A 71,931-nucleotide genomic window follows, 5' to 3' on the forward strand; every position below is an offset into this window, starting at 1 on the left:
CCCAGGAACAGTGGGTTAACTGCCTTGTTCAGGAGCAGAACGACATATTTTTACCTTGTCGGTTCGGGGATTTCGATCTTCTAACCTTTCGGTTACTAATCCAATGCTCTAACCACTAGGCTACCTGCCGCCCCAGCATTGAGACAATGCTGAATCATCAATCCATGGGCGAGTCAGTGGCACATTATTGTTTGTGCAGAAATTAAAATGAAAGAATAGTTATCTTTCAAAGTTTCACAATGCTTAAGTTGTTTTGAGTGTACTGATATAAGTAGGACACGTGACATCCCGGCAACTTTGAGAAAAAAACACCCACGCTTTGTGGACAACAACTCCCATTTGAAGGGCGGAGAGACATGTATCTTGTCAGTATATCCATAATCTTTGGTTAAACTCATGGGTACGCTAGCAATTTACGTTTGTCATTTAGCAGACGCTCTTATCCAGAGCGACTTACAGTTAGTGCATTCATCTTAAGATAGCTCGGTGGGACAACCACATATCACAGGCATAGAAATAACATTTGCCCTCAAAGTAGCCGTCAGAGCTAGAAAGGGAAAGTGCAAGTTAAGGCGAGTTGAGGTGAGAAGGGGGGTTGAGGTGAGGAGGACTATTTAAGATACTGTTAACATTGGAAGTTATTCTTCAATAACACAGACCCCAAAGCAAATCAGGGGGTGAAAAATATCTTAATTCAAAGAGAACAAATCATAGTTATGCTGGAAAGTAGAAGGTCATTCTTCCCTGTCCTCAATGGTTTCTCCACTGAACAAAAATACCACAATTTATAACCCCCCCACCCTAGCCTGTGGTTGAAAGTCATCCGCAGAGAGGGAGGATGGAGGGGGAGGAGGTGGTGGATTAAGGAGGGAGGAGAAGGTGGAAAATAGTTTCCTAGGGTTAGAGGCAGCTCAGCCACAGAGCAGGAGGGGATGACCGAGAGGAAAGAGGACAGTGCGAGTCATAGGATGTGGAAAGGGAGGAGAGTAGGGTTAAAGAGGCAGAATCAGGAGACAGGAAGGGGCAAGGATTTAGCAGAAGGGAGATGACAGGATAGAAGAGGAGAGAGTAATGGGAGGGAGAGAGCGATGATTGCGATGGCGCATGACCATCTGGGTAGGGGCTGAGTGGTTAGAGTTGGAGGAAAGAGACACAGGAAAGGAAACAAAGCTGTGATCAGAGACTATTATTAGGCAGTGAGATTATTAGGCAAACAGCCTCCAATAAAGATGAGTCAAGCGACTTGCCTGCCTTGTGAGTGGGAAGGGATTGGGAAAGATAGCTCGGTGGGATTGGGAAGGGATTGGGAAAGGGTGAGGTCGAAAGAGGCAAGGAGCAGAAAGAGAGTTGGAAAGAAATGAATCAAAGACAGACATCAAAAAGTCAAGGGACTGAAGGGTAGTCCACAGGTTAGCAGGTCACTGGGAAGACAGGCAGCACTTAAAGTAGATGGACCTAGCTAGTAAAAAGACTGTACTAGGCCACGACAGATAACGACACAAAATGTCTGACAGTCTTGACTTGAATGAGAACTACCATCTATGGATTATATGTCTATATTTGGTTGCAGATGTCAGTTTGCCTTTCGAAAATGTCAAAATACAATCGCAGGTAAAACGTAGCTTGGAAAGCAAATGCAGTCATTACTAAATGTGTCATGTGATAGGTATTTTAACTTTACAATTTTTGTAACTTTTTTTCATAACATTTGATTCATAAAATATTTAAATCAGTCTACCTCACATGAAGGGGTTTTAATGTCATTCTCTACAAACCATAATGTGAGCAGGCAACTACATGAAACTAGAACAAGACATATTAAAAGGTCGCTAGTGCGCGTTCCTTTACACTCTTAGAACAGATGTGTATGCTTTTTCTAAGAGTGGACTAACATAGCGGAGGAACACTCACCTACAGCCTGGACTAGCACTACCCCCTAAACTCAGTCTTGCCCTGCTGCCGTACAGTGGGATAGTGAGCTCCCAATTATTTTCAATTTATTTAACTTATTGCTTTATCCAGGAAGTCCCTTTGAGGTAAGAAAAATACCTATTTTACAAGTAATGTAAGACCTGGCCGTATGCATCAAGGTTGTGCATGATAATCAGATTATTATGAACGGGTAGAACCTGATCCTAGATCAGCACTCCTATTGTAAGGCACTTTATACATACAGACCCTGGTGTCTGGTGGTCTCTAGACCCTGGGATCTGGGGTGATAGATACAGACCCTGGTGTCTGGTGTTCTCTAGACCGCTGGGATCTGGGGTGATAGATACAGACCCTGGGTTCAGGTTGTCTATAGACTACTGGGATCTGGGGTGATAGATACAGACCCTGGGTTCAGGTTGTCTATAGACCACTGGGATCTGGGGTGATAGATACAGACAATGGTGTCTGGTGGTCTCTAGACCGCTGGGATCTGGGGTGATAGATACAGACCCTGGTGTCTGGTTGTCTATAGACCGCTGGGATCTGGGGTGATAGATACAGACCCTGGTGTCTGGTTGTCTATAGACCACTGGGATCTGGGGTGATAGATACAGACCCTGGTGTCTGGTGGTCTCTAGACCCTGGGATCTGGGGTGATAGATACAGACCCTGGTGTCTGGTGGTCTCTAGACCGCTGGCATCTGGGGTGTTTTCATCAGTCCCACATCATAGCACAACGTTTTGCAAGGAACAGTTTACTCTAAACACTCTGCAACATGACATGAAAGCTGTAGTCTGCCAACAGTACAGCCGTCTCCTATTCCAGGCACCAGTCATGAGGATATGGTGATGGATTCTGAGAGAAAGGTGCCAGAGAATGAAAGTGGCTGTGTGTCACATGATGACGCTCCAGGATTCATCCCACCTTCCAGGTACGATGGGCTTAGCCACAAACACAGGGTGCTACATTTTCTATTCTTGGTTTCTCCATTTTGTAGTGGAGTTATTTTTCTTCAGTTTTAAAGCAAATTTCCTGCAATTCTACACATTTTGCCATGACTTATGCCATGTTCATATGATATCTGAGTGAGTGACTAACAAAATCAATGGGAGCCCCCTAGAGGTCAGGACCCCTGGGCACGTGCCCTGCATGTATTGCTAATTCACCCATGATTATTACAAGGTTTAGCCAGCTGGTTAGACTATGGGCGATTCCACAGTGAAATTGAATCAAGGATATCCTCCCTGGATGAATCTCACAGTGATCTAGTCAACAAAACCCGGAAGGTCGGGAACGCGGAGCACAGTGTCTGGATGAACAGGATCCAGAACTACCCATCCTGCTGTCTGTGTACTGGATCCAGACAGCCAGCAGCCCATAGCCTGGGTTCTGACCTAGCCCTCCAGTGTCATGGGTATATACCATCTACACAGCTCTCACCTGAACAGAACCAAGGGGTGCTTTTATACATATGACATGTTCCCCTCTGAAAATAATTACCAAAACTATGGTTCGTATCCTGTCCCAGGTATCCTGTACACCCTGCCGGAGCACAGAGGACAGGGCCTGGTCAAATCCCTGGTCAGCAGCATGTCCAGGAGGCTCTATGCTCAGGGCTACTCAGTGTACTGCTTCATAGAGGAGAACACACTGTCCTACAGCCTCTTCACCAGCCTGGGCTTTACTGAGGACCCTCAACACAGGGCTGCATGGTACCAGTTCCATTATTAGTGTCAGCTAGTTCTGGTCTTTATTAAAGACCCTCAACACAGGGCTGCATGGTTCTCCTTTAACAGTTTGCGACTAAGGTCTTGCATAGAGATCAATGTTGACAATAAAAGCTACTCGATCCACATAAAAAAGCAAGTGTATGGAGAGATCATATATATAGTTGAAGTCGGAAGTTTACATACACTTAGGTTAGAGTCATTAACTTGTTTTTCAACCACTCCACACATTTTCATGTCAACTATAGTTTTGGCAAGTCAGTTAGGACATCTACTTTGTGACTTGTGTTATACAAGTCATTTTTCCAACAATTGTTTACAAACAGATTATTTCACTTATAATTCACTGTATCACAATTCCAGTGGGCCAAAAGTTTACATACACTAAGTTGACTGTGCCTTTAAACAGCTTGGAAAATTCCAGAAAATTATGTCATGGCTTTAGAAGCTTCTGATAGGCTAATATACATAATTTGAGTCAATTGGAGGTGTACCTGTGGATGTATTTCAAGGCCTACCTTCAAACTCAGTGCCTCTTTGCTTGACCATGGGAAAATCAAAAGAAATCAGTCAAGACCTCATAAAAAAATTGTAGACCACGAGTCTGGTTCATCCTTGGGAGCAATTTCCAAACGCCTGAAGGTACCACGTTCATCTGTACAAACAATAGTACACAAGTATAAATACCATGGGACCACGCAGCCGTCATACCGCTCAGGAAGGAGATGCGTTCTGTCTCTTAGAGATGAACGTACTATGGTGCGAAAAGTGCAAATCAATTCCAGAACAACAGCAAAGGGCCTTGTGAAGATGCTGGAGGAAACGGGTACAAAAGTATCTATATCCACAGTAAAACAAGTCCTATATCAACATAACCTGAAAGGCCGCTCAGCAAGGAAGAAGCCTCTGCTCCAAAACCGCCATAAAAAAAGACAGACTACGGTTTTTAACTGCACATGGGGACAAAGACCAGACTTTTTGAAGAAATGTCCTCTGGTCTGATGAAACAAAAAAATAACTGTTTGGCCATAATAACCATCGTTAAGTTTGGAGGAAAAAGGGGGAGGCTTGCAAGCCGAAGTGCACCATCCCATCCGTGAAGCACGGGGGTGGCAGCATCATGTTGGGGGTGGGGGTGCTTTGCTGCAGGAGGGACTGGTGCACTTCACAAATTAGATGGCATCATGAGGAAAGACAATTATGTGGATATATTGAAGCAACATCTCAAGACATCAGTCAGGAAGTTAAAGCTTGGTTGCAAATGGGTCTTCCAAATGGACAATGACCCCAAGCATACTTCCAAAGTTGTGGCAAAATGGCTTAAGGACAACAAAGTCAAGGTATTGGAGTGGCCATCACAAAGCCCTGACCTCAATCTTATAGAACATTTGTGGGCAGAACTGAAAAAGCCTGTGTGAGCAAGGAGTCCTACAAACCTGACTCAGTTACACCAGCTTTGTCAGGAGGAATGGGCCAAAATTCACCTTATTCTGGGAAGCTTGTGGAAGGCCACCCGAAACGTTTGACCCAAGTTAAACAATTTAAAGGCAATGCTACCAAATAGTAATTGAGTGCATGTAAACTTCTGACCCACTGGGAATGTGATTAAATAAATAAAAGCTTAAATAAATCATTCTCTCGACTATTATTCTGACATTTCACATTCTTAAAATAAAGTGGTGATCCTAACTGACCTAAGACGGAATTTTTACAAGGATTAAATGTCAGAAATTGTGAAAAACTGAGTTTAAATGTATTTGGCTAAGGTAAACTTCCGACTTCAACTAAATCTTATCTCAGCTCACTGGTCACGATAACACCCACCTGTAGCACACGTTCACCCGGTCACAGGTGCACCTCAGCCACGCTCAAGGTACTAAACGATATCATAACCGCCATCGAGAAGAGACAGTACTGTACAGCCGTCTTCATCGACCTGGCCAAGGCTTTCAACTCTGTCAATCACCGTATTCTTATCGGCAGACTCAACAGCCTGGGTTTTTCTGATGATTGCCTTGCCTGGTTCACCAACTACTTTGCAGACAGAGTGCAGTGTGTTAAATCGGAGGGCATGTTGTCCGGACCTCTGGCAGTCTCTATGGGCGTACCACAGGGTTCAATTCTCGGGCCGACTCTTTTCTCTGTATATATCAATGATGTCGCTCTTGCTGCGGGTGATTCCCTGATCCACCTCTACGCAGACGACACCATTCTGTATACTTGTGGCCCTTCCTTGGACACTGTGCTAACTAACCTCCAAACGAGCTTCAATGCCATACAACACTCCTTCCGTGGCCTCCGACTGCTCTTAAACGCTAGTAAAACCAAATGCATGCTTTTCAACCGTTCGCTGCCCGCGCCCGCCCGACTAGCATCACCACCCTGGATGGTTCTGACCTAGAATATGTGGACAACTATAAATACCTAGGTGTCTGGCTAGACTGTAAACTCTCCTTCCAGACTCATATTAAACATCTCCAATCCAAAATCAAATCTAGAATTGCCTTTCTATTTCGCAACAAAGCCTCCTTCACTCACGCCTCCATACATACCCTAGTAAAACTACCGATCCTCGACTTCGGCGATGTCTTCTACAAAATAGCTTCCAATACTCAGACTGCATCCAGTTTGCTGAGTTATCACAGTGCCATCCGTTTTGTTACCAAATCACCTTATACCACCCACAACTGCGACCTGTATGCTCTAGTCGGCTGGCCCTCGCTACATATTCGTCGCCAGCCCCACTGGCTCCAGGTCATCTATAAGTCTATGCTAGGTAAAGCTCCGTCCTTATCTCAGTTCACTGGTCACAATAACAACACCCACCCGTAGCACACGTTCCAGCAGGTATATCTCACTGATCATCCCCAAAGCCAACACCTCATTTTGCCGCCTTTCTTTCCAATTGCTGCCAGTGACTGGAACGAATTGCAAAAATCGCTGAAGCTGGAGACTCATATTTCCCTCACCAACTTTAAACATCAGCTATCTGAGCAGCTAACCAATCGCTGCAGCTGTACATAGTCCATCTGTAAATAGCCCACCCAATCTACCTACCTCACCCCCATACTGTTTTTATTTACTTTTCTGCTCTTTTGCACACCAGTATCTCTACTTACACATCATCATCTGCTCATTTATCACTCCAGTGTTAATCTGTTAAATTGTAATTCTTCACTACTATGGCCTATTTATTGCCTACCTCCTCATGCCTTTTGCACACACTGTATATACTTTCTTTTTTTCTACTGTGTCATTGACTTATTTATTGTGTTATTGGCTTGTTTATTGCATGTGTAACTCTGTGTTGTCTGTGTCAGACTGCTTTGCTTTATCTTGGCCAGGTCACAGTTGTAAATGAGAACTTGTTCTGAACGAGCCTACCTGGTTAAATAAAGGTGAAATAAAATAAAAAAACTGTATATATCATTGCAAGAGGATGAACTTTGACCCAATATTACTTTGAACAGTCATTAAATATGATGCTTTTATATGCATCTTATCAATGCACATGATTCAAATGTCTTTTACACTAGCAAATATTAAGTTGTGCTCGTCCATGCTCATTTTTAGTGTAAGCTGTGTTGTTTACAGTAGAACACCACAAAGGAAAATATTAAAATTGTATTCTTAGCTATAACATTTTATCAGTGTTGTGTTTAGAGATCTGATTGGTAAATGTTAATTCAATAACTGAAATGGAGGGTGCTTTTTCTTTTTAATCATTTTATTGTATAAAACTAAAAATAGAAATCATGTCTCGTTTCACCTTTGTTTGTTGATTGCTGAACTTCACAGGCTGATGCTGCCACCTAGTGGTTCGATTTCCTCAGAAGGGATGTTTTATACTTTAAAAGCAAAACAACTCAAAGTTTAGAGGAGACAAAATGTTGTACTGTACAACAATTTAACATTCTCAACACAGTGTAAGGGTCAGCGATGTATTTTCTAGCTTGAATACAACCTTGAGGTAAACACAACTCTACACTAAAATAAGAACTGTTTTCAAACTTGTCAAGCTCAAAAATCGGGCAATGATGCAAAAAGACAGTCACAGGTCAGAGAAAAACATGCTAAATTGTCTGTTTCTGAGCAGACTGTGACACTCGTTTGTCCAAGTCACCAGTCAAATGTGACTGAGTGTCAGAAAAGCCAAGCACTTTCTGTATCTGGGGGTGAGAGTACTTCTAGGTCCATCTGCTACATCAAGCAGCAAAGACACCAGTCCTTCACCTCCTCTCGGTGTACTCCTCCAGTCGTACCAGCCATCTCTCCCAGTACTGTAGCACCTGCTCTGAGCTCAGTGTATGAGGATGGGCTGGGGAACCATCTTTATAGGCCACCACGATCAGTCCATTCTCAACCTGCAGGGACGGGGGGGGGGGGGGAGGGAGACATGTAGGAAATCAAGCACATAGTTTAGCATGTAGGAAAGAGATATGGTCATGATTCATGGTCGGAGACAGTCAGCCAGTCCCAATTACCCCCCGGGCCTAACTCTTGGACGTTTGCAAATCTGTAAGGTGGCAGCAATACTGGAAGTTCTTTCACTACACTGCGTATAACTACCCAGAACCTAAAGAACTAGAAGCTCCTTCACTACACTGCTTATAACTACCCAGAACCTAAAGAACTAGAAGCTCCTTCACTATACTGCTTATACCTACCCAGAATCTAAAGAACTAGAAGCTCCTTCACTATACTGCTTATAACTACCCAGAATCTAAAGAACTAGAAGCTCCTTCACTACACTGCTTATAACTACCCAGAATCTAAAGAACTAGAAGCTCCTTCACTACACTGCTTATAACTACCCAGAATCTAAAGAACTAGAAGCTCCTTCACTACACTGCTTATAACTACCCAGAATCTAAAGAACTAGAAGCTCCTTCACTACACTGCTTATAACTACCCAGAATCTAAAGAACTAGAAGGTCCTTCACTACACTGCTTATAACTACCCAGAACTGCAAACATTGCAGGGTTAGGGCCAAGGAAGAATGGTAGAAAGCGAATTAGAACAGGCTGAGAGAGTATGGTGGTGTAGTGGAGGGTAAACACGGGTAAATGCCGTTTATGCAGCTTTTGTATTTTCCGTGAGCGATTACCCATCTTCTGCTGAAAAATACATTGAAAGTTCCTGGGAGCGTTACTGTAACTCACCACGAACTGCGGTCAACGTTTACCCACTTTTTTTTTACCACTACATCACTGGGGGTCTCGCTCAAATCACCTACCTGGTAGTTGTAGTTCACGTCGTTGTTTAAGGCCCCAACGTAGGCTGCCACCTGTAGAGGGTTGTCGTAGGTGTTGCTGAGGAAAGGTTTAGACCTCTCCGATGTCTTCCAATCGATCACACACAGCACACCCCTGAGGAAGGAAGGCTGAGCTTTAGGAGCCAGTTTCCCAGAAACAGATGTAAAACTAGTGCAGGGCCTTTCCAATTTAGATTCTCCATTGAGCATGCATGTTTTATAGTCCAGGACTAGGCTTTATCTGGCTACCCATAGTAGATTACGGAGACGTAATTTATAGATCGGCAGGTAAGGGTGCTCTCGAGCAGCTAGATGTTCTTTATCATTCCGCCATCAGATTTGCCACTAATGCTCCTTATAGGACACATCACTGCACTCTATACTCTGTAAACTGGTAATCTCTGTATACACCCACTGGTTGATGCTTATTTATAAAACCCTCTTAGGCCTCACTCCCCCCTATCTAAGATACCTACTGCAGCCCTCATCCTCCACATACAACACCCGTTCTGCCAGTCACATTCTGTTAAATGTCCCCAAAGCACACACATCCCTGGGTCGCTCCTCTTTTCAGTTCGCTGCAGCTAGCGACTGGAACGAGCTGCAACAAACACTCAAACTGGACAGTTTTATCTCAATCTCTTCATTCAAAGACTCAATCATGGACACTTTTACTGACAGTTGTGGCTGCTTCACATTATGTATTGTTGGCTCTACATTATTGCCTTTGGGCTGTTGTCTGTGCCAAATAATGTTTGTACCATGTTTTGTGCTGCTTCCATGTTGTGCTGCTGCCATGTTGTTGTCATGTGGTGTTGCTGCCATGCTGTGTTGTCATGTGTTGCTGCATGCTATGTTGTTGTCCTAGGTCTCTCTTTATGTAGTGTTGTGGTCTCCCTTGTCGTGATGTGTGTTTTGTCCTATATTTTAATTTGTAATGCAAGCCCCCCATCTCCACAGTAGGCCTTTTTTCAAGACCGTCATTTTAAATAAGAATTTGTTCTTAACTGACTTGCCTAGTTAAATCAAATAAATAAAATCACACAAGTGGAGAGAATGAATAAAAGTGTGATTTGGCCAAATAAACTGACTGGTCAGGTAGAGATTGAGTCGACTACATTGCAGACAATGAATTACATCAGATTACTACATCATGTGATGTGGTTAGCTGACATGTTGAACACCTATCAAGTTGTTGAGAGAGACATCTATTAGTGGTCTGCAATGTAGTTAGCCTGGAACGTGGCCATCATCACCATCCTTACCTGTAGAGAGCCACACAGTCCACAATCCCCAGATAGCCTAGTTTTTCATGCTGTACACGGCTCTCGATGGCTCTCACTCCCCTAACGTCCTCCAGTACATGGCGTACACTTTCCATGTATCCCTCTACCGACGATGGTACCTCTGGTGCCTCCTCAGGATCTTCCCCCGGTACCCCCTTTGTTGTCAACGGGAGAACACTCTCCACGGCCGTATGGAAAAGCTTCCCTTGCCTGAAGAGATCTAACATAGAAACATTTGGGTCATTTGAATGACAGTGTGTGTGTGTGTGTATCATGTCCTCATTTGCAGAACATTCATATTTTAGAGCCTTAAAAAAAAACTTTAGAATCAGAGGGTTCTGCCTACTTACTCTGACTGTATTCCTTAAAGCCATCCTCTCCCAGTTGAGCTATCATCTTCCTCCTCCATCTCTCCAGGTAAAACTGTTGCTCCGGGGACATAGTCTCCTGTAGGATACGGGTCACACTGGGCACTGAGCCCCTGTCCTGACCCCTCCGTAGGATAATTCTGGTTGGAGCCCCTCCAAGCTCAGTTTCGCCAAATTCAAATACCCTGTCTTGGTTGAGCAACGGGTGGAGGATTTTAGGCACTTTGGATGGTGTTGGGGATTTTATCACAGGTCCGTAGATTTGAGCATCTTGCTCCTCTAGGATGTCGGGAGTTTGAGCACTGACTCTGTGGGACACAACTGACTTGAAGAGTGAGGAGTAGCGTCCGCTGTCCACCGAACTGTATGGACTGCTTTTCTTGCGAGCTGGAGAGACATTGGAGGTGGAGAAAGTATTCACGGATGTCCGGGTACAATGGGAGAAGAGTCCACTGACAACCCTAGATGACTCCTCAACACGCTGGGCACATCTCAACAGCTGATGTAAACGCATTCTAGCTAGCTAACGTTAGCTAGTTAAATAAATATATCCTACAACTTCCACTGTGTACTCTATCTCTGCGTTTACGGCTAGGTATTTAAAGTGACTCAAGACAGCAACGCCTAGGTTATGTTTTGGTTACATTAAATAATTAATGAAGATAGAAAATAACGAATTAAGTTAGATGATAGTCGTCACCTCTCCCAAAAGTCGCGCCATGTTTGTTACAACTTTTTGACCGGAGAGCGAGAGGTTGCCGGGGCTTGTATTTTTTCTCACGTAAATCCTGTGTGGGAAAAGAATATAAAAACTACAAGTCCAGTAATTCCTTTGAAGGTGTGTCTTTGAAACTGGTCCGTGTTTTTATGACATGGAACCAAAGTTAACGTTGGTATTGTAGCTGGAAGCAGCCCCCCCAAAATAAGCTTGTTTGAAAAGTGAACATATTCCGTGGCCATATACAGTTCCTTTTTAAAATAAGTAATAATTTAGGATGTTTAATTGTTGTATCGGTATGTTCTAAATGCCACGTGCGTTGAATCAACAAAAAAAGCAACAAACTATTTTGATTGACGTTCAGAAACGTTGTCCAATCACAAACATCAGTGCGAATCAGTGGGCGGGATGTATCTGTTATGGGACAGTTGGAGCGAAACGGGGTGTGTTTTCAGAAGCTAGCTAATATAGATTTGCAGCACACGATCTGTACGGGTTTTTATTGTATTTAAAAAATTAAAAAATCATGACATCTACCATTGATGATAACGAAAAAGAAAAGGTAAGTTATGAGCGATGTACGTGAATAACGTCGTATCGTTAGCTATTTGATTAACGAAACGTTAGCCCGCTAACGCGGCTAGCTATAGTTAGATAAGACAATTTAGCTAGCTAGGAAGTTTATGAGACGCTCACTTTCTTCAACGGTACATTACTTAGCTAGCTAACGTTATTCATACAATCGGCTATCTATGATAACTTTAGTGGACTAGCTAATGAACTGAAACACTAGTACGTTAGCTAACTTAACTATAACGTACAATTGTTTTTAAATTGAACCTTCATTTAACTAGGCAAGTCAGTTAAGAACAAAGTCTTATTTACATTGACGGCCTACGGGGGAACCTGCCTTGTTCATGGGCAGAACGACGACATCTTTTATTTTTTAACCTTGTGATTCGTTCCAGCAATCTTCCGGTTACTGGCCCAAAGCTCTAACCACTAGGCTACTTGCCGCCCCATGCTGTAGTGGTAAAAGCAGTGGTGTAAAGTTTTAAGTAAAAATACTTGAACGTACTGAAAGTACTACTTAACTTCAGGCTAGGGTCTATTTTCTTCTCCAATTTTTGGGGGGTATCTGTACTTTACTATTTATATTTTTGGGAAACTTTTACTTCACTACATTTAAGAGAATAATGTACTTCTTACTCCATACGCTTTCCCTGACACCCAAAAGTACTCATTAACGTTACACTTTGACGGGAAAATGGTCCAATTCACACACTTATCAAGAGAACATGTGGTCATCCCTACTGCCTCTGTTCTTGTTGACTCACTAATCACAAATGTTTCGTTTGTAAATTATGTCTGAGTTTTGGCGCATGACCCTGGTTATCTGTCAATAAAAACAAATTGTGCTGTCTGGCTTACTTATTAAAAGGAATTAGAAATTATTTATATTTTTACTTTTGTTACTTAAGTACATTTTAGCATTTCCATTTACTTCTGATACTTAAATATATTTAAAAACCAAATACTTTTAGACTTTCTCAAGTAGTATTTTGCTGGGTGACTTTTACTTGAGTCATTTTCTACAAAAGTATCTTCACTTTTACTCAAGTATGAGAATTGAGTACTTTTCCCACCACTGCATAAACGTTAGTATTATTAGCAGAGATGGTATAGAAAGCATTCTATTTTCTTTGGTATTGGTCTAGCTAGCTAACGTTAGCTAGCTACTTTATCATTGAATGTTATTTTCACAATATTATGCGTTATTGTATTGGCACCAATTCAGGCTACTTTAGTTTTGACATAAAATGCTTGATAATGTAGGCTCTCTACAAAAAGCTGGGCTTTTATGGCAGTGCATTGGCTTCTTCAGTAATGTCAGACCAGGCTTGCGGGTTCAATTTATGCTCCTGCAGTTTCCTCACAATCACTATATTTGGAATGATATGTGGCTAGATGGCTGTTGATTTTTCGAGTATGGTGCACAGACCAGTGAGCTAACCATTGCCTTTGGGTGACTTGCAACGTGGCACTAACAGGTTATTTTTTGCATTGCATATTCTTTGGTGCACAAACCATCACAATGTTATGTGCAAAGCATATTGTCCTGGCCAATGAAGGAAGAACTCAGATGGCTTACATATGGAGTTGCTTGGAATTTGAAAGGCCAGGTTTAAAAAAAAAAAAAATATTCCCCTATTTTTCATTTCCTGTGAGACTTTAAAGAGGAAACTTCCACTCCTTTGATTTCTGTTGACTTTGCAAAGCTGAGTATCAGAGTTCGGGCTATAAACAGGCTGTGGATCATTCACACGGTACTAGCCTGTATCTCTGAATCATAACATCTGGATCAAGTTCATGATCGATGTTTCTCAAATCAAATTAGGTTTCACCCACTCAAACAAAAACAGTTGTTCAGATGGGAGAAATTTAGCCTTGACAATAATAACCATAGGGAGTGGTAAGATGGCACCAACAGATCTGGGACCAGGCTAGTAGAAATGTACGCTAGCAGACTCTTGGGAAGCCTGACTGACTTGATTTGGGAAAACAGCTGGAGTTATTCTGCAAAAGTATGAGTCACATATCACAGGACTTTGAATTCAGTGAAGAGTAATGGAAGTTACTGGTAATCCACTCTAAAGTGAAAGAAAGCTTTCCTTTGTTAGACCTACCCGTATTCACCTCTCTCCACTCTGTCCTGTACTGTCTACGGTCACATTCAATAGTGCATGGGTAGTCAACAGTAAGGTTTTCAAGAATGTGTTATGGAGTTTGGACTAGGTAGCCCTTAGAAATGGTCTGCTGTAATCTACTCCCATGTCTCATAGGTAGGGTCTAGGCCACTTGTTGTCCAGGCCTCACATAGCCTGACAGACAGCATTCCCTTCCTGTGAATTCCCTCATCTTGAATAGATGAGAGATATTCAGTTGAATTTCTGTCTCACACACAAGCAAATGTAACATATTTCACAGATGAATTATTCTGCCAACTGGTAGTTGTGAAACCTTGTCCTTGATTCTGTTCCCCTCTTTTAGGCACACTCTGTGTCTGTGGACCTAAACAACGACTCCTCTCTACTCATCGACATTCCTGATGCACTCTGTGAACGAGACAAAGTCAAGTTCACTGTCCACACCAAGGTATGTATTAAACAATATTTAACTGTTTTTATCCCTCTGATTTATTTGATCTGAAGTATACTGAACAAAAATATAAACGCAACATGCAACAATTTCATACATTTTACTGAGTTACAGTTCATATGAGGAATTGAAATAAATTCATTAAGTCCTAATCTATGGATTTCACATTACTGGGAATACAGATATGAATCTGTTGGTCACAGATATCTTTAAAAAAAAAAAAGGGTCTTACGATGGACCTCAGGATCTCGTCGTGGTATTTTTGTGCGTTCAAATTGCCATTGATAAAATGCAATTGTGTTCGTTGTCCGTAGCTTATGTTTGCCCATGCCATAACACCAACGCCACCATGGGGCACTCTGTTCACAACGTTGACATCAGCAAACCGCTCGCCGATTCAATGCCATACAAGTGGTCTGCTGTTGTGAGGCCGGTTGGACTTACTGCTAAATTCTCTAAAATGACGTCCCTCAAATTTTGAGACGTCTGTGGCATTGTGTTGTGTGACAAAACTGCAGAAAAAATAGTGGCCTTTTATTGTCCCCAGCATAAGGTGCACCGGTGTATTGTTTAATTAGCTTCTTGATATACCACACCTGTCAGGTGGATGGATTATCTTGGCAAAGGAGAAATGCTCACTAACAGGATGTAAACACATGTGTGCAAAATTTTAGAGAAATAAGTTTTTCTGTGTGAATGGAACATTTATTTTATATAACTAGGCAAGTCAGTTAAGAACAAATTCTTATTTACAATGACGACGCTGGGCCAATTGTGCGCCGCCGTATGGGACTCCAATCATGGCTGGTTGTGATAGAGCCTGGAATCGAACCAGGGTCTGTAGTGAAGCCTCTAGCACTGAGATGCAGTGCCTTAGACCGCTGCGCCACTCGAGAGCAACATGAATCATGGGACCAACACTTTACATGCTGCTTTTATATTTTTGTTCTGTGTGTTTTTTGTTTTGTTGTTAATGCACTTTAATTGACTTGAATTGTCTTGTCTGTCTCATCAGACCACCCTGAGCTCCTTCCAGAAGCCAGACTTCTCTGTTCCTAGGCAACATGAGGACTTTATCTGGCTCCATGACACGCTGGTTGAAACTGAAGACTACGCTGGACTCATTGTGAGTGTCCTGTTAAATCCACCAAACACACACACTGGTTTGAGACTGCTGGTCTCATTGGGAGTGTCCTGTTAAATCCACCAAACACACACACTGGTTTGAGACTGCTGGGCTCATCGTGAGTGTCCTGTTAAATCCACCAAACACACACACTGGTTTGAGACTATGCTGGTCTCATCGTGAGTGTCCTGTTAAATCCACCAAACACACACACTGGTTTGAGACTATGCTGGTCTCATCGTGAGTGTCCTGTTAAATCCACCAAACACACACACTGGTTTGAGACTGCTGGGCTCATCGTGAGTGTCCTGTTAAATCCACCAAACACACACACTGGTTTGAGCCTGCTGGTCTCATTGGGAGGGACTTGAGTAGTCTACATCAGTGGTTCACAACTGGTTTTTGCCTCGGGACCCAAATTTAACCAGGTTGTCTGTCGCGACCCAATATTCACATCGCAAAAAATGTTTGCCAAAATACAATCTGGAAAACGGTTTCTGATCCTATATTGATATTACATGTAGCAACTATATGACAAGGGAACAACATTCCTGCCCCTTGAAGAATGTTAAACTCACTGGTTTGAAACCACAAAAATTACCAAAATGGTGTTGCTAATAGCTCTATATTAAGGTCATTAATTATAATTTCTACACTTCTGGGTTTAAGTTCAGACTAGAGTATTTATTTATTTATTTTTGTATTTTACACCCCTTTTTCGATCTTGTCTCATCGCTGCAACTCCCCAACGGGCTCGGGAGAGGCGACGGGCAAGTTATGCGTCCTCCGAAACATGACCTGCCTAAACACGCTCCTTAACACCCACCCGCTTAACCCGGAAGCCAGCCGCACCAATGGGTCGGAGGAAATATATATTATATAAACTCACCAAAAAAAGAAACGTTCCTTTTTCAGGACCCTGTCTTTCATAGATAATTTGTAAAAATCCAAATAACTTCACAGATCTTCATTGTAAAGGGTTTAAACACTGTTTCCCATGCTTGTTCAATGAACCATAAACAATTAATTAACATGCACCTGTGGAACGGTCGTTAAGACACTAACAGCTTACAGACGGTAGGCAATTAAGGTCACAGTTATGAAAACTTTGGACACTAAAGAGGCCTTTCTACTGACTCTGAAAAACACCAAAAGAAAGATGCCCAGGGTCCCTGCTCATCTGCGTGAACGTGCCTTAGGCATGCTGCAAGGAGGCATGAGGACTGCAGATGTGGCCAGGGCAATAAATTGCAATGTCCATATTGTGAGGCGCCTAAGACAGCGCTACAGGGAGACAGGATGGACAGCTGATTGTTCTCGCAGTGGCAGACCACGTGTAACAACACCTGCACAGGATCGGTACATCCGAACATCACACCTGCGGGACAGGTACACATGTTAAGTTTGCTGAAAATAAACGCAGTTGACCGTGAGAGGAAGTTTCTTTTATATATATATATATCATTTTTTATGAAAAAGCAAAACATTTGTGTTTTGTATTTATTTATTTTACTTTTCTCAGACACCCGTGACCCATTTAAAGCAGGTCGTGACCCACCAGTTGAGAATCGCTGGTCTACGGAACACACACCACTTATTTATAGTTGACTCATGTCACAAGTTCACTGTCTGTGATCGGAATCTGGGATCATCGGTGACCGAACTGAAATTTGTGATGTTTTTAATAAGCATTTTATTTCTGCTGGTTTTCTTTTTGAAAGAAAAAATGGCCAACATGATCCTGACCGGTCTATTGTTTCAGCCCCTCGGCCTTCAGCTGATGTGGAACACAGTAAGCCGGTTTTTAATCTTCAAAAGGTCACAGAAGATGAGGTCTTATCTGCACTATCTGCTATAGATTCTAAGAAATCATTAGGCTCTGAGAATCTGGATCCATATTTACTCAAGTGTGCGGCACCTATTATTGCTGGTGTAGTGACGCATATCTTTAATCAAACATTTGTCGTAGGAAAGATTCCTAAATCTTGGAAAACAGCTGTTGTTATACCACTCCTCAAGGGAGGTGATGGTAGCCCATCTCTAAGGTCTCCTGTTTGGCTAAAATTCTAGAGTCACTGATGAATAGGCAAATACAATATTTTTTAACTGTTAACAATACTCTTTCTAGTAATCAATCTGGCTTTAGACCTAAACACAGTACTATTACGGCCACTGTACGTGTTGTAAATTATATTACTAATGCCCTAGATAATAGAAAGTACCGTGCCTCCTTGTTCATAGATTTATCTAAAGCTGTTGTCACTGTTGACCATGCGATACTTTTGGGTAAGCTGTCGTTAATAGGACTGGGACTGGATGCATGTCGTTGGTTTCGTGACTATCTAAAGGATAGAAGTCAGGCTGTTAGAGTCGACGGCATCCAGTCAGAGCCATTGGAGTTGGTTAAAGGGGTCCCACAAGGTTCTATACTTGGTCCATTACTGTTCACTCTCTACATCAACAATATCGGTGATGAGATAAGAAAGTGTCAAATTCATTTATATGCTGATGACACTGTCATGTACTCTATCGCTTCAACGGCTGACCAGGCATTATCACTATTGGAGACAGATTTTAAGATATTACAAGGGTCTTTTATACAGCTGAAACTTGTTTTAAATGCAAAGAAAACGTTGGTTGAAAATACACTTGCACTTACGATGGTTCTCAAATTAATCAGGTCTCTGCATATAAATACTTAGGGATATGGTTGGATGATAAACTGTCTTTTAAAATACATATTGACGAACTTTGTAAACGGCTAATTATCAAGCTAGGCTTCCTCTATAGAAACAGGACATGTTTGTCCTCTACAAATAGAAGACACATTGTGCAAGCTACTTTTATGTCTGTTATAGATTATGGCGACATTATTTACATGCATGCTACGGCATCAACACTTAAATCGCTGGATGCTACTTATCATTGCGCACCTAGGTTTATCACGGGTGCTAGCTACAGAACTCACCACTGTGTTTTATATCATAATGTGGGTTGGACTTCGCTGTCCGTGAGACGAGAACAACATGCTCTCGTGTTTGTCTATAAAGCACTTCTGAATAAGCTACCTTTTTCTTTATCACCTCATCAATATTAGAATTAGAATTCCTAAACCGGGTCTCAAGCATGGATTACACTTGAGGCCCATGCGATTTCCACAGAGTTGGGTATGTCTGCCTTTTCCTTGCCTGTGGCAAAGAGCGTAGGCAAGGAGGGTGACAGGAAAAGGCAGCCATACCCAACTGTGGAAATCGCATGGGCCTCAAGTGTAATCCATGCTTTTAGCCTGCAGACTAAACTTAAACTTGAGACTCTTGTCCCCCTGTTGCTCATTTGAAACATTTATTGGAGGATTTTTATTTTTGTATTGCTTGTAACTGTTTCGGGTAATGCAAATGTAAATGTAATCTGTTGCTGTATTTTTTTTTGTGTTATATGTGATCATTTTGTTTGTCTTTAGTTTTTTAATCATTGTACCTAAACTGTATGTGTTAACATGTATACGTGGGCCCAGCTGTAAAAGAGACCTTGGTCTCAGTCTGTGTTCCTTGTTGAAATTAAGGTATAATAATGTAAATCATAGGAGGTTGGTGGCACCTTAACCTCTCTTGGGTACGTGAGACATTAGCGTCCCACCTCTTCAACAGCCAGTGAAACTGCTGGGCGCCAAATTCAAATACAGAAATACTTATTATAAAAATTCAGAAAACAAAACATATTTTACATAGGTTTAAAGATTAACTTCTTGCAAATCCAACCACGTTGTCAGATTTAAATAATGCTTTACGGCGAAAGCATACCTTACGATTATTTGAGAACATAGCCCACTAGACAAATCATTACAAACAGCCAATTAGAACAGTTACACAAGTCAGAAATAGAGATAAAATTAAACCCTTTAATGATCTTCATATGGTTGCACTCAGCAGACATTCATTTACTCAATAAATGTTCCTTTTGTTCGATAAAGTCTCTTTATATCCAAAAACCTCCGTTTTGTTCGCGTTTTCTTCAGTAATCCACAGGCTCAAACGCAGTCAAAACAGGAAGACAAAAAAATCCAAATTGTATCCGTAAAGTTCATAGAAACATGTCAAACGATGTTTATATTCAATCCTCAGGTTGTTTTTAGCCTAAATTATCGATAATATTTCAACTGGACAATAACGTTGTCAATTTAAAAGGTTAACAAGAAAGGCACTCTTCTCGGTCGCTCGCATGAAAAAGCTCTGTGACACTTTAGGGTCCACTCATTCAGACTGCTCTTACTTCCTAATTTTTCAGGATACAAGCCTGAAACAATTTCTAAAGACTGTTGACATCTAGTGGAAGGCATAGAAACTGCAATTTTAGTCCTAAGTCAATGGATACTGTAATGGCATTGAATAGAAAACTACAAAAAAAAAAAAAAAACTACTTCCTGAATGGATTTTTCTCAGGTTTTCGCCTGCCAAATCAGTTCTGTTATACTCACAGACACTATTTTAACAGTTTTGGAAACGTTAGTGTTTTCTATCCACATCTATGCATATCATATCTTCTGGGCCCGAGAAGCAGGCAGTTTAATTTGGGCATGCATTTCATCCAAAATTCCAAATGCTGCCCCCTACCCTAGAGAAGTTAATTGGGGAGGACGGGCTCGCGGTAATGACTGAAGTGGAATGGTATCACATATATCGAACACGTGGTTCCCATGTGTTTGATGCCATTCCATTCACTCCGTTCCAGATGATAATGGTGATGATGATAATGATGATGAGCCGTCCTTCCCTCAGCAACCTCCCACTGATGTAAATGTTATTTGATGAAGGGGAAAGTGCAGAGGACTCTAGTGTCTGCTCACATGATTTTAATAGCATCGACTCTATCAACTGAGTTTTATTACAGCTCTGCATACAGGGATTATGTCTGTGGGTGGCAGGATGTTGCTGGTGTAAGAAATCTTACCAGAAACTTCATCCACTCGCCTCCCTATCTGTCCAGATCCCTCCAGCCCCCCCGAAGCCAGACTTTGAGAGCCCCAGGGAGAAGATGCATAAACTGGGAGAGGGCGAAGCCACCATGACCAAGGAGGAATACACCAAGATGAAGCAGGAGTTAGAGGCGTGAGTTTCGACTCTTGTCATTGTGTCCAAAGCTTAATTGGCAATTTTTTAAATTGAAATATATGTTTCTCTTGAAGATTGTGCTTAATGATTCCTGTGGTAAAGATTCTGGTGATCTCAATCTGTGTGTCTCAGTCTATGTGCGCTCTGTCAGTTGATAATTGTCTGTCTACTGTCTCTCTTCCAGTGAGTACCTGGCTGTATTCAAGAAGACCGTTCAAGTCCACGAAGTATTCCTGCAGCGTCTATCTTCTCACCCCATCCTGAGCAAGGACAGAAACTTCCAGATATTCCTGGAGTATGACCAGGATGTGAGTTTGACGCTTGGAGAAGGAAACCCGAGAAGACAGACTGCATACTCTCCAGTATTACTGACTTCCTGGTTTGCTGCCGGGGTCGTCGTTCATTAGAGCACGCCGTAGCAAAACATTTTGCAATGGAAAAGGAACGTTTTGTTATTGGACAGTTCAGATAGTTTTGTGCCTACTGAACACTACTCTCTGGTTAGTACTGTAGGAGGGAGAGATGGGGGACGGTACTGTAGGAGGGAGAGATGGGGGACGTTACTGTAGGAGGGAGGAGGATGGGGGGGAGATGGTACTGTAGGAGGGAGAGAGGAGGATTGGGGGAGAGATGGGGGACGGTACTGTAGGAGGGAGAGATGGGGGAAGTAGGGAGAGATGGAGGACGGTACTGTAGGAGGGAGAGAGGAGGATTGGGGGAGAGATGGGGTACGGTACTGGAGGAGGATTGGGGGAGAGATGGGGGACGGTACTGTAGGAGGGAGAGAGGAGGATTGAGGGAGAGATGGGGGATGGTACTGTAGGAGGGAGAGATGGAGGACGGTACTGTAGGAGGGAGAGAGGAGGATTGGGGGAGAGATGGGGGAGGGAGAGATGCGTTCTCTCTGTCAGGGGAGCTGTTAGTCAACTGGGGTCAGCTGAGATGGTTTTCTGTTCGTCCGTTTGGGAAATGTTATACAGACATGTTCAGTGTGACGCTTATTGTATTCTAACTGAATCCTCTTCATTCCTATTTGTAACAAAAAGGGCTCTACAAGAGGAACTGTTGCAGTTCACATAATCAATGTTACATTGCGAACTTGTACTGTGTTGTCATTAGCTAAGTCATGTCTCTGAATAAATCCTTTCCCTTCCTGTGATTGGTCCGTGTAGCTGAGCGTACGGAGGAAAAGTGCCAAGGAGACGTTTGGGAGTTTCTTTAAGAACATGGTGAAGAGTGCTGACGAAGTCATCATCTCAGGAATAAAGGTGGGTGTGGCTTCCTCATATCATACAATAGCTCTGTTCGATTGTGGGTAAATGCTTTTTTAACTTAAGGCGATTTGTAGCAGTCGCCTGCGCTATCAACTGCAATGTCAAACAAGCCCAATGCTTTTACTGTGGATTTCCGTGGAAATCCATTTTGTGATGTCTGCTATGCATTTAAAAACTAGATAGAGGAAAACCGTACAATGCATTACAGCGGCAGACTCAAAGAAAGAGACAGAGAACGTCACGGTTCAGCCGAGTAGGGTCCTTCATATCCACAATGAAGATATGACTTTGTATGTGTGACTGTATCTTAGGCAGAAGGTTGATGCTGGTTGGAACTTTTTGTTCTGAACAGAACCACACAATTTATTTTTTCCCGACCAGCAAAATAAAGTTGTGAACCGGTTCCGACCAAAACAAAGTACCGGTTTATATTGTTCCTTTTTAACACGTGAAATCAACAGTAAAAAACAACAACATTTAGCTCATGAAATAACTTCACCAATCAGTGTAGATAGAGCAGGCTAGTTGTTTACATGCGTGATGGACAGACAAGTGTAACCTATGGTGCAAGATGTGACTGAAGGGTTGAGGAGCAGGCTTGAAGCGCTGGGTATCTTGTTATGACATTATCTGAATTAGCTCCATAGAGGTATACCTACGGAGGAGTGGCTTCTATGAAGGAACTTTGAATGTCCTTTGAGCTAGCACGCTAACATGCAGAGTGACACCAGAATTAAAAACACGTATTACCTTATTGTAGTTAACAAATCCAACGTGAAATGTGATAACTAGGCCTAACGTTAATCCAAATCTCTCCCGATTCTAACGACAGTACAGTAATCTTAGACCTTGGGGGGGTGGGGCAGGAAGTCTAAACAGGATTTTCAGCTTGCTGGAATACGTTTCTGAGTGACAGTTAGGGCTTTGCATAGGCGCTTTGTTACCGTTTCTTTTGTGGGACTACATGCTTTTAAAATAACGGTTCTGTTCTAGAACAGTATTGATCACTTTCTTTCCGGGTTCCGTTTTTCTGTTCCTTGAAAAATGACGTTATTTTCCTGTTTTTGGTTCTGTTTCCTGAACCAGTTCCAACCCCTGCTTTTTACATTATTTTTCTTGCAGGAAGTAGATGATTTCTTTGAGCAGGAGAAGACCTTCCTGCTTGATTATTCGTCCAAGATCAAAGACTCCACTGCCAGGGCAGAGAAGATGACCCGCTCCCACAAAAGTAGGACTATGATAGAAACACCAACAAACATCTGTTGTCAAATATGAATTGGAAATATCTCTTTGCTTTCTTGTGTTATTGATAAGAACAGTTCCCCCCCTTATTTTTATAAAGCCCTTTTATTACATCAGCAGTTGTCACAAAGTGCTTTTAAAGATACCCAGCCTAAAACCCCAAAGAGCAAGGCTGAGGGGTGGCCTGTCCTCTTCTAGCTGTACCGGGTAGAGAGGAACCAGGCTCCGAGGGGTGGCCTGTCCTCTTATGACTGTACCGGGTAGAGAGGAACCAGGCTCCGAGTGGTGGCCTGTCCTCTTCTAGCTGTACCGGGTAGAGAGGAACCAGGCTCCGAGGGGTGGCCAGTCCTCTTCTGGCTGTACCGGGTAGAGAGGAACCAGGCTCCGAGGGGTGGCCAGTCCTCTTCTGGCTGTACCGGGTAGAGAGGAACCAGGCTCCGAGGGGTGGCCAGTCCTCTTATGGCTGTACCGGGTAGAGAGGAACCAGGCTCCGAGGGGTGGCCAGTCCTCTTATGGCTGTACCGGGTAGAGAGGAACCAGGCTCTGAGGTGTGGCCAGTCCTCTTATGACTGTACCGGGTAGAGAGGAACCAGGCTCCGAGGGGTGGCCAGTCCTCTTATGGCTGTACCGGGTAGAGAGGAACCAGGCTCCGAGGGGTGGCCAGTCCTCTTATGGCTGTACCGGGTAGAGAGGAACCAGGCTCCGAGTGGTGGCCAGTCCTCTTATGGCTGTACCGGGTAGAGAGGAACCAGGCTCTGAGGTGTGGCCAGTCCTCTTATGACTGTACCGGGTAGAGAGGAACCAGGCTCCGAGGGGTGGCCAGTCCTCTTATGGCTGTACCGGGTAGAGAGGAACCAGGCTCCGAGGGGTGGCCTGTCCTCTTCTAGCTGTGCCGGGTAGAGAGGAACCAGGCTCCGAGGGGTGGCCAGTCCTCTTTTGGCTGTACCGGGTAGCGATTTAAGAGTACATGATAGTTTTAAGACGTTCGACCGTTCATAGATGACCAGCTGGATATGTGGTGCAACTTCTTCCACTATGTTATCCATACTGGGTGTTGATTATCTTGTCTTCTGTCTTTGTGTCAGATGTTGCTGATGATTACATCCACATCTCTTCTACTTTGAACAGTCTCTCTGTCGATGATAACACAGCACTTAAAAAGTGAGTAAACAATATAAATATATTACAGCACTAAGTTTATGAACGGGGCCGTAGTTACCTCAAGCCAACAACAGGTTACTAAATTATTGGTTTTTCATCTCTACCCCAATATCAGAAAAAAGAAAACAGAAAAATAATGTTTGCTCAACTATTGATGGGTTTGTGTGTCCCCCTTCAGGCACTTTGAGAAGTTAGCGGACCTGTTTGAGAAACTCCGGGTAAGTACCACAGTGCTGATCTTCGGCACTCCTCAACTATTTACTATTTTAATTCTCTTTTATATGATCCCTTTAGTGTCCTTTTCCATCAACATTAATTTTGTGAAGTCAGCAATACATTTAAACACTTGTGTGTGCTTTTGCTTTTTTTTTTTTTTTTTTTTACATTTAAAATGTTTAGTCATATAGCAGATGCTCTTATCCAGAGCGACTTAAAGTTAGTGTATTCATCTTCAGATATCTAGGTGAGACTACCACATTTCTCAGTCATAGGAAGTACATTTTTTCCTCAAAGTAGCCATCAGCTAGTAATGCAAAGTCAAGTGCGAGTGTTCGTTCACGAAAGGCTAGGGTGTTATTTTGTATGTGTCTGAGCATGGTGGAGGTGTCCCATCTCAAATCCAACTGTACCTGTCACGGGCTTCTTAACAGCAGGTGTAGACTAACAGTCAACTGCTTACTTACAGGCCCTTCACAACAATGCAGAGAGAAATAATGGAAAGATAACAACACGAGGAATAAATACACAATGATTCATGTTAACTTGGCTATATTCCCAGGGTACCAGTAGAGTCGATGTGCAGGGGTACGAGGTCATTGAGGTTATATGTACATATAGCCAGGGGTAAAGTGACTAGGCAGCAGGATAGATAATAGACAATTGCAGCAGCGTATTTGATGTGTCAAAAAAGTTAGTGCAAAAAGGGGGTCCGTGCAGATAGTCCGGGTAGCTATTGGTTAACTATTTAACTAACTAGCAGTCTTATGACGGTGGTAGAAGCTGTTCAGGGTCCTGTTGGTTCCAGAGCTGGTCCTGCCAGTAGAAAGTGGAGGGTTGAGTGACTTCATAGAACACAGATTTGTATTTATATCTAACCGTCTGGTCCTGCCAGTATAAAGTGGAGGGTTGAGTGACGTCATAGAACACAGATTTGTATTTATATCTAACCGTCTGGTCCTGCCAGTATAAAGTGGAGGGTTGAGTGACGTCATAGAACACAGATTTGTATTTATATCTAACCGTCTGGTCCTGCCAGTATAAAGTGGAGGGTTGAGTGACGTCATAGAACACAGATTTGTATTTATATCTAACCGTCTGGTCCTGCCTGTAGAAAGTGGAGGGTAGAGTGGCATCGGACCAGGAGCTGAAGCTCACAGAGCTACTCCGGTACTACATGAGGGACATCCAGGCAGCCAAGGTGAGCCACCTCTAGTCTGCCAGTCTGTTTCTCTCTCTCCAAAACCCCCATGAGCTTCTATTGACCGTTGAATCGTTGCTATGAGATCCATCGAACTGTTGGTGGAGCATCCAAGACCACCAGAGTGCTGGAGTTTATTTCATTCTATTGAATAGTTTTATTCTAAATGCACCTGGAAACACGATAGGCGTGCATGTTACTTACATTACCTGGAAACACGATAGGCGTGCATGTTACTTACATTACCTGGAAACACGATAGGCGTGCATGTTACTTACATTACCTGGAAACACGATAGGCGTGCATGTTACTTACATTACTTATTTCAAGGACAAGGAAATAACAGGCTTATTGTCACCACATATAGAAAACAACTAGATCAGTGATGTTTCTGCTTATAACCATAAGTTAAGTATAGAAATCCTAAGATGTGTAAAATAAATGAGATCCAGCTCAGGGCTGCAGCTATGCGTTTGGTTTGCTAGCTAAGTGGCTAGATGTCAAGATCGAACTTCTTGGTTACAGCAGAGACATTCACCCCCCTCCTGGATCAACATCTTTGTTGCGTAATGTTTTCTTTTTTTGCGTCCCCCCCCCCCCCAAAAAATAAGGGAAAAAAACATTTGTTCTGAAATAGCCCCCGTTGTGTGCACATCTGGTAATACCGTCAACCCCGGTATGGCACAGAAACGGTACGAACATCTGGATACCACCCTACCCTATTAACGTGTGTGTGTGTGTCAGGACCTGTTGTACAGACGGGCCAGGGCCCTGGCAGACTATGAGAACAGTAACAAGGCTCTGGACAAGGCCCGGCTGAAGAGTAAAGGCGTTCCTCCAGCCGAGGAGCACCAACAACAGTGTCTGCAGAAGTTTAACACGCTTTCTGAGTCGGGAAAAAGAGGTGTGTTTGTGTAAAGCCTGTCGCTCTGCTTCCCAGTCGAAACTGTTGATTTTATTTCATCTAGTTTTTAAGTCAAAGGTCCTTTTGGGAGTATGTGAGCACAGACGCTTTTCACCGGGTGGAGTTCTGCAAGGAGCAAACTGTACCTATTGTATACAGATGCTTTTTTTAGACAGTGTTGGCTGTATGTTTGGGGCAAACATGTTGTAACGTAATACAGTACAGTGAGTTAACAGCATGGTGTTCTCTTCTCAGAGCTGACCAGTTTTAAGGGCAGGAGAGTGGTGGCTTTCCGGAAGAATCTAATAGAGATGGCTGAACTGGAGATTAAGCATGCTAAGGTGAGTCAGACTGGAGACTCTAGCGTTGTCCTTTTTTCTTTCTGTATTTTATATGTATTGGGGGGAGGGAGAGATTCCGAGAGATTCAATTCCACAATATCGTGTGTGTGTACGTATATACAGTTGAAGTCGGAAGTTTACATACTTAGGTTGAAGTCCATTGAAACTCATTTTTCAACATCTCCACAAATTTCTTGTTAACAAACTATCGTTTTGGCAAGTCGGTTAGGACATCTACTTTGTGCATGACACAAGTCATTTTTCCAACAATTGTTTACAGACAGATTATTTCACTTATAATTCACTGTATCACAATTCCAGTGGGTCAGAAGTTTACATACACTAAGTTGACTGTGCCTTTAAACAGCTTGGAAAATTCCAGAAAATTATGTCATGGCTTTAGAAGCTTCTGATAGGCTAATTGACATCATTTGAGTCAATTGGAGGTGTACCTGTGGATGTATTTCAAGGCCTACCTTCAAACTCAGTGCCTCTTTGCTTGACATCATGGGAAAATCAAAAGAAATCAGTCAAGACCTCAGAAAAAAATGTAGACCTCCACAAGTCTGGTTCAATCTTGGGAGCAATTTCCAAACGCCTGAAGGTACCACGTTCATCTGTATAAACAATAGTACGCAAGTATAAATACCATGGGACCACGCAGCCATCATACCGCTCAGGAAGGAGACGCGTTCTGTCTCCTAGTGATGAACGTACTTTGGTGCAAAAAGTGCAAATCAATCCCAGAAGAACAGCAAAGGACCTTGTGAAGATGCTGCGGGAAACAGGTACAAAAGTATCTATATCCACAGTAAAACGAGTCCTATATCGACATAACCTGAAAGGCCGCTCAGCAAGGAAGAAGCCACTGCTCCTAAACCTCCATAAAAAAAGCCAGACTACGGTTTGCAACTGCACATGGGGACAAAGATCGGACTTTTTGGAGAAATGTCCTCTGGTCTGATGAAACAAAAATAGAACTGTTTGGCCATAATAACCATCGTTATGTTTGGAGGAAAAAGGGGAGGCAAGCCGAAGTGCACCATCCCATCCGTGAAGCATCATAAGGCAGGAAAATTATGTGGATATATTGAAGCAACATCTCAAGACATCAGTCAGGAAGTTAAAGCTTGGTTGCAAATGGGTCTTCCAAATGGACAATGACCCCAAGCATACTTCCAAAGTTGTCGCAAAATGTCTTAAGGACAACAAAGTCAAGGTATTGGAGTGGCCATCACAAAGCCCTGCCCTCAATCCCATAGACAATTTGTGGGCAGAACTGAAAAAGCCTGTGTGAGCAAGGAGGCCTACAAACCTGACTCAGTTACACCAGCTCTGTCAGGAGGAATGGGCCAAAATTCACCCAACTTATTGTGGGAAGCTTGTGGAAGGCTACCAGAAACATTTGACCCAAGTTAAACCCAAACCCACTGGTTCCAGGTCATCTACAAGACCCTGCTAGGTAAAGTCCCCCCTTATCTCAGCTCGCTGGTCACCATAGCAGCACCTACCTGTAGCACGCGCTCCAGCAGGTATATCTCTCTAGTCACCCCCAAAACCAATTCTTCCTTTGGACGCCTCTCCTTCCAGTTCTCTGCTGCCAATGACAGGAACGAACTACAAAAATCTCTGAAACTGGAAACACCTATCTCCCTCACTAGCTTTAAGCACCAGCTGTCAGAGCAGCTCATAGATTACTGCACCTGTACATAACCCATCTACAATTTAGCCCAAACAACTACCTCTTTACCTACTGTATTTATTTATTAATTTATTTTGCTCCTTTGCACCCCATTATTTCTGTCTCTACTTTGCACTTTCTTCCACTGCAAACCAACCATTCCATTGTTTTATTTTTATTTATTTTTTATTTATTTTTTTATTTATTTTTTATTTTTTATTTTACTTGCTGTGTTGTACTCACTTCGCCTCCATGGCCTTTTATATTTTTATTTATTTATACATATATTTGTTTGCCTTCACCTCCCTTATCTCACCTCACTTGCTCACATTGTATATAGACTTATTTATTTTTTTCACTGTATTATTGACTATATGTTTGTTTTACTCCATGTGTAACTATGTGTTGTTGTATGTGTCGAACTGCTTTGCTTTATCTTGGCCAGGTCGCAATTGTAAATGAGAACGTGTTCTCAATTTGCCTACCTGGTTAAATAAAGGTTAAATAAAATAAATAAAATAAAAACAATTTAAAGGCAATGTTACCAAATACTAATTGAGTTTATGTAAACTTCTGACCCACTGGGAATGTGCTGAAAGAAATACAAGCTGAAATAAATCATTCTCTCTGCTATTATTCTGACATTTCACATTCTTAAAATAAGGTGGTGATCCTAACTGACCTAAGACAGGGAATTTTTACTAGGATTAAATGTCAGAAATTGTGAAAAGCTGAGTTTAAATGTATTTGGCTAGATTGTGTATTAACTTCCGACTTCAACTATATGTATGTGCACACTGCAGGTGGTGTTACCTGCTAGACCAGGCCTAAGCACAACACTCTACATTTTTGTTGGAAACGGGATACCTAGTGAGTTGCACAACTGAATGCATTCAACCCGAAATGTCTTCCTCATTTAACCCCTCTGACTGCCTTCATTCTACGTACACTTCATCGCCGTCCAGGGAGCAGTTGTTGTCGGGGGTCAACTGCCTTGCTAGAGGTTCATGTTATGTGGCTGTGATTAGGCCTGTGCGGTATACCTTGTGTGTGTGTGTGTGTGTGTGCGCGTGTGTGTGTGTGTGTGTGTGTGTGTGTGTGTGTGTATATATACATATACTGGGTATTTGGGAAGAGACATGGGATAGTTTTTCCAATACTGTTGACACAATAAAATCAAGTTCTTTAATACGTTTGAATATTTTATAGCTACTTTTAAAGTAAATACCCGCAGTAAACTTGTGCAATAGGTTAGGAGATAAAGATCTTCGTCCTTCTTCATTTCACCTGTTACATAATCGTTTTTATTATGAAGCTTCCTGATAGTCCCCAATCACGTGGTATTTGCTGACAAGCCCACAACGACACGAGACCTGAGCCTTGTGAGTCGGTCACTGTTGTGCATCATGCTCCAGGTGATCTAGTTACAGTAGAGAATTCACAACTAAATGTTTGCCAGTTAGATATCTTATAACTATTAAGTTACTTGTCTAACATGTGATAACTGTTCTGCAGTTGGCTTGCTAATTTAGTAGCTAGTTAGCTATCTAAGTGGTTAGCTTCTTCCAAATTCAAGCGTTGCTAGGTAACAGCCGAGTATCCCCTCCTGGATCAAGAGCCTTCCTGTCTAATATTTGTTATGTACACATGCAGCAATCTGTGACTAGCAGTTTTTAGTTACTTGTTTAGGTCAGAGACTGTAAAATGTTCACAATGCGCTCCTTAGCATTTTGTTTGAATGGGATCAAAAAATATATATATATATGGGATTTTACATGTAGTTGTTAGCGTTGATAACGTTCGTTTTACAGTCTCAGTGGGGTTTGAAAACAGCGCCCTAGTTCAGTGCTGGTATTACCGAATATCCCGGTATGACAGTCCGCCCAAGCCTAGTAGTGGTTCATGTTATGTGGTCGTGGTGTGTGTATATATTGTGTTGTAATCCTTGTGAAATGTCTGTTGTTATGGATACGATGCTGATGTCTCTGTTCTCTCTTACGACAGAACAACATGTCTCTGCTGCAGGGCTGCATTGAGCTGTTCAAGAGCAGCTGAGCCACTGGTCTCTTACCAACCCTCCCAGACCACTGACCAGCCGGGCTTGGCGTCAGTCTGTTTCTGCTCTCTTGTCAACTCCTTATGGAATCGTCGTGCAGAACCGTGACTGGAGTAGGAAAATCACAAACGGATCTGGGACCAGGATATTGACCAGCAGGCTTTGAAAAGGGAACCTGGATTCCCCTTCTCTCTACCCTACATGTGTCAAACTCATTCCACGACGGATTTTCGCTCCACCCTTGTACTTGATTGATGAATTAAGGTCACTAATTAGTAAAGAACTCGCCTCACCTGGATGTCTAGGTCTTAATTGAAAGAAAAAAACAAAAACCTGCAGACACTGGGCCCTCAGTGGAATGAGTTTGACACCCCTCTACTCCCGGGGGAACCTGGATATCCAGGGCACACGTTTGAAAAACTTCCCTTTGCAACGGAAAACAAAAATAAACATTTCTTATTGGACAAGATTAGATAGTCCCTCCCCATTTCACTAATTTGCGGGGTGTTTCGTGCCTTGAACCCGATCCTGGATACCCCCTTCCTCCACCCCAAAAATGCCACTTCAGAAACCTGCATATGTCTGTTTGACTGTCTCTGTTTCTGTCTGGATGTTTAGTCTCTGTCCACCTGCCCCTCCGTGTCTCCTTCTACCCCCTCCGTGTCTCCTTCTACCCCCTCCGTGTCCCATGGAACACTCCCCTTTAGTGATGACAGCATTCCAGAACAGGGAGAATCCAGCATCCTGCAGCATCTTCTGACCTTCCTTCCTCCATCTGTTTTTCAATCATGGATTATCTGAATCTTGGGTTATCTGAATTATTTGTATTGTGGATGGATTACTCTTGTTCTTGTATTGGATTCTCTATTTGTAACAATTATGGACTTTTTGCCGGATTGTGATAATGTTTATAATTGTTTTGGTGGCTTTTCAAGGCACTAACCCCGTTACGCCCTTCACTTGTACATATAAAGAAAGCCAGAATTGAGGTTGAATTTGGTCCTAGCATAACAGTTAAACTAGGCAGAGTGGAGTAATCTGGTGTTTTTAATGGTGCAGGCATAGCTAGCAATAATGGAATAGTTAGGTTTTCTCATTGCAACGCCACTTTAAACCACTCTCTCTAATACTAGTCTGAAGAGTGACAGCTGAGCTGCTGCCTCTCTGGTTTGTAATGGAACCGTTTACAGGGTCCTATTAGGCCACGCTGTAGCAAAAATGTTTTTCAATGGAAAACTAAAACAATCGTTTCTTATTGGACAAGTTCAGATAGTCCCTCCTTGTTTTTCTTCCCGTTTGGTACCTTAGTGAATAGGACCCAGATGGGAGCAACTGTTTACAAAGAGTATATAAAGAGGGTATAAAGTGGATGGAAAAGGGGGGGGGGAAATACAAATTTAGTGCCTAAATAAAGGTTATTGTGACTTCGTCATGATTGTCCACCCTTCTGCCAAAGTCTGCACTTTCACACTCCCGTCATAGATTTAAAAGCATTAGGTTGATGTAAGCATTGGCTGAAGGGAGTTTCCACCGTTGTTAAATGCATGACGGTGTAGTCTGGAAATGCTCACTTTGGGAGAAGGGTGGAGAATTGGGACTTGGCCTAATACTCTCTCTCTCCATTACCATACTCTGAGATTAGGCTGGGTTGAACTCGCTCAAACCGCCAAGTGAAGAGACATGCTCTTTTTCACGATTTAAGAAGTGTGTGGTAGTTTGTCCAACAGTGTGGTACCACACAGAAATGCTTTGGCTGTACCTCAGGAATGGCAACATGGCTCTTTCCGCATATTCGTCTACATTACTGCCAGTAATAACTGGAGCCAAATAATGTTTTTGATTTGAGACATACATATATTTTTGACAAGTTTACTTCCACATAATATGGACCAGTTGATTTTAGTTTTTACTACAGACCTTGTCAGTGTCAGCACTGATAGTTGTCAAAGTTTACTGCCGTACACATGATACTTAAGTGGTCCGTGTGCCCGGTCTAGACTAAGGAGTGACTAGTGAGTGCCAGGCAGCTATGGTTTCTGTGCTAAGTGAGTCAATATTCAGTGGACTAGGCTGAGACCTTTGACACTGTCGGTGAAGTCCACCCATAGTAGAGGACTGAATGCAGTTGGTTCTAGTTAACATTTTAAGCAATAGACTTACATGGCCATTTTGGCTATTGGAGAGTAACTCTGGTCCCAGCAGGAGTGTGACTGATGTGTGTGTGTGTGTGTGTACTTCAGCGTCAGCTTGTAGCTGTTGTCTATGTCCCAATTCTTTCACATGCTTCCCTAAGTGTGCACTTGTTCACTTCCCTTCATGGATTTTAAAGGGACTGACTAGCGTAAGGAAAATGGAGGAGACTCCTATGCTTACACCAATGATCCAATGCTTTCAATTGTGTGTACAGGATTAATGTGCACTATCTAGATAAGTAGGATGTTCCTGTGCACTTCATTGATATCCTGCTGTGTTTACTAGTGTGGCTTCCTGTGCACTTCATTGATATCCTGCTGTGTTTACTAGTGTGGCTTCCTGTGCACTTCATTGATATCCTGCTGTGTTTACTAGTGTGGCTTCCGGTGCATTTCATTGATATCCTGCTGTGTTTACTAGTGTGGCTTCCTGTGCACTTCATTGATATCCTGCTTTGTTTACTAGTGTGGCTTCCTGTGCACTTCATTGATATCCTGCTGTGTTTACTAGTGTGGCTTCCTGTGCACTTCATTGATATCCTGCTGTGTTTACTAGTGTGGCTTCCTGTGCACTTCATTGATATCCTGCTGTGTTTACTAGTGTGGCTTCCTGTGCACTTCATTGATATCCTGCTTTGTTTACTAGTGTGGCTTCCGGTGCATTTCATTGATATCCTGCTGTGTTTACTAGTGTGGCTTCCGGTGCATTTCATTGATATCCTGCTTTGTTTACTAGTGTGGCTTCCTGTGCACTTCATTGATATCCTGCTGTGTTTACTAGTGTGGCTTCCTGTGCACTTCATTGATATCCTGCTGTTTTTACTAGTGTGGCTTCCTGTGCACTTCATTGATATCCTGCTGTGTTTACTAGTGTGGCTTCCTGTGCACTTCATTGATATCCTGCTGTGTTTACTAGTGTGGCTTCCTGTGCACTTCATTGATATCCTGCTGTGTTTACTAGTGTGGCTTCCTGTGCACTTCATTGATATCCTGCTGTGTTTACTAGTGTGGCTTCCTGTGCACTTCATTGATATCCTGCTGTGTTTACTAGTGTGGCTTCCTGTGCACTTCATTGATATCCTGCTGTGTTTACTAGTGTGGCTTCCTGTGCACTTCATTGATATCCTGCTGTGTTTACTAGTGTGGCTTCCTGTGCACTTCATTGATATCCTGCTGTGTTTACTAGTGTGGCTTCCTGTGCACTTCATTGATATCCTGCTGTGTTTACTAGTGTGGCTTCCTGTGCACTTCATTGATATCCTGCTGTGTTTACTAGTGTGGCTTCCTGTGCACTTCATTGATATCCTGCTGTGTTGACTAGTGTGGCTTCCTGTGCACTTCATTGATATCCTGCTGTGTTTACTAGTGTGGCTTCCTGTGCACTTCATTGATATCCTGCTGTGTTTACTAGTGTGGCTTCCTGTGCACTTCATTGATATCCTGCTGTGTTTACTAGTGTGGCTTCCTGTGCACTTCATTGATATCCTGCTGTGTTTACTAGTGTGGCTTCCTGTGCACTTGCTCTTATGGAGATGTACTGAGCAACACTAACCTTTCCTCCCATCCAATCATCTTGCTTAGTACTGCTGGTGCAGGATTGGTTTGAAGAATTGCATTTTAGGGTTCTTATTTCTCCAATTGCTTTTTGTTACTGACGGAACCTTTTTTTATATTGTTAAACTAGCCTGGGTGCCGGTCTGTTAGCCTGGGTGCCGGTCTGTTTCTGCTGTCTTACCTACTCCTTATGGATTTATCATGCCATCTTTGACTTGGCAATGGAGTTGGTAAACAGACCAGGCTGTAGGAGACCACAGATCTGGGACCAGGCATAAACGTATTAATCTGTAAAAGAAAAGGGTTCATATTGAAACAAAAATGATTGAATTCTTTGAATTGCTTTGGAAAATGAGTGATTTTTATTTTGTACATTTTATCTATGGTGGTAAATACTTAACAATCATTTCCATGCCCAGAGAGGGCTGTCTTATAAAGTGGTGTTTTGATAATTGAATGGTTTTCTAAATCATTCCAACTGTGTGAATTACTTAGTTTTTTTTCTTACCGAGCATCACTTTTTTTTTTAAACGTTTGCAATAATTACATTAAATAAGTCCTACTTTCCAAAATCCTTAATGTGTTAGTCTCTTATTAATTAACCTTGTGTGATATCATTCTGATGATATTATTACTATTGAAACGATCGTCGACTGTTACCAGGACCATGGTACCCTCACACCAGCAGGTGGTGCAGTCTGCATACTGAAGAGGATGAGGGAGAGTAGACCCAACAAGCTGTCTCACTGCAGAATCAGACGTTCTCCTTACGTCAAATTTCAAAGTGTTTATTTTTTTTAATCAAATTGTATTGGTCACATACAAGTGTTTAGCAGATGTTATTGTGGTGTGGGGGCTGTGCTTTGGTGAGGTGGGTGGGGTTATATCCTGCTTGGTTGGCCCTGTCCGGGAGTATCGTCGGGTGGGGCCACAGTGTCTCCCGACCCCTCTTGTCTCAGCCTCCAGTATTTATGCTGCAATAGTTTGTGTCGGGGGGGCTAGAGTCAGTCTGTTATATCTGGAGTATTTCTCCCGTCTTATCTGGTGTCCTGTGTGAATTTAAGTATGAACCCTCTAATTCTCTCTCCTCTCGGAGGACCTGAGCCTCAGGACTACCTGGCCTGATGACTCCTTGCTGTCCCCAGTCCACCTGGACGTGCCGCTGCTGCAGTTTTAACTGTTCTGCCTGCGGCTATGGAACCCTGACCTGTTCACCGGACATGCTACCTTGTCCCAGACCTGCTGTTTTTCGACTCTCTACCTCACCTGCTGTCTCTAACTCTGAATGATCGGCTATGAAAAGCCAGCTGACATTTACTCCTGAGGTGCTGACCTGTTGTACCCTCTACAACCACTGTGATTATTATTATTTGAACCTGCTGGTCATCTATGAATGTTTGAACATCTTGGCCATGTACTGTTATAATCTCCACCCGGCACAGCCAGAAGAGGACTGGCCACCCCTCAGAGCCTGGTTCCTCTCTAGGTTCCTGCCTTCCTAGGGTGCTTTTCCTAGCTACTGTGCTCATACATCTGCATTGCTTGCTGTTTGGGGTTTTAGGCTGGGTCTCTGTATAGCACTTTGTGACATTGGCTGATGAAAAAAGGGCTTTTATAAATACATTTGATTTAGAGAAATGCTCGTGTTGCACCTGCTGCACTGTATCGTTTCATTTCTCCAAACGTCAAATATCGAGGTTAAAGATGTAAGTTTAGCCACTCAGTCCAAATGGTTTAGGATAGGGTAAAAAAAAAAAAGTTTCCACTACAGGGTTTAAACCTTCTGATCAAGAGTCATAGGATTGATCATTCAAAGTAGTTCTGTGTGAATTTCTTTTATTTAGTGTTTTTCTTTTTACTGTGATTGGCCCAGAAGGTTGCATGTTCTAAGTCAGGAGATTACCCCTGTCCAGAAGCCCAAGCAAAACCCAAGCCTACTTGATGCTAATAGCGCTCACTGTTGCCCCCCAGTGGCTGGTTTTGAAGGCATTTCCCAAACGTCCAATTTCGACATCAATCTTGGACGACCTGGCTGAGTCGACCTCGCCAAAAACCTAAACTACTATAACATCTGTAATGGAGTGTTCTTTAACTTATTGCTTTGCCTTCTCATCCTACTATAGTCTGTCAGGTGTGTGTGGATTGATAGGGTCTTTTCATGCAAAAAAGCTAATACAAAACAAAAATTCAGAATGTGGCCGTTGCATGAATAGACCCTATAATTACCGCAATACTCCTACATAAATAAATGTACAGTACTTTCTCTTGGAGCGTTACTACTATTGCTTTTGATCCTAAAGGGTTATTTAGGAGTATGTGCCTGTTCAGAGTTTCCATGCTCACTGTAAGATTACCTTCGGCAGTGCTGATTTGATAAGATATTTGGGAGTGTCATGTGAATGTACTGTAGCAGAGGAATGGCTGCCTTGGACTATAAGAGAAACGTATGTTGACTCAACTGGAAGAGTAACTTGTCTGTAACCTGTCTTAGAAACCGTAGGAGTGCTGAGAGTGCTGCAATACTCCCTGATAAATCACAATTTAAATATATATTTTGTAAATAAATCCACCAGACTAATGCACTAGGGCCTTCATTACGCCTTTATGAGCCGAGGAAAATTACTTGATAACAAAAATGTCCCTCAGTCCAGTGTAGTATTTTATTCACTTGAGAGTTACATGCTGACCACATGTGTAAATTAATTTAGCGACGCGAGCGTTGCCAAAAATGTACACATACATGTTATTCAATCATTGCACCCACACTGCTCGCGCGCGTCAACGAGCGTCTGTGTAGCCAGGCGCTAAAATAGAACTTGGTTCTATTTGTGCCGCTTGACGAGCTGCAAGTCCCTCCTCTCCCATCTCCTCATTGGTTTTTAGGAGCATATATCCACGTGGGTGATTGACAGATGAACTGAGGTCCACACTCCAGTCCAGTTGGTGGTGGTAATGCACCTTAAAGTTGGTTGCCAACCGCCATATAAAGTCCACAGAAGAAGAAGAAGCCTGAAGGAAGGAGAGATTACTATAAACTAACTAGATAGTACCTGTTTATCTGTGGATAAATTGTCGGTGTAGAGGACCATTGTGCATTTCAGGTAAAATAACAACCCAATGTTTATATCCCAGGACAAATTAGCTAGCAACAGCAAGCTAGCTAAATGGCCATGAATGTTTCACACCTGTCCCCAAATGAATATAGTTCAGAGTTCATTTTGATATTTCAACCTGCGTGTTCAGATTGAGTCTGGGTGTGGATGGACAAAATCAACATGCTCGCGTGCGTCATCTGGTGTGTTAGGGTTCAGTCTGGTGTAGTATACTGTAGGGTTGGGGTTCAGTCTGGTGTAGTATACTGTAGGGTTCAGTCTGGTGTAGTATACTGTAGGGTTCAGTCTGGTGTAGTATACTGTAGGGTTGGGGTTCAGTCTGGTATAGTATACTGTAGGGTTGGGGTTCAGTCTGGTGTAGTATACTGTAGGGTTCAGTCTGGTGTAGTATACTGTAGGGTTGGGGTTCAGTCTGGTATAGTATACTGTAGGGTTGGGGTTCAGTCTGGTGTAGTATACTGTAGGGTTCAGTCTGGTATAGTATACTGTAGGGTTGGGGTTCAGTCTGGTGTAGTATACTGTAGGGTTGGGGTTCAGTCTGGTGTAGTATACTGTAGGGTTGGGGCTCAGTCTGGTGTAGTATACTGTAGGGTTGGGGTTCAGTCTGGTGTAGTATACTGTAGGGTTCAGTCTGGTGTAGTATACTGTAGGGTTCAGTCTGGTGTAGTATACTGTAGGGTTCAGTCTGGTGTAGTATACTGTAGGCTTCAGTCTGGTGTAGTATACTGTGGGGTTCAGTCTGGTGTAGTATACTGTGGGGTTGGGGTTCAGTCTGGTATAGTATACTGTAGGGTTGGGGTTCAGTCTGGTGTAGTATACTGTAGGCTTCAGTCTGGTGTAGTATACTGTAGGGTTGGGGTTCAGTCTGGTATAGTATACTGTAGGGTTGGGGTTCAGTCTGGTGTAGTATACTGTAGGGTTCAGTCTGGTGTAGTATACTGTAGGGTTCAGTCTGGTGTAGTATACTGTAGGGTTCAGTCTGGTATAGTATACTGTAGGGTTGGGGTTCAGTCTGGTATAGTATACTGTAGGGTTCAGTCTGGTGTAGTATACTGTAGGGTTCAGTCTGGTGTAGTATACTGTAGGGTTCAGTCTGGTGTAGTATACTGTAGGGTTCAGTCTGGTGTAGTATACTGTGGGGTTCAGTCTGGTGTAGTATACTGTGGGGTTCAGTCTGTTGTAGTATACTGTAGGGTTCAGTCTGGTGTAGTATACTGTAGGGTTCAGGCTGGTGTAGTATACTGTAGGGTTCAGGCTGGTGTAGTATACTGTGGGGTTCAGTCTGGTGTAGTATACTGTAGGGTTCAGACTGGTGTAGTATACTGTAGGGTTCAGGCTGGTGTAGTATACTGTGGGGTTCAGTCTGGTGTAGTATACTGTGGGGTTCAGTCTGGTGTAGTATACTGTGGGGTTCAGTCTGGTGTAGTATACTGTGGGGTTCAGTCTGGTGTAGTATACTGTAGGGTTCAGTCTGGTGTAGTATACTGTAGGGTTCAGTCTGGTGTAGTATACTGTAGGGTTCAGGCTGGTGTAGTATATTGTGTAGTATACTGTAGGGTTGGGGTTCAGGCTGGTGTAGTATACTGCAGGGTTCAGTCTGGTGTAGTATACTGTAGGGTTCAGTCTGGTGTAGTATACTGTGGGGTTCAGTCTGGTGTAGTATACTGTGGGGTTCAGTCTGGTGTAGTATACTGTAGGGTTCAGTCTGGTGTAGTATACTGTAGGGTTCAGTCTGGTGTAGTATACTGTAGGGTTCAGGCTGGTGTAGTATACTGTGGGGTTCAGGCTGGTGTAGTATACTGTAGGGTTCAGGCTGGTGTAGTATACTGTAGGGTTCAGGCTGGTGTAGTATACTGTGGGGTTCAGTCTGGTGTATTATACTGTAGGGTTCAGTCTGGTGTAGTATACTGTAGGGTTCAGTCTGGTGTAGTATACTGTAGGGTTCAGGCTGGTGTAGTATATTGTGTAGTATACTGTAGGGTTGGGGTTCAGGCTGGTGTAGTATACTGCAGGGTTCAGTCTGGTGTAGTATACTGTGGGGTTCAGTCTGGTGTAGTATACTGTAGGGTTCAGTCTGGTATAGTACACTGTAGGGTTGGGGTTCAGTCTAGTGTAGTATACTGTGGGGTTCAGTCTAGTGTAGTATACTGTGGGGTTCAGTCTGGTATAGTATACTGTAGGGTTCAGTCTGGTGTAGTATACTGTGGGGTTCAGTCTGGTGTAGTATACTGTGGGGTTCAGTCTGGTGTAGTATACTGTAGGGTTCAGGCTGGTGTAGTATACTGTAGGTTTCAGTCTGGTGTAGTATACTGTAGGGTTCAGTCTGGTGTAGTATACTGTAGGGTTCAGCCTGGTGTAGTATACTGTGGGGTTCAGTCTGGTGTAGTATACTGTAGGGTTCAGTCTGGTATAGTACACTGTAGGGTTGGGGTTCAGTCTAGTGTAGTATACTGTGGGGTTCAGTCTAGTGTAGTATACTGTGGGGTTCAGTCTGGTATAGTATACTGTAGGGTTCAGTCTGGTGTAGTATACTGTAGGGTTCAGTCTGGTGTAGTATAATGTGGGGTTCAGTCTGGTGTAGTATACTGTAGGGTTCAGGCTGGTGTAGTATACTGTAGGGTTCAGTCTGGTGTAGTATACTGTAGGGTTCAGTCTGGTGTAGTATACTGTAGGTTTCAGTCTGGTGTAGTATACTGTAGGGTTCAGTCTGGTGTAGTATACTGTAGGGTTCAGCCTGGTGTAGTATACTGTGGGGTTCAGTCTGGTGTAGTATACTGTAGGGTTCAGTCTGGTGTAGTATACTGTAGGGTTCAGTTTTGTGAAGTATACTTTAGGGTTCAGTCTGGTGAAGTATACTGTAGGGTTCAGTCTGGTGAAGTATACTGTAGGGTTCAGTCTGGTGTAGTATACTGTAGGGTTCAGTCTGGTGTAGTATACTTTGGGGTTCAGTCTGGTGTAGTATACTGTGGGGTTCAGTCTGGTGTAGTATACTGTAGGGTTCAGGCTGGTGTAGTATATTGTGTAGTATACTGTAGGGTTCAGTCTGGTGTAGTATACTGTGGGGTTCAGTCTGGTGTAGTATACTGTGGGGTTCAGTCTGGTGTAGTATACTGTGGGGTTCAGTCTGGTGTAGTATACTGTGGGGTTCAGTCTGGTGTAGTATACTGTAGGGTTCAGTCTGGTGTAGTATACTGTGGGGTTGAGCCTGGTGTAGTATACTGCGGGGTTCAGCCTGGTGTAGTATACTGTAGGGTTCATTCTGGTGTAGTATACTGTAGGGTTCATTCTGGTGTAGTATACTGTAGGGTTCATTCTGGTGTAGTATACTGTAGGGTTCATTCTGGTGTAGTATACTGTAGGGTTCAGTCTGGTGTAGTATACTGTAGGGTTCAGTCTGGTGTAGTATACTGTAGGGTTCAGTCTGGTATAGTACACTGTAGGGTTGGGGTTCAGTCTAGTGTAGTATACTGTGGGGTTCAGTCTGGTGTAGTATACTGTAGGGTTCAGTCTGGTGTAGTATACTGTGGGGTTCAGTCTGGTGTAGTATACTGTGGGGTTCAGTCTGGTGTAGTATACTGTAGGGTTCAGTCTGGTGTAGTATACTGTAGGGTTCAGTCTGGTGTAGTATACTGTATGGTTCAGTCTGGTGTAGTATACTGTAGGGTTCAGCCTGGTGTAGTATACTGTAGGGTTCAGCCTGGTGTAGTATACTGTAGGGTTCAGCCTGGTGTAGTATACTGTAGGGTTCAGTCTGGTGTAGTATACTGTAGGGTTCAGGCTGGTGTAGTATACTGTAGGGTTCAGTCTGGTGTAGTATACTGTATGGTTCAGTCTGGTGTAGTATACTGTAGGGTTCAGCCTGGTGTAGTATACTGTAGGGTTCAGCCTGGTGTAGTATACTGTAGGGTTCAGCCTGGTGTAGTATACTGTAGGGTTCAGTCTGGTGTAGTATACTGTAGGGTTCAGGCTGGTGTAGTATACTGTAGGGTTCAGTCTGGTGTAGTATACTGTAGGGTTCAGCCTGGTGTAGTATACTGTAGTTGAGTTAAAAGGAAATGCCAGTGTGCCTCAGGGACTTGTCACCACCAAAACACACACACTGTGACTGTACATATCCTGCTTGGTGAGCACTGCTTAGCAACCGCCACTAAACAAACCAATGGGCCGACAGCCCTACGCTGGGCCCCTGAAATACACTGGCCAAGCTCTTTACACACGTCTGCTTGTTAGGGTGGACTAAAAACAAATGGTTTGGTAAAAGCTTTTGTAAGGCCTTACTGGTGCTATCTACGTTCTACAGAACTGATGTTATACAGATCTGATGCGATCTACTATCTCCTGAATTGATGTTATACAGACGTGATACTATCTATAGCGCTGATGCTATCTACTATCTCCTGAACTGATGTTATATAGACCTGATGCTATCTATACATCTGATGCTATCTACTATCTCCTGAACTGATGTTATACAGACCTGATGCTATCTACTGCACTGATGTTATACAGACCTGATGCTATCTATACATCTGATGCTATCTACTATCTCCTGAACTGATGCTATCTATAGACCTGATGCTATCTATAGATCTGATACTATCTACTATCTCCTGAACTGATGCTATCTATAGATCTGATGCTATCTCCTGAACTGATGCTATCTATAGATCTGATGCTATCTACTGAACTGATGTTATACAGACCTGATACTATCTACAGAACTGTACATGTATACACTGTCCCTTGTATTATGAACTTGAAACTGGTATGTTTCTGGTTTATCAGCATTTTACCCCAGTAAATATTTTTTCCCGTGCGAGCGTGCATGTGTGTGTCAGCTACACTGTGAGGGTATCCTCCGAGATTTGCCGAGACTTCCTAAGCAAACATTATACTAACGTGTGGAGGGCAAACAGTAATTTCCCACACTAGACTGACTGGCAAATAACACTCACTATCACACTGCAGAAAGTGCTGACTATGGGTTGCATTCCAAATGGCAACCTATTCCCTATATATAGTGCACTACGTTTGACCAGGAACCATAGGGAATATGGGTCCATTTGTGACACAGTCCTACCTCTATCAGCACCCAGGTAAAGTGTTCTGATAACTACGTTGCCATGATGATATTTAAGTGTGTTTGAGTAAATTAGAACAGTTGTTTTACTTATTTTTCTATTATATATATTTTTTTACATATTTGATAGACGTATTCTGTCCTGTCCAATGAACTCGTCCAAAGTCAATGCCATGGTGGGAACATAAGAGTATGTAGCCAAGGCTGTCATAGAGTCTTTGTAGTACTCTGACGTCATAAGAGACATGTCAGCACCTATTCTAACCCCACTAATAAATCATTTTAATAATAGTACATTGTTACCTCTTATCTCTCATTTCATGGAACATGTCAAACGTGTTGTTTACTGGTAATTGCAGTTTAATTGTCTTTAAGTAAGAATGCTCCTCCCTGGCTTTTTTTGGGTGAGGTGGCTGTTGACACGCACACAGCCAGCTCTCACTATACTCTTTGTGTCATGACTCCTGAGTTGGGTTGGCCTGATCACGCCTGACTGTGTAGCCTGCTGCTACTGACTCACAGGGTCAGCGTTATCACAGGGTCAGAGTTACCACAGGGTCAGAGTTACCACAGGGTCAGAGTTACCACAGGGTCAGAGTTACCACAGGGTCAGAGTTACCACAGGGTCAGAGTTACCACAGGGTCAGAGTTACCACAGGGTCAGAGTTACCACAGGGTCAGAGTTACCACAGGGTCAGAGTTACCACAGGGTCAGAGTTACCACAGGGTCAGAGTTACCACAGGGTCAGAGTTACCACAGGGTCAGAGGGTCAGAGTTACCACAGGGTCAGAGTTACCACGAGGTCAGAGTTACCACGAGGTCAGAGTTACCACGAGGTCAGAGTTACCACGAGGTCAGAGTTACCACGAGGTCAGAGTTACCACGAGGTCAGAGTTACCACGAGGTCAGAGTTACCACGAGGTCAGAGTTACCACGAGGTCAGAGTTACCACGAGGTCAGAGTTACCACGGGGTCAGAGTTACCACGGGGTCAGAGTTACCACGGGGTCAGAGTTACCACGGGGTCAGAGTTACCACGGGGTCAGAGTTACCACGGGGTCAGAGTTACCACAGGGTCAGAGTTACCACAGGGTCAGAGTTACCACAGGGTCAGAGTTACCACAGGGTCAGAGTTACCACAGGGTCAGAGTTACCACGTCAGAGTTACCACGAGGTCAGAGTTACCACTTCCTAAAGCCAGCTGTGGTTGATAGTTTGAAGGAACCTCTGCAACAGTGACAGTAAACTACTAATGACTAACAGGGACTCTGACAGTAGGTCCTGTGGTTGATAGTTTGAAGGAACCTCTGCAACAGTGACAGTAAACTACTAATGACTAACAGGGACTCTGACAGTAGGTCCTGTGGTTGATAGTTTGAAGGAACCTCTGCAACAGTGACAGTAAACTACTAATGACTAACAGGGACTCTGACAGTAGGTCCTGTGGTTGATAGTTTGAAGGAACCTCTGCAACAGTGACAGTAAACTACTAATGACTAACAGGGACTCTGACAGTAGGTCCTGTGGTTGATAGTTTGAAGGAACCTCTGCAACAGTGACAGTAAACTACTAATGACTAACAGGGACTCTGACAGTAGGTCCTGTGGTTGATAGTTTGAAGGAACCTCTGCAACAGTGACAGTAAACTACTAATGACTAACAGGGACTCTGACAGTAGGTCCTGTGGTTGATAGTTTGAAGGAACCTCTGCAACAGTGACAGTAAACTACTAATGACTAACAGGGACTCTGACAGTAGGTCCTGTGGTTGATAGTTTGAAGGAACCTCTGCAACAGTGACAGTAAACTACTAATGACTAACAGGGACTCTGACAGTAGGTCCTGTGGTTGATAGTTTGAAGGAACCTCTGCAACAGTGACAGTAAACTACTAATGACTAACAGGGACTCTGACAGTAGGTCCTGTGGTTGATAGTTTGAAGGAACCTCTGCAACAGTGACAGTAAACTACTAATGACTAACAGGGACTCTGACAGTAGGTCCTGTGGTTGATAGTTTGAAGGAACCTCTGCAACAGTGACAGTAAACTACTAATGACTAACAGGGACTCTGACAGTAGGTCCTGTGGTTGATAGTTTGAAGGAACCTCTGCAACTCTAGTGTGTGTTTCACACAAACCCTCCACTGAAGAACCAATGAGAACAGAACACATCAGTAGTGTGTTCATGTTCAAGCCTGGGTCGTATTCATTAGTGCTCCCCGAAGCGAAACACTTTGCAACAGAAAACCCAAAAAGTGTTTCTTATTGGAGAAGTTGAGGTAGCTAGTACTGCCCTGTTTTCAGTCCGCTTTCTTCCGTTTGACGCCAAATGACTATGACCCAGTCATCTGCCAGCCCATGTGACCCAGCCAGCCACAGCAAATTTAACAATGTGTTTGGAGCGTGTCACTTGAAAATAGCTCTAGGTTATTGGCAGTCTGTTTACCAGAGCACAGATCCAAAGAGCAACCTACAGTATTACTAGGATGGAAGTCAACCATTAACGTGGTTATCAGAGCTGGCTGATCTATGAGCACACACACATATACACACACACACACACACACAACACGCACATACACATACACAGACACACAAACACTTTCTTGGACTGCATTGTTGGTTAAGGGCTTGTGACTAAGCATTTCACTGTTGTATTCGGCGCGTGTGACAAATGAAAGGTGATTTTGATTTGAAGGCATTAGAGTACCAAGCTCCTCCTTGGCATTGCCGATGCTCTCTATCGATCAGTACCAGATGGTAAACCATGACCATCCAATGCTCCTGATAGGCTGCATACATTTATGACACACACACACACACACACATCCAGACTTTTGTGTAGTCTGCAGGGCTATGCCACAGGAAGTAAAGTCAGGTCAGGAAGTCCAGTAGAGTAATGACTGCCAGTCCAGGATGTGGAAAAGATCTGGTCAAGAGAACCGCATGGCAGTGCATCATGGGCCCTGGTCAACAGTAGTGCACTGCATAGTGTGTGTGTGTGTATATACATGCGTGCGTGTGTTTTATATCCGTGTGTGTGTCCGGGCCTGGCAGAGTGTAGTGGCATTGGTGGAGACTCTGGAATGTTCTTTCCTCTCAGCATCTGGCTGCCGATCTCTGTATGCAGCTGTGTGTCTCTCTCTCCTATCTGTATGCCCCTCTTCTCACAGTCTGTTGACTGGGCATTAGAGGGTACAGTGGAATCTGAAACGGGGAGCAGGATGCTAGGATCAGCTGTGTCTCTCTCCTGTCTTATCGCCATGCCTCTCTTCTCACGGTATGTTGCACAATTCAGCTCCACATTCAATCTGGATGTGATGAACACTCACAATGGAAAATGGAGCATAATGCTGGTATGAGGGTGTGCAGTGGGAATTGCCCCTGGTGGGATAAATAAAGTTAAATTGAATTCAAATTGTATTTGAATTAAGAGATAAGAATAACAAATATTTACAGAGCAGCAGTAAAATAACAATAGCGGGGCAATATACAGGGTGTACCGGTACAGAGTCAATGTGGAGGTTATATACACGGTGTACCGGTACAGAGTCAATGTGGAGGTTATATACACGGGGTACCGGTACAGAGTCAATGTGCGGGGGCTCCGATGTCTAGGTAATTATGTATATGTAGGTAGAGTTATTAAAGTGACTATGCATAGATAATAAACCAAGAGTAGCAGCAGCGTAGAAGGGGGGGGGGAAATGCAAATAGTCTGGGTAGCCATTTGATTAGATGTTCAGGAGTCTTCCTGAATTGAATTGCATAACTTGTGAAACAAAATGTGAAGTGTCTCGCTTGAATAGATACACCTGGAGCAGAAGAAGCCTTGTGAAACCGACTACTGAAATGACTTGTCACGACGAGCGAAAAAACAGTTTTAGACACAGTCATTTTGTTATCCGGCAATGGAACCTGAATATGCCTCTATATTCACGTCTTGCAGATGCCTAAAAGGCCCCCGTTCACAATGTCTGCTTCATCAGAGAGAATGTCTGTCAGTGGTTGGAATTCACTATTCACGACACAGTGCTGTTTTGTGCGAATGTGTTGTATGGGGGGGGTAAAACGTGACAGAGTAACTGTACAGACCATAACACACTATAAAGACACATAGGCTGTAGTATTTGTTTCTAGGATAATGTAAGGTAGCAGCAGATGAAGCTATGATTTTACTTGTGCTGTGTGTTTGTGCCAGTATTTCACGACTACAGATAGTCGGGTTAGTTTGCCCTGCCCTGCAGTGCCCTGCCTAGGCAATGTATTGCGTCATTGATAATACTGTTTGCTCATGACAAAATTATCAGAAGTCGAATTATACTTAAGAAAACACTACATAAATGCTGATGAGAAACATATAGGATATAAATCATTATTTTGTTGGTCCACATAAAATCTCTATATTTATGTTGTCTGGGGCATAAATACTGTACTTCATATGAATTTCATCATGTGGATTTCATGTGAATACTACTGGCCAGTTTATTAGGTACACCACCCATTCACGAAAATGGATCGCTCCTACAGACAGTGAGTCACGTGGCTTGCTATATAAAACAGTCAGACAGGCATAGAGACATTCAGTTACTGTTGGATTAAACGTTGTAATGGGAAAAACGAGTAACCTAAGTGACTGAAGAGCGTGGTATGATCATCGGTGCCAGGGGTGGCAGATCTAGTATTTCAGAAACGGGTTTTCCTGGCACACGTTAGGTCCCTTGAAACCAATTGAACAGCCTTTGAACGCCACACCTTGTAGAATCCATGCCCCGAATAATTCACGCTGTTCTGGAGGCAAAGTGGGAGTCCGATTCGGTATTCGATGGGTGTACCTAATAAACTGGCCACTGAATGTTTATAGTTCTGTTTCTGATATAATGGTAGCATTTGCCAAAGTTAGCCAACAGCAGGCTTTGCGTAAGGGGGAGTTAAGGGTACACAATGACTGAACTAATAACAATGACTGCATCACAAATGGCACCTTATTCCCTATATAGTACACTACTTTTGACCAGAACCGTATGGGCCCTGGTCATAAGTAGTGAACTTTATAGGCAGGTGGGTGCCGTTTGGGATACATCCCATGTTGAACTTCTAGGAGCTGGATATGAGTCACAGGGTGTTGCCAAAAATGAGGAAACAGAGCCGGAGAACAGAGCAGAACCGAGCTGAGTAAAGTAGAACAGAGTAGAACACTATAATAAAAAAATAAAACAATAGTCAGGTAGGTTCTAAGATTTGTCATATTTCACACATGTACAAGTATGTATTATACATATGTGTGAATTGGAAATATACCAACTCTCCCTGAGACACTCTCTGAGAATGGGTTACGGCCAGGGTCAGCCACTAATGTAGGCTTCGGGATGTTTCATCGGTACAGGCCCAGGAGAAGAATAAAGTGTTTCAGGATCTCCTGAACGTTGCTGGGTTGAACTTGAAGATGTCAAGGCCCCAGTAGTGCATCGGATACAGTTGCTTGCGAAAGTATTCACCCCCCTTGGCATTTTTGGGCCTTTCAGAACAGGTGTATATATACTGAGATCATGTGACAGATCATGTGACACTTAGATTGCACACGTGGACTTTATTTAACAAATGATGTGACTCTGAAGGTAATTGGTTGCATCAGATAATATTTTGGGGGCTTCATAGCAAAGGGGGTGAATACATATGCACGCACCACTTTTCAGTTTTTAATGTTTTAGAATTTTTTTAAACAGGTTCTATTTTTTGATTTCGCTTCACCAATTTGGACTCTCTTATGTGTGTCCATTACATGAAATCCAAATAAAAATAAATTTAAATTACATGTTGTAATGCAACAAAATAGGAAAAACACCAAGAGGGATGAATACTTTTGCAAGGCATTGTAATAGCCACTCCTTTAGCCATCTCCTTAAACCATAACAGTTTTTCCATTCATCATCAATCCATGGAACCTTAATTTATTTCATCCCATCATGACTGTAAAAAAAAAATGAAAAAAGTTTTCAGTTATAATGGCCTTTTTTTTTATATATATAATGCCCCAACCCAATGGATGTTTTCCTACTATCTGTATCCACCCACCCTAACAGAGATCACCGTTGAAATGTCCAACCTCTACTCCATCCAGACCAAGGACAAGCAACTGTGTCTGAGTATGGATGAGCTACTTACATTCTATGGGATCCCCATCTGGGTACAGCTCTGTTCCTAGAAGACACATGTACTGGGCACTTGACAGTGATGTACACAATGAAAGCATTTCAGATGCAAATGCGGAGAAATCACTTTGATAAAATAACGACCTCAGTTCATGTGGTTGACAACACAAAGATCACTGACAACCATTTTTTTTTTCATGGTTAGGCCCATCTTCTCCCAGCTCAATCAGTCATGCCATTTCAGGAATGGCTGTCCGTGGATGAGAGCGTGATCTGATACTATGGCCGACATGGATGTAAGCAATTCATAAGAGGTAAACCAATCCGGTTTGGTTACAAGCTATGGAGCCTTGCCTCATACAGTGGTTACATCACATGGAGCCATATGGTGGATCCCACACTCTCCTCCCTGAGACTGGGTTGGGTCAGGGACCCAGTGTTGTTCTCTGTGTTGCAGAGCAATCTCAGGTGCCTCAAGGTTGCAAGTTCCTTCATGACCTAACCTCTTCACTTAGCTTGCACCCCGTCGATGTAATGACAAAAAGAATATATGGGAAGTCTTGAACGACGAGGAACAAAACCGTCTGTTTTGATGTCCCATTCAAGCCACAGAAAGACTTCATGAAGTTACACCGGGGAACTTCTGAGGTTCTGACCCAAGGAGACAAGTTGCTGGTCCATTGGAAAGACAATAACATTGTCACAGTGGTAACAAACATGGAGGAGAATTACATTGAGACCGCTGGCTAGAGATGGAACAAGTGTCTTTGACAAAGTCCCACCACCAAAATGCATCGACCGACTCAATGAGCACATGGGTGGTGTTGACCTTCACGACCTACAGGTTTCAAGATACCATATCTCAATCAGATCTAAGAAGTGGTGGTGGCCCATCTTTGCATGGTCTCTCAACAGTGCACTCGTAAACAGCCATTTATTTTACAGAGACGTTATGGGAGGGACCATCGACCTGCTCACCTCTTCACGGATAGTGGCACAGTCTCTTATGCAAAAGTTTGGCACGAAACCACTGAGCCACGGAAGGAGATCTCTACTGGCTGCTACTGTTGAAGATCAGGTAAGATATGACAAAGCTTCTCACTGCCCAATCAACGCAATGCACCGGTTCCAGAGAAGTCGTCATTGTGACAAACGCACTACCTATGCCTGTGAGAAATGCAAAGCGCCACTGCACATTGAGTGCTTCAAGATAAACCACAGACAGTAGAAAAGGAGATAAGAGGGGCTGAAAAAGCCAATGGAAGAAAAAAAGACAAGTCAATAAAGGGTGAGGAGACGCAGTACAATGGACTCTAGGAAGAAAAGAAAAGTAGACGAAAAAGACAATCAAAATGACTGATATGTTTTTGGAAAAGGTCAATTCATTCAAGACGTACTGTATGACAGTAGGTCTGACTGATCACAGTTCAAAATAGTGATGCACAAACTAATTGTGCACTTGGTTCTGAAGCATACCTCTATATGGTATATACACTACCGTTCAAAAGTGTTGCGTCACTTAGAAATGTCCTTGTTTTTGAAAGAAAATCCCCCAAAAATTGTCCATTTTAAAATAACATCAAATTGATCAGAAATACAGTGCAGACATTGTTAATGTTGTAAATGACTATTGTAGCTGGAAACGGCTGATTTTAAATGGAATATCTACATAGGCGTACAGAGGCCCATTATCAGCAACCATCACTCCTGTGTTCCAATGGCACATTGTGTTAGCCTTTTAAAATGATAAACTTGGATTAGCTAATTGATCATTAGAAAACCCTTTTGCAATTATGTTAGCAAAGCTGAAAACTGTTGTGCTGATTACAGTTTTTTTTCTGAATGCTGAAACACTAATAGTGATTATTGAAGCACTATCTCTGAAACCATTAAGACTTGTAGCCAATGCATTTATCAAGTGTTGCCAAACTGAATGCACATTCTCTGCTTTACACTCAGGTTGTAATTTTATATCACACTTGTGGCAAAACTGTGAACATTGGTCTCTACGTTGCTACACTATTTCGCCAATTGCCTTTCCACATTGACTCATGTAAAAACACTTTTAGATACTGAGTTCAGTTACAAATCAGAGCTTCAGCACTATAAATAGGCCACAGGTAACCATTTGGTTTGAACAACAATGGAGGCCAATATTGAACAGAGTAAGAGGGGTGAGAACTATAGGAGGAAGAGGAGGACGAGGAGGTGAAGAAGTAAGAGGAGGAGGAAGAGGAAGGGGAAGAGGGAGTCAGGAACACAATAAGTGATGAAATCACAGTGACTGTGGTTGACCATGTTGTCAATGATGGGATGAGCATGAGGGAGGCTGGGCAACGGGTTCAACCAAATCTGAGCAGCTATACTGTTGCAGGTATCATCCGAATATTTCAAAATGAGAACCGGTAAGTAACTAAGTGCTGTAGTCTTACTGGTACAGTTATATGTACTGTACGTTCATAATGAGAAGGATCACTGAAACCATTCAAATGTTTTTACACAACTGCAAGAAAACCAGTATCTGGTGGAAGAGGTTGACTGTTCACCCCAGAGCAGGAGACCCACATTGTAAATATGGTCAATGCAAATAACTGCATCAGACTCAGAGAACTGCAGGACCACAAAATGGTAGATAACACCATATTCCACAACGTCAACAGAGTGAGTCTCTGCACGGTCTCGTCTACTGAAACACAATAGAATTAGGATGAAGCAGCTGTACAGAGTCCCCTTCGAAAGAAACTCAGACCGTGTAAAACAACTGAGATATGAATAAGTGCAGGTAAGCTGTACTATCCTAGCATTGGTACTGCATCTGGAAGTGTATGGTGCTACATCATATTGACTGATCCCTGTCTTTTCCTACTGTGCTACATTGTCTTGTCTCTTTCAGAGAGTCATGGAGCTAGAAGCAGATGCAGTGCATCATGAGCTAATATATGTGGACGAGGCAGGTTTCAACCTTGCAAAAACAAGGGGCCGCGGCAGAAATATCATGACCCCTGATCGATGAACACCGTGCCATTATCAACGTCCCGGGACAACTTGATGGCAACATATCAATGTGTGCAGCTACATGCAATCCTAGGCCCATACAACACTGCACACAATATCACATTTCTGGACACCCTCCACAACAGACTAATCCCTAATGACCAGGGGCCAGAGTAGTTTCCACCAGGCTGTTGTGGTCTGCAATTGGTTCATAGGTCACCCACTTCTCATCGCACTCAATCTCCCCCCCATACTCTCCGTTCTTGAGTCCTATTGAAGAATTCTACTCTGCATGGTGTTGGAAGGTGTATGATCGCCAGTCCCACCAACGCATACCTCTTCTACAGGCAATGGAGGAGGCTTGTGGAGACATGGATCAGGGGTCATGCCAGGCCTGGATACGGTACTCCAGGCGATACTTCCCACGCTGCCTAGCTCAAGACAACATCGCATGTGAAGTGGATGAAGTCTTCTGGGCAGACTCACAAAGAAGGTGAGGGGAAGGCACATTTTTTTCTGTTCTTTTTTTTCCTCCTGGGGGAAGAGTGGGAGCAGGGAGCCTGGTGCCCTCGAGCGCCAGGGGGGATGAGCGGGAGCAGGGTGCCCTCGAGCGCCAGGGGGGATGAGCGGGAGCAGGGCGCCCTCGAGCGCCAGGGGGGATGAGCGGGAGCAGGGCGCCCTCGAGCGCCAGGGGGGATGAGCGGGAGCAGGGCACCCTCGAGCGCCAGGGGGGATGAGCGGGAGCAGGGCGCCCTCGAGCGCCAGGGGGGATGAGCGGGAGCAGGGTGCCCTCGAGCGCAAGGGGGGATGAGCGGGAGCAGGGCGCCCTCGAGCGCCAGGGGGGAAGAGTGGGAGCAGGAAGCCTGACGCCCTCGAGCGCCAGGGGGGATGAGCGGGAGCAGGGCACCCTCGAGCGCCAGGGGGGATGAGCGGGAGCAGGGCGCCCTCGAGCGCCAGGGGGGAAGAGTGGGAGCAGGAAGCCTGACGCCCTCGAGCGCCAGGGGGGATGAGCGGGAGCAGGGCAACCTCGAGCGCCAGGGGGGATGAGCGGGAGCAGGGCGCCCTCGAGCGCCAGGGGGGAAGAGTGGGAGCAGGAAGCCTGACGCCCTCGAGCGCCAGGTGGGATGAGCGGGAGCAGGGCACCCTCGAGCGCCAGGGGGGATGAGCGGGAGCAGGGCACCCTCGAGCGCCAGGGGGGATGAGCGGGAGCAGGGCACCCTCGAGCGCCAGGGGGGATGAGCGGGAGCAGGGCACCCTCGAGCGCCAGGGGGGAAGAGTGGGAGCAGGGAGCCTGACGCCCTCGAGCGCCAGGGGGGAAGAGTGGGAGCAGGGCGCCCTAGGTGTCATTGACTCTGTTTATGTGTTTCATGTCTGTGTGCTTTTCGTGTTTCTTGTTTGTGCGCTTTTCGTGGTCCTTGTTCTATTTATTATTAAATTTGCACTCCCTGAACTTGCTTCCCAACTCCCAGCGTACGTGTTACAGAATAACACCTCACCAAAGGGGAGCATCATGGAGTTTATTTTTGTTTTGTAGGTGACGTCTGGGTTTCGCAACCGGGGATGCCTCAGCCGGCTCGTTGAGCTTCCATGCCTCAGCCGGCTCGTTGAGCTTCCATGCCACAGCCGGCTCGTCGGGCTTCCATGCCTCAGCCGGCTCGTTGGGCTTCCATGCCACAGCCGGCTCGTCGGGCTTCCATGCCTCAGCCGGATCGTTGAGCTTCCATGCCTCAGCCGGCTCGTTGGGCTTCCATGCCACAGCCGGCTCGTCGGGCTTCCATGCCTCAGCCGGATCGTTGAGCTTCCATGCCTCAGCCGGATCGTTGGGCTTCCATGCCTCAGCCGGATCGTTGGGCTTCCATGCCTCAGCCGGCTCGTTGGGCTTCCATGCCACAGCCGGCTCGTCGGGCTTACAAGACTCGGTTGGCCCGTGAAGCATCTGTGGCCAAGGCTACCGAGGATGCCTCAGCTAGCTCGTCAGGCTCCCATGCCTCAACCGGCTCGTCAGGCTCCCGCACCTCAGCAGAAGCGATCGGTCTGGTCCCCGGGACCGTCCCTCTGATCGGTGTCCTGCGGCTGGGGCCGTGCTTCAGGGAGGGTGTACTGTCTCCGGCGCTCGACGTCGCCAGTCTGCTTATTATTACGCACACTTGTCACCATCGTTACGCACACCAGCGCCTCATGAGACTCACCTGGACTCCATCACCTTCCTGATTACCTTCCCTATAACTATCACTCCCTTTGGTTCTTTCCCTAGGCGCCATTGACTCTGTGTTTCAGGTCTGTACGCTTTTCGTGTTTCTTGTTTTTGTGTTATGTTCTATTTATTATTCAATATGCACTCCCTGAACTTGCTTCCCGACTCCCAGCATACACGTTACATAAGCAATGTCCCCAAGCACTCTGGCAGCTTTCATGGCTGGGATAAGTTCTTTCCTCTTCTGGCACACAGCTTCGGGATAGTCCTTGTTGAGGTAGATGTACGTTCCTCTCAAGGTATCTTGAGAGGAAGGTATGTGGAAGGTGCTTTGACGTAAAAATTGTGATCAAATTGTTACATTGAACTTGTTCAATAAAAAGATCATAATCATTAGAAAACAAATTACGGACTCTTCAAATATGTGCATTTTTACAGAACTCACTAGCGCTGACAACCTGGTCTGATGATTTCTGGCTGTTCCTGTTCCCAACCTGGCCTTATGATTCCTGGCTGTTCCTGTCCCCATATTGATTGATGGTCCCTTCCCTGACCTGATTTCACCAATCGTGCTAGCATGTCGGCAGGTAGCCTAGTGGTTAGAGCGTTGGGCCAGTAACTGAAAGGTTGCGAGATCGAATCCCCGAGCTGACAAGGTAAAAATATGTAATTCTGCCCCTGAACAAGGCAGTTAACCCACTGTTCCTAGGCCGTCATTACAAATAAGAATTTGTTCTTAACTGACTTGCCTAGATAAATAAAAAAATGTCCCGGACCCCTGACCTGATTTCATCCGTCGTGCTAGCATGTCCCGGACCCCTGACCTGATTTCATCCGTCGTGCTAGCATGTCCCGGACCCCTGACCTGATTTCATCCGTCGTGCTAGCATGTCCCGGACCCCTGACCTGATTTCATCAGTCGTGCTAGCATGTCCCGTACCCCTGTTGACAAAGTAGCATGTGCTTTTGCTTCTGCGTTGCTTGCTCTTTTGGATTTTAAGCTGGGTGTCTGTAAAGCACTTTGTGACAACGCCTTTATTAAATCCAATTGATTGATTGAATGTCCCTTGTGTAGACTAATTTCTCTACCTCAGCATGACAGATGAAATTCAAGTTGTCAAGGTTTTCAGTTCTTATTCAGATGGTTGCCTGGAAACCAGTGGTGGAAAAAGTACACAATTGTCAATCTTGAGTAAAAGTAAAGATACCTTATTTGAAAACAACTCAAGTAAAAGTGAAAGTCACACAGTAAAATACAACTTTAGTGAAAGTCTAAAGTATTAGGTTTTAAAGATACTTAAGTATCAAAAGTAAAAGTAATTGCTAAAATATACTTAAGTAATAGTATAAATCATTTCACATTCCTTATATTAGGCAAATCAGACGGCATGATTTTTTATATTTTTTATATTATGGATAGCCAGGGGCACACTCTAACACTCAGACATAATTTACAAACGAAGCATTTATGTTTAGGAAGTCTGCCAGTGTCACGGCTGTCAACAGAAGTAGACCAATGTGCAGCGTGGTGAGCGTACATATTCCTTTATTTATTATGACGCCGACAAAAACAATAAACAATCCAAAACAACCGTGAAGCTAAAGGGCTATGTGCCACAAACAAAGTTAACTTCCCACACAGACAGGTGGGAAAAAGGGCTACCTAAGTATGGTTCTCAATCAGAGACAACGATAGACAGCTGTCCCTGATTGAGGACCCTACCCGGCCAAAACATAGAAATACAAATAATAGAACTAAAGAACATAGAATACCCACCCCAAATCACACCCTGACCAAACCAAATAGAGACATTAAAAGGGTCTCTAAGGTCAGGGCGTGACAGCCAGATCAGAGGCAGTAGGGACGACCAGGGATGTTTTCTTGATAAGAGTGTGAATTGAACCATTTTACTGTCTGCTAAACATTCCAAATGTAACCAGTACTTTTGGGTGTGAGGGGAAAATGTATGGAGTAAAAAGTATATTATTTTCTTTAGGAATGTAGTATTAATGTAGTGGAATGTAGTATTAATGTAGTGGAATGTAGTATTAAAATCTACCCTCACCAGAAACCGTGGATGGATGGCGGCATTCACGCAAAACTGAAAGAGCAAACCACCATATTTTACCATGGAAAGAGGTCTAGCAATATGGCTTAATATAAACAGTGGAGTTATTCCCTCCGCAAGGCAATCAAACAAGTGAAATGCCGGTACAGGGACAAAGTAGAGTTGCAATTCAACGGCTCAGACACGAGACGTATGTGGCAGGGTCTACAGGAAATCACAGACTACAAAAAGAAAACCAGCCACGTCACGGACACCGACGTCACGCTTCCAGACAAACTAAACACCTTCTTTGCTTTGAGGATAATACAGTGCCACCGTCGCGACCCGCTAACAACGACTGCGCCCCACCCTCTCTGTGGCCGACGTGAGTAAAACATTTAAACGTGTTAACCCTCGCAAGGCTGCTGGCCCAGACGGCATCCCTAGCCGCGTCCTCAGAGCATGCGCAGACCAGCAGGCTGGTGTGTTTACAGACATTCAATCGCTCCCTGTCCCAGTCTGCTGTCTCAGCATGCTTCAAGATGGCCACCATTGTTCCTGTGCACGAGAAGGCAAAGATAACTGAACTAAATGACTACTGCCCCGTAGCACTCACTTATGTCATCATGAAGTGCTATGAGAGACTGTCTAAGGATCATATCACCTCCACCATATCGGCCACCCTAGACCCACCTCAGTTTGCATACCGCCCCAACAGGTCCACAGAGGCTGCAATCGCCATCACACTGCACACTTCCCTATCCCATCTGGACAAGAGGAATACCTATGTAAGAATGCTTTCATTGACTAAAGCTCAGCATTCAACACCATAGTATCCTCCAAGCTCATCATCAAGCTGGAGGCATTGGGTCTCAACCCCGCCCTGTGCAATTCGGTTCTGGACTTTCTGACGGACTGCCCCCAGGTGGATGAAGGAACAACATCTCCACTTTGCTGACCCTCAACACTGGGGCCCCACAAGGGTGCGTGCTCAGCCCCCTCCTGTACTCCCTTTTCACCCACTGCGTGGCCGTGCACGCCTCCAACTCAATCCTCGAGTTTGCACACGACACAACAGTAGTGGGCTGGGACTACCAACAACGACGAGACAGTCTACAGGGAGGGGGTGAGGGCAATAGGAGTGTGGTGTCAGGAAAACAACCTCTCACTCAATGTCAACAAAACAAAGGAGACGATTGTGGACTTCAGGAAACAGCAGAGGGAGCACCCCCCCTATCCACATCGAAGGGACAGCAGTGGAGAAGGTGGAAAGTTTTAAGTTCCTTGGCGTACACATCACAGACAAACTGAAATGGCCAACCCACACAGACAGTGTGGTGAAGAAGGCGCAACAGTGCCTCTTAAACCTCAGGAGGCTGAAGAAATTTGGCTTGTCACCCAAAACCCTGATAAACTTTTACAGATGCACAATAGAGAGCATCCTGTCGGGCTGTATCACTGCCTGGTACGGAAACTGCACCGCCCACAACCGCAAGGCGCTCCAGAGTATGGTGCGGTCTGCACAACGCATCACCGGGTGCAAACTACCTGCCCTCCGTGCCACCTACACCACCCGATGTCACAGGAAGGCCCGAAAAGATCATCAAGGACAACAACTACCCGAGCCACTGCCTGTTCACACCGCTACCATCCAGAAGGGCGAGGTCAATACAGGTGTATCGTAGCTGGGATTGAGAGACTGAAAAACAGCTATCTCAAGGCCATCAGACTGCTAAACAGCAAGCACTAACTCAGAGGCTGCTGCCTACACTGAGACTCAATAACTGGCCACTTCAATAAATGGATCACTAGTCACTTTAAACAATGCCACTTTAATAATATTTACATATCTTACATTACTCATATCATATATACAGTTGAAGTCGGAAATTTACATACGCCCTTAGCCAATTACATTTAAACTCAGTTTTTCACAATTCCTGACATTTAATCCTAGTAAAAAATCCCTGTCTTAGGTCAGTTAGGATCACCACTTTATTTTAAGAATGTGAAATGTCAGAATAATAGTAGAGAGAATGATTTATTTCAGCTTTTATTTCTTTCATCACATTCCCAGTGGGTCAGAAGTTTACATACACTCAATTTTTGGTAGCATTGCCTTTAAATTGTTTAACTTGGGTCAAATGTTTCGGGTAGACTTACACAAGCTTCCCACAATAAGTTGGGTGAATTTTGGCCCAATCCTCCTGACAGAGCTGGTGTAACTGAGTCAGGTTTGTAGTTCTCCTAGCACACACACACTTTTTCAGTTCTGCCCACAAATTTTCTATGGGATTGAGGTCAGGGCTTTGTGATGGCCTCTCCAATACCTTGACTTTGTTGTCCTTAAGCCATTTTGCCACAACTTTGGAAGTATGCTTGGGATCATTGTCCATTTGGAAGACCGATTTGCGACCAAGCTTTAACTTCCTGACTGATGTCTTGAGATGTTGCATCAATATATCCACATAATTTTCCTTTTCATGATGCCATCTATTATGTGAAGTGCACCAGTCCCTCCTGCAGCAAAGCACCCCCACAACATGATGCTGCCACCCCTGTGCTTCAAGGTTGGGATGGTGTTCTTTGGCTTGCAAGCCTCCCCTTTTTCCTCCAAACATAACGATGGTCATTATGGCCAAACAGTTCTATTTTTGTTTCATCAGACCAGAGGACATTTCTCCAAAAAGTCTGATCTTTGTTCCCATGTGCAGTTGCAAACCGTAGTCTGGCTTTTTTATGGCGGTTTTGGAACAGTGGCTTCTTCCTTGCTGAGCGGCCTTTCAGGTTATGTCGATTTAGGACTTGTTTTACTGTGGATATAGATACTTTTGTACCTGTTTCCTCCAGCATCTTCACAAGGTCCTTTGCTGTTGTTCTGGGATTGATTTGCACTTTTCGCAACAAAGTACGTTCATCGCTAGGAGACAGAATGCGTTTCCTTCCTGAGCGGTATGACGGCTGCGTGGTCCCATGGTGTTTATACTTGCGTACTATTGTTTGTACAGATGAACGTGGTACATTCAGGCATTTGGAAATTGCTCCCAAGGATGAACCAGACTTGTGGAGGTCTACATTTTTTTCTGAGGTCTTGACTGATTTCTTTTGATTTTCCCATGATGTCAAGCAAAGAGGCACTGAGTTTGAAGGTAGGCCTTGAAAGACATCCACAGGTACACCTCCAATTGACTCATATGATGTCAATTAGCCTATCAGAAGCTTCTAAAGCCATGACATAATTTTCTGGGATTTTCCAAGCTGTTTAAATGCAGTCAACTTAATGTATGTAAACTTCTGACCCACTGGAATTGTGATACAGTGAATTATAAGTGAAATAATCTGTCTGTAAACAATTGTTGGAAAAATGACTTGTGTCATGCACAAAGTAGATGTCCTAACCGACTTGCCAAAACTAAAGTTTGTTAACAAGAAATTTGTGGAGTGTTTGAAAAACGAGTTTTAATGACTCCAACCTAAGTGTATGTAAACTTCCGACTTCAACTGTATGTATTTTAGACCATCTACTGCACCTTGCCTATCCCGCTCGGCCATCGCTCATCCATATATTTATAAGTACATATTCTCATTCACCCCTTTAGATTTGTGTGTATTAGGTAGTTGTTGGAGAATTGTTAGATTACTTGTTAGATATTACTGCACTGTAGGAATTAGAAGCACAAGCATTTCGCTACACTCGCATTAACATCTGCTAACCATGTGTATGTGACCAATAACATTTGATTTGCGTAAAAGTTGTCTAAAATATAAATAGTTAAGTACAGATACCTCAAAAAACTACTTAAGTAGTACCTACAATTATTTTTACTTCAATAATTCATACCACTGCTGGAATCAGGGATGGGGGTTATCATTGGCAACACACCTGGGTCCCTCTTGGGAAAATAACGTTTTCTAATCTATTCACCACTTCAAAATGACTTAATCTGACCAGACATAGGACTGTTTTATATTCCTATTCTCCATTAGAATTCAATATCTGACTTTGATTTCTCCATTCTATTCTTTGTCGCAGAGCAATTCTACACCTCCGGAGATCTTGAAACAGACGTGCCTTGACATTTTTCGATTGCAGTTGCGTCCACAAAGGGGTGTGAATATAATCAGTGATGACGATTCCTACATTCTCGCCAGTGGGTCCACCCGCCACATCTGTTGTAGTTTTAAGAACGAGTTTTGACTGCGTAAACCATGCCAATTTAACTGCTATTTAAACTACAACTCCCAGAAGCACATCCCACAATAAAATTCCGGTGACATTTTTTGGTTACATGATTGAGTACATTCTAGCCAATTAGGGATCTTGTGGAATACCTATGTGGGACATGAGCCCAGCGCATAAAACTGGCCCGTTCTCCGGCGTCTCGCCAGCTCAAAGTGCCACGACTCAATTGAAATAAATAGGAATCCCAGACGGATTGACCGAGAAAGAGAATTTGCGGAAATAGCAGCATATTTATCGCCAGATTGAAGGAAATTCCACAACAAAATCCGAACTTCTTCAACTGCCTCCAAAAGTGGTGTAGTTACATCAGCAGATATATATATAAAAAAAGAAGGTAGGAATTCTGAAGACCTCTGGAAGTCCGAATTACTAGGTCATTTAGCTGACTAATGATGACTGTAACGTTAGCTTTTTTTAAACCTAGTTAGTTAGCTGGCTTGTGATTGTTATCAGACCGCAGCAGACAGTTGAGGAATTTTGTAACAATACTGTAGTAGATATAAACTAACTAGCAAGCCAGCTAGCGTGTTATAACAACCTAGTTAACGTTAATTCTCAACTCCTGAGATGTGATGTAACGTTAGTTCGCTAGTTAAAGTTAATTTACAGTTTCTTTTTTTTTATAGCTAACGTTACTTGCGATTTCCACATAATGATGACTCTTCCTCATTTCCATTTCACATGCTATGTCAAAAGATTGAGAAATTAGGTCACACTATGACAACAATTTTCAATACTTGCCGAATGCATAATATTTGAGAAGTATTTGTCACAATATTATGCCGCGTCATGTTTTTTTTTAGAGCTGGCAGTCAGAGGGTGGGGGGTAGCTAGCCCCCCCTCAGTCAGTGCTCGGTCCAGGGAGGGAGAGAACCCCTTTGGAATGTCCAGACAGACTTGGGCGGAGCGTTGGCGTGTTGACAATATGCCAAGCACTTGTTAGTGAATATGGGTATTTAGTGAATATGGGTATTTGCATAAACGACATTCAATGGACTGTAGGGTATGGAAGCGTTTCCGATGGAGTATCCTGATGGCAGAGAGAGTAGGAAGGATGGAAAGGGATGTTGGAGTAATATATATTGTTTTCCGTAACGACTGACGCTTCGTTCACACCGACAGTCATTGCATTACAAAAGTACATTCATTTCCAATGCAACGCTGCGTTTACTTTGCAGAAGCAGTTGCAGTGCGTTCGGTGTGGTGCATACCTTGGATTTATCACATTGTTGCGTATTCGTAGACGGCTTGACAGAAATGGCAGCAGAAGGTGAATGTTGAACTTTTTGCATACATATGCAGATGATGCAGCGTTATATTTATCGCTCTCACTATCGGTGTGATCAAGGCGTGAGGTTTGCATTTTTCTCTGCATGCAGTGCTTGACGTGGACTGAAATAGTTTCCGGTACTCATTTTGGCTGCCGGGACTGTTTATATTGAGGTGCAGGAGCTCCACAATACTTTTGAACATGTAGTGTATTTTATAAAAGGCACAGAAGCTCAAGCAGTAGAACATTTTTATGGCGCTGGTACTCCGCGCTGGTGAGCTCCTGCTCAAGTCAAGCACTGTCTGCATGAAATACTCTTCTTCAGAGGTAGGTGGCACCAAAAGCTTTGTTGCCTTTCCTTTCTACGTGCCTGTTTTTGAAGGATGACGTGCAAGTTAGAGGCCCACACTCTTTTTGCTTTGTCTGTAACCTTGCTTCCTATCCAAATGGAGAGGCTCTTAACTTGACTCACTCTTCCCTTTTGTGTAGTTTGTCAACTGGTTAATTCCACCAAGCCATAACTTCAGCCTATTAAAAACATTGAGTAGTAAGGCTATGTTAAGTTTGGATGAAGCATACTTCATTCATTTAATTTGCCACGGTGGGTTTAGTTTATTCATCATTTTGCTGTCTGTAATAACTTGTCATTGACGTGTAGCCCTCGTATGTAGGGAACCCCAGATACTGGGACTATACATTTAGACTCTGCTATTCAACCAGACGGCTTCTCCATATTCCAAATGTCTCCACCGTCGGTTTCTGGTAATAGTTGTTTAATGTTTCCTCATTAAACAACTCCTTGTGTACCGAAGATGAAAACATTGCAAGCTTCTTTTCACTCGACCTGGCATTTTTTTAAATGCTAAAATACACACCCCACTATATGCAGAGGGAATTCACGTGTGTTATCACAGCTGTGTACATACCGCCACAAGCAAACACCAATTTAGCCAGCAAAAATCCTCTCACCCGGAATCAGACTTTTTTTGTCACGGGTGACTTTAACCAAGCCCGTCTAAAACAAATTTTCCCAAAATATCACCAATGTGTATCCTGCCCCACAAGAGAATCCAGCGTGGTCAATAAAGACTGATTCCGGGTGAGAGGATTCTCACCCGGAATCACAAACATCTGTTTGGCAGATGTCACAAACATCGGTAACGCATACCAAGCCATCCCCCACTTCAGCCAATTAGATCACATCTCTCTGGTCATACTCCCCGCCTACAAGCAGCAACGGAGATATCGATACAAATAAGAAACCTGATGACTTGGTGGCGTGCGACGCATACATAAAATCCATTAGGGATGGAAAAGCCTCTTCGAAGCTGACGTTAGGAATAGTCTTTAGTGAATACTCACAAAGCTGCCAGCCAAGATGGCATCTCTGGCCGTGTCCTCAGTGTTTGCTGATCAACTGGTGGGTGTCTTATTGAACATCTTCAACCTGTCCCTGTCTCAAGCTGTAGCCCACACCTGCTTTAAGGTAGGGACTGACTATCACCCTATCGCGCTCACCTCCGTCATCATGAAGTGCCTCAAACGGTTGGTCATGGCCCACATCAAGGCCAGTATCCTAGGCTCACTGGACCTAATTCAGTTTGCCTACAGCTGTAACAGATCCACTGAATATGCCATTTCAATCGCTATTCACACGAGGAACACCTATGTGAGAATGCTGTTCATTGACTACAGTTCAGCATTCAACAGTATTGTTCCCTCTAAGCTAGACACCAAGCTCAGAGCCTTAGGTCTGGACACCATCCTCTGACACTGGACCCTGGACTTCCTGACGGGCAGACCACAGACCCCCCCCCCCCCCCCCCCACAAGCCATCAAGACTGCTGAACGCTTGGAACTGGACTGACCACCTGCTCTGATTCTCCGCACCTTAGCACTCACCCACACAGACATCCACACACACATTCATGCTACAATTGCTGCTACCAGTCTCTTATTAAATTCGTAAAGTATTCAGACCCATTGACTTTTTCCACATTTTGTTGCGTTACAGCCTTATTCTAAAATTGATGAGGGGGAAAAAACTAATTTAATCAATCTACACAATACCCCATAATGACAAAGCAATAACAGATTTTTAGAAATTTTAGCAAATGTATAAAAAATAAAAAAAACGGATCACATTTACATTTATTTAAAACATTTATTTCACCTTTATTTAACCAGGTAGGCCAGTTGAGAACAAGTTCTCATTTACAACTGCGACCTGGCCAAGATAAAGCAAAGCAGTGAGACACAAACAACACAGAGTTACACATGGAATAAACAAGCATAGAAAAGTCTATATACAGTGTGTGCAAATTAGGTAAGATTAGGCGAGGTAAGGCAATAAATAGCCCATAGTGGTGAAATAATTACAATTTAGCAATTAAACACTGGAGTGATGGATGTGCAGAAGATGAATGTGCAAGTAGATATACTGGGGAGCAGAGGAGGAAAAATAACAGTATGAGGTAGTTGGATGGGCTATTTACAGATGGGCTATGTACAGGTGCAGTGATCTGTGAGCTACTCTGACAGCTGCTGCTTAAAGTTAGAGAGGGAGATTTGAGTCTCCAGCTTCAGTGATTCTTATTTTTTTTGCAATTCGTTCCAGTCACTGGCAGCAGAGAACTGGAAGGAAAGGCGGCCAAAGAGGAATTGGCTTTGGGGGTGACCAGTGAAATATACCTGCTGGAGCGTGTGCTACGGGTGGGTGCTGCTATGGTGACCAGTGAGCTGAGATAAGGCGGGGCTTTACCTAGCAAAAATGTATAGATGACCTGGTGCCAGTGGGTTTGGCGACGAATATGAAGCGAGGGCCAGCCAACGAGAGCGTACAGGTCGCAGTGGTGGGTAGTCAGGTGACAAAATGGATGGCACTGTGATAGACTGCATCCAATTTGTAGTTGTCTAACCAATCCAACCAGACACCTAGGTATTTGTAGTTGTCCACATATTCTAAGTCAGAACCGCCCGGAGTAGTGATGCTAGTCGGGCGGATGGGTGCGGGCAGCGATCGGTTGAAGAGCATGCATTTAGTTTTACTTGCATTTACTAGCAGTTGGAGGCCACGGAAGGAGAGTTGTATGGCATTGAAGCTCGTCTGGAGGTTAGTTAACACAGTGTCCAAAGAAGGGCCAGAAGTATACAGAATGGTGTTGTCTGCGTAGAGGTGGATCAGAGAATCACCAGCAGCAAGAGCGACATCATTGATGTATACAGAGAAAAGAGTCAGCCCGAGAATTGAACCCTGTGGCACCCCCAGAGACTGCCAGAGGTCCGGACAACAGGCCCTCCGATTTGACACACTGAACTATGTCTGAGAAGTAGTTGGTGAACCAGGCGAGACAGTCATTTGAAAAACCAAGGCTGTTGAGTCTGCCGATAAAAATGTGGTGATTGACAGAGTCGAAAGCCTTGGCCAGGTCAGTGAATACAGCTGCATAGTGTTGTCTCTTATCGATGGCGGTTATGATATAATTTAGGACCTTGAGCGTGGCTGAGGTGCACCCATGACCAGCTCGGAAACCAGATTGCATAGCGGAGAAGGTACGGTGAGATTCGAAATGGTCGGTGATCTGTTTGTTAACTTGGCATTCGAAGACCTTGGAAAGGCAGGGTAGGATAGATATAGGTCTGTAACAGTTTGGTTCTAGACTGTCTCCCCCTTTGAAGAGGGGGATGACCGTGGCAGCTTTCCAATCTATGGGAATCTCAGACGATACTAAAGAGAGGTTGAACAGGCTAGTAATAGGGGTTGCAACAATTGCGGCGGATCATTTTAGAAAGAGGGTCCAGATTGTCTAGCCCGGCTGATTTGTAGGGGTCCAGATTTTGCAGCTCTTTCATAACATCAGCTATCTGGATTTGGGTGCAGGAGAAATGGGGGAGGCTTGGGTGAGTTGCTGTGGGGGGTGCAGGGCAGTTGACCGGGGTAGGGGTAGTCAGGTGGAAAGTATGGCCAGCTGTAGAAAAATGCTTATTGAAATTCTCAATTATCGTGGATTTATCGGTGGTGACAGTGTTTCCTAGCCTCAGTGGAGTGGGCAGCTGGGAGGAGGTGCTCTTATTCTCCATGGACTTTACAGTGTCCCAGAACTTGTTTGAGTTTGTGCTACAGGATGCAAATTTCTGTTTGAAAATGCTAGCCTTAGCTTTCCTAACTGCTTGTGTGTATTGGTTCCCAACTTCTCTGAAAAGTTGCATATCACGGGGGTTATTTGATGCTAATGCAGTACGCCACAGGATGTTTTTTTTGTGCTGGTCAAGGGCAGTCAGGTCTGGAGTGAACCAAGGGCTATATCTATTCCTGGTTCAAATTTTTTTTTTTGAATGGGGCATGCTTATTTAAGATGCTGAGGAAGGCACTTTTTAAAGAATAACCAGGCATCCTCTACTGATGGGATGAGGTCAATATCCTTCCAGGATACCCGGGCCAGGTTGATTAGAAAGGCCTGCTCGCTGAAGTGTTTTAGGGAGTGTTTGACAGTGATGAGGAGTGGCCGTTTGACCGCAGACTCATTATGGATGCAGGCAATGAGGCAGTGATCGCTGAGATCTTGGTTGAAGACAGCAGAGGTATATTTGGAGGGCAAGTTGGTTAGGATGATCTCTATGAGGGTGCTCGTGTTTACGTATTTGGGGTTGTACCTGTACCAGATTGTCTAGCCTGGCTGATTTGTAGGTATTCAGACCCTTTACGCGGTACTTTATTGAAGCACATTTGGCAGTGATTACAGCCTTGAGTCTTGGGTATTACTCGAGTCTTCTTGGCTAATTCCCCTACAAGCTTGGCACACCTGTATTTGGGGCGTTTATAACATTCTTCTCTGCAGATCCTCTCAAGCTCTTGTCAGGTTGGATGGGGAACGTCGCTGCACAGCTATTTTGAGGTCTCTCCAGAGATGTTCGATCAGGTTCAAGTCCGGGCTCTGGCTGGTCCACTCAAGAACATTCAGAGACTTGTCCCGAAGCCACTCCTGCGTTGTCTTGGCCGTGTGCTTAGGGTCGTTGTCCTGTTGAAAGGTGAACCTTTACCCCAGTCTGAGGTCCTGAGCGCTCTGGAGCAGGTTTTCATCAAGGATCTCTCTCTGTACTTCGCTCCGTTCATCTTTCCCTAAATCCTGACTAGTCTCCCAGTCCCTGCCGCTGAAAAACATACCCACAGCATGATGCTGCACCTGAGCTCAATTTCGAGTCTCGTAGCAAAAGGTCTGAATACTTATTTACATAAGGTATTTCTGTTTTATATTTGTAATAGATTTGCAAACATTTATTTTTAGAGTCTTTGGTATAACTCAACCAGAGAACGAACCCCCATCCTTCCAATCTCAGGGTGGACACACTAACCACAAGGCCACTGGTTAAATAAAGGTTAAATACAATTCTGTTTTTCTCCTCCATCCATCCAACAGGACAGCTAACCTGTCATAGTGGTCATCATGGATCTATATGACCCTCAGACGCTAGGCATCATGGTATTTGGAGGCTTCATGGTCATCTCAGCCCTCGGTATCGTTCTGGTCTCCACCTTCTCCATGAAGGTAGCCTAACTGTTGTTAATGTAATAATGTATGCCATTTTAGCAGACGCTTTTATCCAAAGCGACTTATTCATGCATGCATCATTTATTTGTATGGGTGGTCCCAGTGGGAATGGAACCCACAATGCATTGCAAGCACCATTCTCTAACAACTGAGCCATGTTGTTGGGGTAATAATGTCTAAATGTGAACTGTTATATGTTGTCTCCTTCTCCATGAAGGAGACCTCATATGAGGAGGCTCTGGCCAAGCAGCGCAGAGAGCTGGGCAAGACGGTGCCTCTGGGACAGCTGACCAAGAAGGACAAGAAGAAGGAGAAGGTAAGACGAGATCAAACGCAACTCTACCCAAATGTTACTCTAGCTCTGTGTGTGTTGCCCCAGTATCTGTGTGTTAGAGACGTCGACGAGGAGTATGCCATGCCTGCTCTAACACCCAGGAAGCGCCGATTCATACTCCCACTACACGGCTCTGCAAGTGTTAGAATGTCAAAATACGTTGTTTTTTTACTCACCAAATATTGAGTTTCGCTGAGCGTCTGTTTTTATTTACTCCCGTTACGTCCGGTACATATTTCCAAAAAAGGTCTAAATAAAAAAGAATGTTGAAGCAAACAAAAAATGCCTTTTCGGCAGCTCCAATGTAAATTACATTACTGTTGCGCACCGATCTGAAGTCCATCCACTCAATAGTGTCAATAGCACCTCGTTGTGTCTGCCGGTGTTCATGCTACACCACTGCTTATAAAACTATAAGTTAATGATGTGTCAAATAAATGATCTCCAGCTCAGGACTCCAGCTGTGTATTTGTTTTGCTAACTTGCTAGCTAAGTTGGCGAAGATGTCAAGATCAATCTTCTTGGTCACAGCAGAGACATTCAACCCCCTACTGGATGAAGATCTACTTTTTGTTTTTAAAGAAGTAGCGCCTCTTGTGTGCACTTCCGGTAATACCGTATGCTACAGAAACGGTATGACGGTATGAACATCTGTGTTTGAGGACACATACTGTAGCACATTGTGATTGTATGATACATGTTCTAAATTAAATGTATTCTTATTATCATTAAGGCGTCTGAGAAGAGGAACCGGGGTAAGAAGGAACACAAGCCTAATGGGAAGCTTCCAGAATTAGAACTAGAGGATATCCCAGTGGCCGAGCCTGAACTAGCCCCAGAACCCGTTTCTGCCCCCGAACCTGCCCCTGAACCTACCCCTACCGCTGCTCCCGAACCAACCGCTGCTCCCGAACCAACCCCTGCTCCAGCTCCCCCCGTTGTAAAGGCCTCCCCTGCTCCAAAGAAGAAGAAAGAGAAGAAGATGATGGCTAAGGTTGAGCCAGCCCTGGCTGCTCCAGCCCCCATGGCCCCCTCCAAGCTCGCCCCTGCCGCACCAGCCCCCATGGCCCCCTCCAAGCCCGCCCCTGCCGCAGCAGCCCCCATGGCACCCTCCAAGCTCGCCCCTGCTGCAGCAGCCCCCATGGCCCCCTCCAAGCCTACCCCAGTCCTGGAGGCTGTCACCAAGGAGGTCCCTGTGATGGCAGTGCCCCCGGTGGGCTCCCAGCGGACTGCATCCAAGGCTCAGGAGACAAAGGCACATGACCTTTCCAAGAAGAAGGCGTCCTCCAAGAAGAAGGCGGAGTCTGGTAAGGAAGTTTGCCTATTTTCAATCATTTTACATCCTAGTTATTTTGTCCGATAACTAGAGCAGCACAACTGTTGATAATACAGCATGTTTAGGTTCCATTTCTAACTAGTATTATTTACTCTAAATTGTTAGTGCTTATCTAGGATTATAAACTGGGTGGTTAGAGCAGTCTAATTTGTTTAAAGCCTACATGTATAGTAAGTTTTGTATTTTTTTATTGTTTAGTCTGTCTTTCGGATGGGATGTTAAACGGGTGTCCTGACTCTCTGTGGTCACGTAACGATCCCATGGCACTTATCGTAAGAGGAGGGGTGGTCAACCACGTTGTCCTGGCTAAATTCCCAATCCGGCCCTCATACCATCACGGTCACCTAATCATCCCCAGTGTACAATTGGCTCATTCATCCCCCCTCCTCTCCCCTGTAACTATTCCCCAGGTCGTTGCTGTAAATGAGAACGTGTTCTCAGTCCAACTTACCTGGAAAAATAAGGGTTAAATAAAAAAATGTAAAATGGTTTAGTCTGTTCAAGCTCTGTCTGTAAGTTGTACATGTCAAGATACCATTCTTCCTTCTGTGGGTCATGTGACAGACGGACGGACAGTCAGACAGACGGATACAGTGATAACGGTTAGACAGGATGTTACAAGATATCTCTTTGTTTGAACGGCTGAGCATGGTCGTCTAGGCAGGAAGTACTTTAGCCACAAACACTACTGTAGTCCTCCTCCTATGGGGCTTTTCCTTCTAGACTTACCCCCACACCAGGGTATCACCAGTGTTTCATTTTAATGTCAGCTTTGTCAGTTGACACAGCCTCTCAGTAACCCAGATAGTAGGCTGTTTCTCTGGTTTCCAGAGGGCTGTCTCTGTCTGGTGCCACTCTGGCCCAATGACCACTCTGCCTGGGGTACAGCTGCCCAGTTCCCCGCCATGGGAGAGTTCCCCGCCATGGGAGTTTGGGAGTTTACTCACAGCCTTCAGATCAAACTTTATTTGCCACACGCGCCGAATACAGCAAGTGTAGACTTTACTGTGAAATGCTTACTTACAAGCCCTTAACTAACAGTGCAGTTCAAGAAGAGGAAAATATTTACCAAGTAGGCTAAAATAGAAAATAATAATAAAAAGTAACACAATAAGAATAACAATAACGAGGCTATATACAGGGGGCACCGGTACCGAGTCAGGGTGCGGGGGTACCGGCTAGTTGAGGTAATCTGTACATGTAGGTGGGGGCGAAGTGACTATGCATAGGTAACAAACAAACAGCGAGTTGCAGAAGTGTACAAGAGGGGGGGGTCAATGTAAATTGTCCGGTAGCAATTTTTATGAATTGTTCAGCAGTCTTATGGCTTGGGGGTAGAAGCTGTTGAAGAGCCTTTTGGTCCTAGACTTGGCGCTCCGGTACCGTTTGCCGTGCGGTGGCAGTGCGATTGAGATTGCGTTATCTTGGGGCGGTATGCGAATTGGAGTGTGTCTAGAGTGTCTGGAATGCTGTTGTGAGCCCTGACCAGCCTTTCAAAGCACTTAATGGCTACCGATGTGAGTGCCATGGGGCGGTAATCATTTAGGCAGGTTACCTTCGCTTCCTTGGGCACATGTAGGTATTACGGACTCGGTCAGGAAGAGGTTGAAAATGTAAGTGAAGACACTTGACAGTTGGTCCGCGCATGCTTTGAGTACATTTCCTGGTAATCCGTCTGGCCCCGCGGCTTTGAATGTTGACCTGTTTAAAGGTTTTGTTCACATCGGCTACCGAGAGCGTTATCACACAGCCATCCAGAACAGCTAGTGCGCTCATGCATGCTTCAGTGTTGCTTGCCTCGAAGCGAGCATAAAAGGCATTTAGCTCGTCTGGTAGGCCCGCGTCACTGGGCAGCTTGCGTCTGGGTTTCCCTTTGTATTCCGTAATAGTTTTCAAGCCCTGCCACATCCGATGAGCGTCAGAGCCGGTGTAGTAGGATTCAATCTTAAAACTTCTTGTAACTCCTGTATTGATGCTTTGCTTGTTTGCTGGTTCGTCGGAGGGCATAGTGGGATTTCTTCTAAGTGTCCGAATTAGTCTCCTGCTCCTTGAAAGCGGCAGCTCTAGCCTTTAGCTCGATGCGGAGGTTGCCTGTAATCCATGGCTTCTGGTAGGGATGTGTACGTACAGTCACTGTGGGGACGACGTTATCGAAGCACTTAGTCGTATATTCCAATCTGTGCTAGCAAAACAGTCCTGTAGTGTAGCATCTGCGTCATCTGACCACTTCCGTATTGAGCGAGTCACTGGTACTTCCTGCTTTAGTTTTTGCTTGTAAGCAGGAATCAGGAGGATAAAATTATGGTCAGATTTGCCAAATGGAGGGCGGGGGAGAGCTTTGTATGCATCTCTGTGTGTGGAGTAAAGGTGGTCTAGGATTCCCCCCCCCCTCGTTGCACATGTAACATGCTGGTAAAACTGATTTAAGTTTGCCTGCATTAAAGTCCCCGGCCTCTAGGAGCGCCGCTTCTGGGTGAGCATTTTCTTCTTTGCTTATGGCCTTATAGTTGGTTTAGAGCGGTCTTAGTGTCAGCATCGGGTTTGTGGTGGTAAATAGACGGCTACGAATAATACAAATGAGAACTCTCTTGGTAGAGAGTGTGGTCGACTGCTTATCATAAGGTACTCTACCTCAGGCCAGCAATACCCTGACACTTCTTTAATATTTCGTACATCGTGCACCAGCTGTTATTGACAAAAAGACACACACCCCACCCCTCGTCTTACCGGAGGTAATCATTGGAAAATAAAATTGATGACCTTCTATTAAAGATGATCTCATCAACTGGATATCAAAAACTAACATCTTATGTTTCACCGAGACGTGGCTGAACGAAGAAACGGACAATCTAGCCGGAGGCGAGCGAGTAAACTGTTCTGCCGGTGCATGGAAAATCCAGCCAGCTCTATATTGTCCGTTTCTTCGTTCAGCCACGTCTCGGTGAAACATAAGATGTTAGTTTTTGATATCCAGTTGGTGAGATCATCTTTAATAGAAGGTCATCAATTTTATTTTCCAATGATTGCACGTTTAGCAAGGAGAATGTGAAGGCATTGGGTGTTTACTCGCTCGCCTCCGGCTTCTCAGAAGGATCCCCGCTCTGCGTACCCTTTTCC

The 71,931-nt window shown here is 44.0% G+C and overlaps 3 protein-coding genes across 9 annotated transcripts in view; 2 read left to right on the top strand and 1 right to left on the bottom strand.

The window, feature by feature from the left end:
* Positions 1 to 7,369: 7,369 nt before the first annotated feature.
* Positions 7,370 to 11,325, bottom strand: mgme1 (mitochondrial genome maintenance exonuclease 1). The gene is made up of 4 exons (XM_071408907.1): positions 10,552 to 11,325; positions 10,181 to 10,421; positions 8,898 to 9,030; positions 7,370 to 8,024 (listed from the first exon to the last, which is right to left on the bottom strand). The coding sequence occupies exons 1-4, from the start codon at positions 11,081 to 11,083 to the stop codon at positions 7,890 to 7,892; spliced, it is 1,041 nt and encodes a 346-aa protein (XP_071265008.1). The 5' UTR covers positions 11,084 to 11,325; the 3' UTR covers positions 7,370 to 7,889.
* Positions 11,326 to 11,696: 371 nt separating this feature from the next.
* snx5 (sorting nexin 5) lies at positions 11,697 to 31,206 on the top strand. Its single transcript, XM_071408905.1, has 13 exons — positions 11,697 to 11,849; positions 14,339 to 14,443; positions 15,462 to 15,572; positions 20,556 to 20,677; positions 20,865 to 20,988; positions 21,853 to 21,948; positions 23,077 to 23,182; positions 24,282 to 24,357; positions 24,536 to 24,575; positions 25,688 to 25,774; positions 26,519 to 26,678; positions 26,934 to 27,019; positions 30,705 to 31,206. The coding sequence occupies exons 1-13, from the start codon at positions 11,814 to 11,816 to the stop codon at positions 30,753 to 30,755; spliced, it is 1,200 nt and encodes a 399-aa protein (XP_071265006.1). The 5' UTR covers positions 11,697 to 11,813; the 3' UTR covers positions 30,756 to 31,206.
* Positions 31,207 to 60,401: 29,195 nt separating this feature from the next.
* The window catches only part of LOC139580347 (ribosome-binding protein 1-like), a 34,660-nt gene continuing 23,130 nt past the window's right edge, over positions 60,402 to 71,931 (top strand). For 3 of the 7 annotated variants that reach the window (XM_071408908.1, XM_071408911.1, XM_071408913.1), the window contains exons 1-4: positions 60,403 to 60,659; positions 67,013 to 67,141; positions 67,362 to 67,460; positions 68,212 to 68,785. In XM_071408908.1, the coding sequence (XP_071265009.1) occupies positions 67,040 to 67,141; positions 67,362 to 67,460; positions 68,212 to 68,785 (775 nt within the window). In that variant the 5' untranslated portion in view covers positions 60,403 to 60,659; positions 67,013 to 67,039. Of the gene's footprint in view, positions 60,660 to 61,201; positions 61,923 to 65,559; positions 66,810 to 67,012; positions 67,142 to 67,361; positions 67,461 to 68,211; positions 68,786 to 71,931 lie in introns of those variants that run through there. The other 4 variants (XM_071408914.1, XM_071408912.1, XM_071408909.1 and 1 more) reach the window with 4 other exon arrangements.

The sequence above is a fragment of the Salvelinus alpinus genome, chromosome 7 (assembly GCF_045679555.1).
Source record: "Salvelinus alpinus chromosome 7, SLU_Salpinus.1, whole genome shotgun sequence".
NCBI classification, from domain to species: Eukaryota; Metazoa; Chordata; class Actinopteri; order Salmoniformes; family Salmonidae; genus Salvelinus; species Salvelinus alpinus.

Coding starts and splice junctions, on each gene's coding strand:
- mgme1 (XM_071408907.1), bottom strand. CDS start 11,083: ATGCGTTTACATCAGCTGTTGAGATGTGCCCAGCGTGTTGAGGAGTCA. Junction 9,031..10,180: donor GACTGTGTGGCTCTCTACAG/GTAAGGATGGTG, acceptor TTCCTTCCTCAG/GGGTGTGCTGTGTGTGATCG. Junction 8,025..8,897: donor ACGTGAACTACAACTACCAG/GTAGGTGATTTG, acceptor CCGTCCCTGCAG/GTTGAGAATGGACTGATCGT.
- snx5 (XM_071408905.1), top strand. CDS start 11,814: ATGACATCTACCATTGATGATAACGAAAAAGAAAAG. Junction 21,949..23,076: donor TCATCATCTCAGGAATAAAG/GTGGGTGTGGCT, acceptor TTTTTCTTGCAG/GAAGTAGATGATTTCTTTGA. Junction 24,576..25,687: donor ACCTGTTTGAGAAACTCCGG/GTAAGTACCACA, acceptor TCCTGCCTGTAG/AAAGTGGAGGGTAGAGTGGC.